The following is a 72,089-nucleotide window of genomic DNA, read 5'->3' on the forward strand; positions in this document are numbered from 1 at the left end:
AATTATCAGAATCTTGGCGAAAAGATTTACCCAAAAGAGAAAAATTAGGAAGGTGGATTGTTTTTCTTCGAGGGCCAGATAAAAGAATTTGGCCTACCTATTATCATAGGAGATCAAAGTTTGAAGTTTTAACAAGTGGATGGGAGAAAGTTCCTGCAGCTTATGGCATGAATGCGGGAGATAAATGTCTCTTTCAACTTTTAGATCAGCAGGGACATCTATTTGATGTATGCAAAATATGAAAGTCCATAAGTAAGATAGCAAACGAACTATTTGGAGTTGATTACCTTAAACAGTTACAAGAGGAGTGAAACATAACAGGAGCTATGCCAGTTTTTCATTTATGGTTTTTTTACCAACATTTAATTATTGTTGTGATAGATTTCTTATGTTTAGTTTGGGTTGTACCCATTTTCGTAGACTTGTTGAACTTTAGATATTTTGATACATTAACTTTCAGGTTCTAGGCATTATTTCCGCAATTGTTTTGTTAGACTTCGGAGTTTATGGTAACTCCCTATTTTTCCTTTAGACATTTAAACCTGCTTTTCTATCTTTAAATGCTTTAGTTTTTGTTAATTTGGTTAGTTGGGTTGTAGTAACGGTTCTCCCACCGGAAGTTTAGTGTGGGTGCCACTCACGATGGTCTGGGTCGTGACAAGAATATTGTATATGATGCTACCTGATAAGAGAGGTTGCTCGGATGGTAAGCACCCTCCACCGTCAACTCTAAGGTCGTGATTCAAATAACAATTTTTTATTAATTCTTATTTGGTCATTATTGAACAAGAAGTTATAAAATTTATGTTCTTAAGGTATCCAGTGAGTTGTTTTTAGTAAATTAGTTTAATTAGTAGCAAGGAAAGTAGGTGTTCCGCTTAAAAATAAAAGAGAAAGGACCCGTAAGTGTTCATCATACTACCAACAACTTCTAAAAAGTCATACTTTCCCTTGCCTCAATCACAGTAATAGCACCGACACGAGCTTATGAAATATTTCAAAAACTAAATATTGTTGTTTATTGCATATCACTATTTTGTACTGAAAATCGAGGAGTACTCTAGAGCAGATATAAATTGCTATATCATCATAACTCTTTCTGAAATGCATCACAATTTGATTCATAGGACTTGATTTGATTTTCTCTCCCATAGATCAAGGCCGGCATTCCAAGTCTATGGGCCTATTCCATTTTTTCTAAACTCCACTCTAATATATAAATAAACACTTAACTTATCCAGAAAAACTATATTTGAAAGATACTTGTTTCATTATACATATTTTTTCACAGATACCACTCTTTAATATCTTCTAATTTCTAGAATTATCATCATATAACTTAAATTCTTATTAGAAAACATTATGAATTCCCCTAGCACCTCATTATTAATCTAGTCTTTCTTGTTATTCTACTTACATATATCTGTGTGAATCAATGGAGAATAAAGCTTCACTAAGAGACATAATACCGTATATCTCTAAATCCTTGATTCACTCTTAAGAACACTATATAAGACATACTATATTTAGCCTTCTTCATACCTAGATACTCAAACATGCATACTATCTTTGGATTTTACTTCTACACACAAAATTTCACTCTTCTATGTCTCAAGTAAATTGATTTTGAGAGCATTCCACTAGTTTTTGGTGGCTTTCACAATCAACCCACGTGTTCTAATCGGAAGAATAAAGAAAGAGAATGATGACTCGTTTTATATGATCAAGTGAGAAATACTTTAGTATCAATTTGATGCAATACAATAAAAAAGAGTTGAGTCATTTTAATTTTTTTTTTGAGATCTCATGCTTCTCCGAGTTAGTTTTGTTTTGTTGTTGCATAAAGCTATAGAAAGTTTGATGGAGATTTGTGGAACCACGGAGGCAGTGAAGCCCCGTAGCTTGAGTGACGGACTGTCGTTGGGAACCATCGTTTGATTCAGAAAGATGAGTTTCAGTACTTGAACCACAGATATGTAGGACAGAGAGTGGTTAGACCTACGGACTGTAGGTGGCAACCGTCGATGATAAGGCCAAGAATTTCTGCCAACTGCTGAACCACAGAGGTGACCCACAGACCGTTGGCTGATCCACGATCCGTCGTTGGCCACTATCGGTCGAAACCGCGTCTAAACTGAATTTTCTTATTTGCTTTTCCTACTTTTTTTATGAATTTATTACTATAAATATGGGTTGTAATTGACGTTTTTGGGGGTTAAACCTTTTTGGAGACTATTGTTCTAAGCTTTTGGGATTATTTTGCAAACACTTTAGCAATTTAATCCATGAAGCTCGTTTATGAAATTTGCTTTTGATTTTCAATTCAAGATTTCGGTATTCATCTATACTACTTGCTAGTTCATAATTTCTCTTCTTAAACATAATATGAATTGTGAATCTTCAAGCATGATTAGCTAAATCCACAACTAGGATTGTGGGAGCCATGAACAATTCACAATGTATGAATAATTCTAGAATAGTGCATGTATGTATTGTTAACCCATTCGTTTAGAATGCTTTCTAGCGGTGCGCAACATTAGAACTCGCCTCATTCCTACTTGCCGGACCAAGGAGGTAATGAATGAAAAGGGTTGAACATTAGAGATTTAGTTAAGTTAGCTGCAATCTAATAGCTTGACCTTAATCACTTGTGACGCGATGACTAATCTGAGGTAAAAGTGAGAGTTAGTAAAGCACACACTCATAGACAGACCAAGTTGCGTGGTGAAATTCCTTTCTTGGAGGACCAATCACTTAGGGATACCTAACTTATCAGTCTTTCATGCTAGCACTAGGATAGAGTTACTATTATTAGGAATACTGCATTAAAATCTTGTAGGGAACACATATGCCCTAGTTTTTATCTCATATTGATATTTCAAACTGCAAATCCTGGTTACTTGTTACTAAGTGATACAAATCAACAAACTATTAATTTACTTAACAACCTTCCTTTTTTACTTTTCACAAAAATAATTTGACTAAAAGAATATAATCGTAAGTTGGCCAAAGTCTGAACCATATTCCTTGTGGGATCGACCCTAACCTCAAAGTTAGGTTCTTTATTTAGCAACGACCGCTTATACTTCCTTTTGGAGGTGTAATTTGGGCGTATCAATAATCACATGATATTCATATTTATGATAAATAAAATAGATTGATTCATATTTTACCTACAGTCTTAAAATGATTGGATAATAATTAATTTAAAATGAATTGAATCGAATGAATAGCCATGAAATTTATCCATTTTGTCATTCCTAGATTCACATAATCTATTAAGATAGCCATCAACGGCTAAAATTAATTTAGTAATGTATCATCTCATCTCGTCCTTTAAATCCCATCCAATACTTAGGTTATATAAATGAACTTATAAATCACCCTCACCATTAGAATAAGCAATAAAGGAGCAGCACAAATATACTTGGTATCTCTTTTTTCTTCTGTTACTTCCTATGAATATTCATGAAATGATATATTTAATACTTATATAAGTTTTGATTTATTAATTAGCTTCGTCCTCTACTATTATTAGTTATAGCTTGCGTCTTTTTTTAAGCGGTCACAAATTTTACCATTCATGTCTTAAATTTGATGTGGTTGATAAGAACAATAAATAAATTAAAAAGAGCACAAAAATGTATAAGTGCAATACACGTTAATGATATGATTCTAGATGCAACAACAACAAATAGGTTTACAATTAAATAAGCAAGATAAGATAACAAGGATATATATAATTAAGAAATAAAAAGGAATGGAATAATATTTAGAAGAAGAAACGAGAATCTAGCAATTAAAAGATATTTAATTACTAGAATTATAAATTCAAGGAAGAAAGATAATTGAACTCGTATGAGAAGAATATTTACCCAAGTAATCAAGATAGTTCAATTGGAGCGATACTAAGGTTTTCATACAACTCACTGTTGAAATGTGTGACCATCTCATGTAAAAGCTTAAGCTTTTAAATGAGAGTTTTCTTACTAATCTGGGGTTAGGTGAAGAAAAATATATGGCATCCAAACTAAATGAAGGTGTTGATTCTTCAGTTGTTCTTACTCCATTTTTTGATAGAACTGATTTCGAATACTGGAGATAAGAATGAGAACACATTTGAAAGCTAAAGGTTTGTGGACTATTGATGCAAATGGCTTTGAAGAGACAAAAAACGATGGTGAACTTACAGCAGCAGTGATGAAAAATCTTGAGGCTAAGTATCTTCAAGATGCAAAAGCCTTGAGAAAAATCCAAATGGGAGTCTCAAGAGCATATTTTGCAAAAAATGATACTACTGAGACTGCAAAACAAGCTTGGGAGTCTCTGGAAACTGAGGTGTATGGTGATGAAAAGGTACGCAGTATAAATCTTCAAACTCTTAGAAGAGAGTTTTAAAATTTGAAGATGATAGAATCTGAAAAAATAGATAAACATTGCACAAGAGTCATCAATATTGTCAATGAAATGAGAAATCAGGGTGATACAATTTCTGACCAACAAGTTGTGGAAAAGATTCTAATTAGCATCACAACAAAGTATGAGTACATTGTTGCTATCACTGAAGAGACGAAAGATCATTCGAAGTTTTCCATCAAAGAGCTAGTTGGATCATTTCATGCACATGAGAAGCGAAGATTTTTCATGAAGATCAAACCAAAGAGACAACTTTCCAGTCCAGAACAAATGAGAATTCTCAAAATTTTCTCAAAAAATCAACAAAAGAAGAATTAAAATAAAAAATAAGACACATGATCATGATGGTTCTTCTGAGAAGGTTGAAGAAGATGGTGAGAAAGTTCTAGTCGTTTTTGTAAAGTTTGCAAAAAGACTAATCACAATGTAGAAAAATGTTGGCACAAAGAAAAGCCCCAATGAAACTTTTGTAAAAAGTTTGGCCATATTGAGAAGGATTACTGGAACAAGAAATGGGAGCAAGCAATCTTTTGTGAAAAGAAGGAGGAAGAAAGGGAAGAAAACATTTTCTTTGCCTAATACTTCAGCAAAAAGCAATGAACGGTATGCTGATATTGGTTGTAGCAATCACATGACTGGAGATTTGAAAAGGCTTTCCTCAATTAATAATAGCATCACTACTAAAGTGAGAATGGGGAATGGAGCCTTAATTGATGCAAAAGGTAAAGGTCAATTTCAATCAACATAAAAGGGAGCGGTAAGCAAATTCATGATGTTTTTTATTTTCTTGACATGGAAGAAAATTTTCTTAGTGTTGGTCAACTCATGGAAAATGGTAATTCTCTTGTGTTTAGAGATAATTATTGCAGGATTTATGATACAATTGAGCCAAATCAAGTCATCGTTGAAGTAAAGATGATAAAAAGAAAGTTTCCTTTACATTTTCATTACAATACATTAATAAATGAAGTAGTAGATGATTCATGGCTTTGGCACGAAAGATTTTGTTACTTGAATTTTCATGGTTTGAAGCTTCTCAAGCAAAAGACATGGTGTAAGGCCTTCATGAGATACATACTGAGGTCGATCCATGTGAAAGTTGTATAATTGGAAAGCAACATAGAAAGTTTTTTCCAAAAGGGATGTCTTGGAGAGCAAGTGTACTTTTGGATCTAATCCATACCGACATTTGCGGACGAATGAAGACTTCATCTGTTGAAAGTCAAAGGTACTTTCTAATCTTAATTGATGATTTTTCAAGAATTACTTGGGTTTATTTCTTCAAAGAAAAGTCAGAAGCATTTGCTACGTTCAAGAAATTTAAAGCCTTTGTTGAGAAGCAAAAAGGTTGCAACATCAAAACCATTTGCAGTGATAGAGGAGGTGAATACACAAGTGGAGAATTTGAAGAATACTCCAAAAATGAAGGCATTCATAAGCAACTTACAACAGGGTACACTTCTCAACAGAATGATGTATCTGAAAGAAGAAATAGAACAATTGTTGAAAGGGCCAGGACTATGATGAATGAGAAAGGGCTGCCAAAATAATATTGGGAAGAAGTAGTACATACAGTGGTGTACATCCTCAACAGGAGCCCAGCAAAGGAATTGAAGGACAAGACACCAGTTTAAGCTTGGAGTGGAATGAACCTTCTATAAATAACTTTAAAACTTTTGGGTCTATTTGTTATTCTCATATACCTACGGAGAAAAGAACAAAATTGGATGACAAAATTCAAAAATGTATACTTGGTTATAGTGATGTGAAAAAAGGCTATTGGCTTCTCGATGTCAAAACTAACAAATTTGTTGTTAGTAGAGATGTCATTTTTGATGAAAAATAGCATGGAATTGGAAGGATAAAAAGATAGAGAATACTTCTATCATATCTTTAGATGAGTCAATTCAAGAAGAGGATGAGGTAGAGGAAGATGTCCCTGAAGGGGGAGAAATCCTAGATTCAGATGATGAAGAACCGCCTCCAAGAGGAACAAAAATGTTGAGTGACATTTATCAGAGATGTAACTTTGCCAGTGTTAAGCCAGAAAATTATGAGTAGACAATAAAGCATGATGTTTGGAAAAAAGTCATGGTAGAAGAAATTCAGATGATTGAAAAAAATAATACTTGGGAGCTTGTGGTTGTACCCAAAGAAAGAGAAGTTGTAAGTCTAAAATGGATTAACAAAATAAATCTCAATCAGGAAGGAAATATTCAAAAGCACAAAGCAAGGTTGGTTGCTAGAGGCTTCACGCAAATACCAAGTATTGATTTTTATGGAACTTTCTCTCTAGTTGCTCGTCTTGAGACAATTAGAACCGTAATTGTTGTTGCTGCACAAAAGAAATGGAAGATATTTCAACTTGATGTTAAATCTTCATTTCTTAATGGAAAACTTGATGAAGAGATTTATGTTGAGCAACCTCAAGGATTTTTTGTTCAAGGGGGGAGAAGAGAAGGTGTACAGGCTAAAAAAAACTATTTATGGGCTGAAGCAAGCTCCAAGAGCCTGGTACAGTGAAATTGATACATACTTTCTGAAATATATTTTTCAGAGAAGTAAAAGTGAAACCACTTTGTATGTGAAGAAAGAACATGGAAGCATTATCATTGTTTGTCTCTATATGGATGATTTGTTCTTTATAGGAAATGATGTGAAGATGATGCAAAAAACCAAGCAAGATATGATGCAAGCCAATGAAATGAGTGATCTTGGGTTGCTAAATTATTTCTTGGGAATCGAAGTTTCTCAAGTGAAAGAAGGAGTTTTTATTTCTCAAAAGAAGTATACTTAAAGTATTTATCAAAAATTCAAAATGATTGCAGGTCTGTGGCCATACCATTAGCAACAAATGAGAAGTTTAGAAAAGATGATGGAGAAAAGAAAGCTAATAGCTCACTTTATTGGAGCTTGATTGGAAGCCTGCTATATCTTACTTCAACAAGACCTGACATTATGTTTGCTGCTAGTTTATTACCCAGATTCATACAAGAACCAAGCCAAGTGCATTTTGGAGCTGCAAAGCGTGTTCTACGCTAATTGAAAGGAACAATGGGTTATGGGATAATGTACAAATTTGGTGAAGATTTGAACTTAAATGGTAATTCTGATAGTGATAGGGCTGGAAGTATAGATGATGTCACTCCCCGAGCCTACACCCCGAACGTGACTGGCACTCGAGAACCATTGCTGGCTCCAAGCGAACCCTTGGCTTGACTTACTTACTCAGCGGAAGACTCTATGCATATTTATAATGATCAAAAGCACTAAACTCACTTGAATAATAAAAATACTGAGAATGCTTAAAAGTCAAACATTCAACTTGGCAAAAATGGCAACTCAAGTCTTAACATATGGAATGATAATGTAAAGACAGCTGAACTACTAACTTTCTATGAAGCCTCTAAACCAAAGAGGGATGTCGGGACAGGACACCCGATCATCCTAACAACTGAAAACTAGAAAGCAAATGATAAAAGAGTCCCCCAGAATGCATGGAGGCTCATCAACTAACTCTGAGTGCTCAACCTGATCAACGAGGCGCTGTATGCTGATCCTGATCCTGATTACCTGCGTCTGCATCATAAGATGATGCAGGCCAACTGGCATCAGCACATTGAATGTACGAGTATGCTTGTTGGAATGCTAAACACAACTTAAGCTTGAAAAGGATCTGAAAGGAACAGTTACCTTGACTTTACTCAACTCCTGAATAACTTAACTCAATATAAAGCAATAAAAATATGCAATATATAGAAAGCTTGTAAAACAGTGGAAAACAACTTAGTTCGTTAAAGAAAAATGCAATGACAAACTCAACTTTACTCATATAATAAAGTAACATAGTTTCTGTGGGAGATTCTCTAACCGACAACCACCACTATGAGCCTAAGTGGTGATACATCATCTTTCCCACGCTTCCAGAACTGTCCTATACTTTGCCGTCATATAGAACGCCTTAACTAAGTGGAACCCCTAGTCTATGCAAAACGCATCTTAAGGAGTCATCAAAAAATATGATCCTTTACTACCCATAATGGCTACATGGTTTATGGAGGCTTGAGTTAATATGAACTCACATCCCCATATCGGTGCTCAATTCTACTCCCAATATATACTTAGCTCATATGTTTTTAAAACAAACTTCTTTCTTTGGTTTGAGATAATTACTCAAAACTTAGCTTAAAAGCTCTCTTGGAATCGATGTTCCATTTTTTGTTCAAATGTGAAAACATTTTAAACTCTTGGGAATATTTAGTTCCCTTATAGATTTTGGAGAAATGAACTCAACTCTTTACTCTTTGGTTAACTTAAAACTTAAGTCTTAGAACAAAGTTAAAACGTTTGTGAAAGACTTTTGAAAAACTTTAATGAACTTCTCTTGACTTGCTTCTTAACATCTAAACTTGACTCTTAACATTCCTTGAATTGAATTATGGATTCAAGGATTGTGATTTGTGATAGGAATGATCTCATGATGTTTAGGAGTGTTTTTAGATAGCTAAACATGAGAAAAGATAAAAAATTCACTGTCTGAAGGTGGGTCCGCGACGTGGAGAGGTATTCAAATTTTAGTCAGAAAAATTCTTTTTGAGGCAGAACGGTCTGTGAACCGCTCCGCGACGCGAAGTGACATTTCCCAAATCTGGGGAGCAGGTCCGCGACGCGGAGCCAGTGCCCGGCCAGAATTTGCCCGACTAAATTTCTTCTTCATTTTCCAGCCCAATTCGCCCAAACTCGGTTCTTTTTCCCAAATTCTTTTTTGATACAGATACCCAACAAATGTACCTAAGAACCTAACTCCAACCAACTCAATAATTTGACGTAACGATCTTAGAAACGTTTCAATTTCAGCTCAACTCAAGAACAATATCAAATTCAAGAATACATATCAAGAACATCAACTTTCCAACTCTTTTAGGATGAATTTACGCTGAAATAAACATGTTTGGCGCATGGGTGAACGAACCAACGTTATGAAAGTCTCACATACCTTGTAGGATTGATTCCTTAGAGAAATCCACAACCAAATCGCACGATCTTGGCGAATCTTAAGCTTTTCTTCTCCTTTCTCTCTTTTCTCTTTTCTCCAAGCCCTAGCATGAATTTTCAATGCTGTAAACTTACCAAATTATGATGTGACCCTTAATTAATTCACTAAAATGAATTAAATTAATTGGGTAAGGAAAAGACCAAACTACCCTTCCAAAATCCGGACTGGACATTTCCTTATCCGAACAGCCCAACTTCAAATGGGCATATCTCGCTCATACAAGCTCTGAATCACACAAACTCGGCGGAGTTGCAAAGATTATTCCAAGACATTTCCTACGATTTATGGTCGTTTGAAGTTGAACAAAAACTCAATTTAACATACTTAACAAATTTCCAGACTTTTATATTCTTTCCAAAAAATGGTTATTTCCAATTCCTAACTTCTTCCTAGTTATTTGAAATTGGTAAGATGTTACAGATGATAGGAAGAGTACTTCTGGTTATGCTTTCTTATTTGGATCAAGTATTTATTCTTGGTTATCAAAAAAGCAAAGTGTTGTTACTCAATCAACTGCCGAAGCAGAATATGTCTCAACAGCTCAGCCTACTTCTCAAGCTACTTGGCTTGGAGAATATTTGAAGACATTGGTGAAAAACAAAACAGAGGGATTGTTATGTATTGTGATAACAAAACAACAATTGCAATTACCAAGAATCCAGACAACTATGAAAGATCAAAGCATATTTCCATCAAGTATCATTTTATCCGAGAACCACAAGAGAAAGGCGAAATTCGATTGCATTATTTCCATACAGGAGCACAACTTGCTGACATCTTCAACAAATCACTTCCTAGAGAAAAATTTTGCTATCTTCGAGAATGCATTAGAGTTGTCAAGCAAATGCATTAAGGGGGAGTGTTGGAATTAATGCATCCACATTAATGTTTAGTCTTCCAAAATTGTCTCTTAGTTTTTCAAGAAGTCCTTTAGGAGTTTGTAATGCATATATATATTTAATTGTGATACATGTATTTATTTATTTGTGCAAGACCTTTGGTTTTACATTTACTAGTATAAATAGAGATGTAATTGATGTTTCTGATCATCTCAAGTGGCCTTAAGTAGCCTATATAAAACTTGAGCATTATCTAAAGATGTCACACACTTTTAACATGGTATCAGAGTAGACAGAGGTCCTGAGGTCGAATCTCACCGCCACCCAAAATTAAAAAGAATTTCACGTGCTTGGCCAATGAAAAAGAATCAGGCCCGCATGTGAGGGGGTGTGTTGAGAATATCATCAAATAATAAAAGTGTGCTCTCCTTAACAACTTAAGCTTTTAGATGAGATGGTCACTCACTTCAACACTCACAAAGGGGCCCCAACATCAAATGTTCAACAAAAACTAACTATTGAGATAAACCTTAGTTTCTACTACTTATTTAGAATAGTAGATAACCAAACCTAAGATGGTTACTACAATACTCTCAAGAAAAAGAAAGAAAATTATTTTGTCTTGGCAATTATCTATATAAAAATGTAATCTCTCTTTTCTATGTTATAGACTTTTCATGTTTCTTTTATTGATCTTTTAAGGTCTTTAAAGTACTTCAGATCTAGCTGATGGTCTTCATATCAACGATGATAAATTTGTACCCCATCGTTCTTCCCTTGTTGAAAAGAATCCATCCTCGAATTATTCATGCCTTGTAGAATAAAGAAGTATAACAACACATGTAGTCAAAGAATCTGTTAAGAGCCTTCAAATTCATTACAGGTGTGATCATTAGTTGCAAACACATTAAACTAAACGAAGATCACCACTTGCACAAGCAGCTTCAACTAGTGAGTGACTACAAGATTCAACATGACTTTCATCCCAAAGAAAAGATTGATTTTGCTCAAAAGAAGATTTTCTTGAGCTTACTGAAGCAGTGAAGACATGACCTTACAATAGAAGAGTCTAGAGGTTGTGGATTAGGGTAGAAGATACGTTATTATGCGCGCAGGAAAGACTTAGTGGTCGAGTTGAATTTTTGAGATATAAATGATTCAAAAAATATATTTTTTTCTTCTTTAATAGCATGAATGAATAAGAATTTTCAACAAAACATTGTCTTCTTTTTTTTGAATTGCATAAAAATAAAATAGCATTTAGTTTACAATTTCAATATATATTCAATAATTATATGTTAATAATTATGGATGAGAGTGTGAGTATAAGATTTTCATAGTATAGGAAACATACATGTATATTTTTAAAATACAAGAGGTAATATTCAAATTATATATACAATTAACTGAAAAAGAACAAAAGATGAAAGACCAAAGGTTTACAGTTCCCCTTATAACTTTGAACCTTTCACTTGCTCTAATCTGTATTTGCAACCCAAATATATTCTCTCCTTATGTTCACTTTTACTTGTTCATTCTACTAAAAATAGATGTCCATTTTTACTTGTTTATTTAAGAAAATCAAGTGATTAAATTATCATTCTATTCATTGCTTCTTAAAAGGTGTGTTACGTCAATACTGAATATATAGTTTCAACTTTCTATATGTTGGAGTCTCCATGTTGTATTTGTATATATACATATGTCTTCTTATTAACTGACATTCTTGGAAATGGACTGAAGAAATTCCTTTTGGTTATTAGGAATTGTGAAACACGTTAAGGAGCAAGTCATGGAAACTACAAATTTTGGTTTGAAGTTGTTGGTTGATAGCAAAGCTCATAAAGTTGTGTTTGGTGAATGTGGCAAAGACTTCATTGACTTTTTATTTACTATACTCAAATTACCAATTGCATGTTTCATTGGGCAGCCTAGTTGTATGTCTGTGTTTGCTTGTCTAGCCAACATGATCCTAATTACGAAAAAATTTAATGATGATTTCATGCAGGTTAATGAAGTTGATGAACTCATGACATGGATCATCACAGATAATTTGTTCATTGCACCATTATCTACAACTACTGTGATCAATGTGCTAAGAACATCTAAGACACAAGTCAATCAACTTCAATACAAGACCATTGATTTTCATATAAGTGATTTGGTAAGAAAATCTTCATGTATCACTTGAGTTACTTTTATGTCCCTTGATTTTAAATATTTTAGGCATAATAATATAAACAGACATTTAAATTTGGATTCATCCGATCTGGTAAAGTAAATACTCTTAACTTTGAGTATGCACCTAGACACCTGAACTTGTCTCCACACTGTCAGTTGAACACTCCAACTTACATAATATTCATCTAGGACGTTCAAAATTTATATGTCACGTCATCATTGGATGTCCATGAGACACAATAAAACGAGTTGGAGTGTTTGGTTGTCAGTTGTGATCATGTTGAGGTTTATTACTTGACACTTAGCAACTAAAGGTCAATTTAAGAGTTTGTTTATATATTATGCAAAGCATTTAATAGCATTGGAAATTCAATTAATGACCATGAGTGATTAATGTTTAATATTTTTGGTTTGTTCAACCAAATCCAGAAACAAGAGTTTTTGTAGGTTTCTTTGAGGTCCAAAATAGTTCTAACTAACCTTTTTCTCAGACAGACAGGATGGAGAAAAACAAACAATGGTTAGTCATCTTTTACTTGTATAAAAAAGATTACATAAATATTTTTTTCATTCTACAATGGAGTTCTGCCATTTAATCCTCTATTATTCTAATTTATGTGACACTTTTCAGATTTAGAAAATGAGTTTTTTCTTGATCATGAATTTTTATTTGCCTTACAAATATCTTAAATTATCCATTATTGTTACTTATACTGTCGTTTATATTATCAAAATATTTAAAAATTAATGCCTAAGTGTACGATCAAATTTGAAATGCTTACTTTTGAACTGTTGTCACACATAAATGAGTATTTAAAAGTTGTACTAAAATCAGAAATTTGGTCTTAGTAAAATGTTTTTGTTCTCAGGAGAAAAATGCAGTTTGAAGCTTACCAATAGAGTTGTCTTTGCTGAAGGTGGAAAGGACTTGTTTTGTTTTCTTATGATCTTACGTGAACTTCCAATTGCAATTTTTATGAACCACATTCAAACCAATAGAGTTGGCTCTATCCCAAATATATACCAAAGTGTTCAAAATCTAAAGGATGCCTGTATGAAATCCAATCAAACAAAGGATCAACTCCTCAGGTCAAGTGAATCAAAATCTTGGTCTCAAGCATTGGAGTTATTTCAAGGTAATTTCTTAGTACTCTTCAATTTGTTTGTCTGTAACCTGTTTAAATTTGTTTGTCTGTAATCTATTTCATTTTGTTTGCCTGATTTTGATTTGATGTGAAATTTAAAAAAATAAAGAAGATTTTTGAATCTTGTGGTCTAGAACTAAAGATATGTATATAGATTGTTTGGCCAAACTTTTAAATTCCTCTTATAAGTATTTTTGGTGAGAAATTGATTAATATATTTTTTTTTAAAAATACTTTTGAGGAACAATTATTGTTTGACAAAGCTTTAAAAAAGTACTTCTAAATGTATTTTTCTCAAAAGTGCTTTTTTAAAATAAATACTTTTGGGGAAAAACTAGTTTTTAAAGTTTTTGAAAAACATGTTTTGCTACTTCCAGAAACACTTATTTTCTCCCAAAATTTAATCAAACACCTCACCTTTTCAAAATATCATTCCTGTCCTTTCAAAACTTGGCCAATCAGTCTCGTAGAATGTACCAAAATGTTTTTTAATATTGTGGTCTTAAGCATGTTATGTGGAAAGTTAAAATTGAGGAGTCGCTAAAAAAGGAAAAACCTTCTTTTCTTATAACAAACTAAAGAAAAACAGTTAGACAAATAAGTTGAAACAGAGGAAGTATAATTTTTCTTGCTTTATCTGAATTCTATAGGATTGACAATTATAGTTTGTCTGTTTTTTTGTATATATATCACAAATATATCATTGATGAAGGTTGTTTGCTTGTCCTAAATTATCTATGCAGCTACTCCAAATAGGTTTTTGGATAATGATAGTTGTTATGTCAAAGGACAAATAGTGTACATGGTTACTGATAATTTGTCAGTAACCCCTTTGTCAATGATATCATGCTGTCAAAGCTCACTAATATAGAATCAACTACTGAGTTTGAAGTCAAGAGAGTTGAGTTTGGCGTTAATGAGGTGGGCCTTTACCTTATGTACTTTTCTCAAAAAGGATTTAACTTATATAAGAATAATTTATATTATTTGTGTCTTTTGAACTTATTATAGGAGGTCGTTACTTTATATTGTTAATTTATGGAAGATAAGTTCTCTCTTTCAATAATGACATTGGATTTGTGATCATTTTCTTAACTTATTCGCATGCTCTACAATTTTTAGAAGCATCCGCTCAATCGAAGACAGTGCTAAGCGAGGCATTTCTTAAGGGGCGTGAGTTTGATGATCTCTCATTTATTTGAAAGAAAAATTATGGAAATAATCTCGTTTAGTTTGGACAATGCTAGCAAATGATTTGGTTTCAAACTTCTATTTATTATGTACTTTATATTCTTTGTTTTTAGACTAAACAATTATCAGTTATGGATTGAACTTCAATATTTATTCTTTAGAAACAATCTTGTTTAAAAAAGATGTATGTGCAATGTTGAGGTCAAACACACATGTAAGTGTACGTTGTTACATGAGTGACAGAGTGATAAGAATTAATGTGTCGTAGCCACAAAGACTTATGATTAGTCACTAACTATTTCAAAATTGAATGAAATAATTGTTCAAGATTGAGAATATCTTATCTAGCTAATTACAACGACTTATAGATTCCATGGAAACAAAATAACCAGAGAGAAAGCAGATATACCAAAGTATTGGAAATAGTAAATGCTGGCCAAAGAGGATCACATTTACATACCTTAGTTAAAAATTCATCAAGCTCCTGCAGTTCCGCTAATAACGGCTATAAAGTGTGATGATCTCTTCTTATTGTTGTTTGGTGATGAATTAATCGGAATGAGCAATTCAGAATTCGGCAAGAAGAGGTTTCCATATGAGTGGTTCAACTTGAAAATTGCTAAGCCATTTAAGATTGCATTTTGATACCTAGAATTCATTTCTGGGTTAGGACATAAATCAAGCGTCATGTTTGCTTGTTTTGTCCACCATCTTCGTTGATAAACATTAACCACGTAGTCTTTGTACACTGGGACTCTCCAGTCTTCACTCCATTGTATTGCATTAGTCGTTCCTCAATTCTCTGTTTCTTAATTGGGTTTTAGAAGATGGGTGGGTTTTTTTATTCTTTGGTTTATCCGAGTTTGGGTTGGATAAATTAAGTTTTAGCTAATAATTTTTTCAACGAATCAGATAGTGACATGTAATAAATGAAATTTCTAATTAAATGAACTAATTAGTTTGTTTGTCAAAAGGGATCACTTTTGAGTTTGTATTATCAAATTCTAATGGTTAAATTAATCGAAATTGATGTGGCCGACACTCGAGAACCATTGCTGGTCCCTAAGAGAACCCTCATCATGGTTGACTACAAGTGGAAGACTAAATCAAGCATACAAAGCTTAAAATGGAATAACTTTCACTGAAGCTCAAATACAAAAGCTTTAACTCTGAATAAAATAGTATATTCAACTCGCAGAAATAGGTAACTCAAGTATTTAAAACATTTATATCCTGGTTGACTACAAGTGGAAGACTAACTCAAGCATACAAAGCCTAAAATGGAATAAAATTCACTGAAACTCAAATAAAAAAGCTTTAACTCAAATGGTTAACTCTTAATAAAATAGTATATTCAATTCGCCAGAAATATGCAACTCAAGTATTTAAAACACTTAACAAGATAAATGAAATAGACTTCTCATCTCTATTGTCTATTTATGAAGCCTCTAAATGACAAAGATGAAAGTCGGGATAAGACCCACGACAATCCTGACAAAACTGAAAAGTAAATGAAATCCTCCAGAAGCAAGGAGGCTCACCATAGCTAACTCGAACTCTATGTGGTATCAACGAAGCTCATGTTGATGACCCTGAATATCTGTATCTGCATCATGAAACGATGCAGGCCAAATTGCTCATTACGTGGAATGTACAAGCATGTAAGGGGAATTCTAAAGCATAAACATAAACTTGAACTTGATAAAAAGGAAACATACTTACCTCTTCTCAACTCATTCAACGAAAATCAACTCAAGAATAAGATACTCAACTCAAAGATACATAGTTCAACTCAACTCAGAGAAAATAGGGTCAACTCAATGACAAGATATTCAACTCAGTTAAATAAGGCTCAACTCAACAATAGGATAGACTCAACTCAACAATAGGATAGACTCAACTCAACAATAAGATAGACTCAACTCAACAATACGATAGACTCAACTCAATAATAAGATATTCAACTCAATGAAATAAGGCTCAACTAAACAATGAGACACTCGACTCTGGGTACTCAAACTCTAGATAACTCTGGATACTCAACTTAATATAAAGCAACAATAAAAGATGCAATATATGTAAAGCTTTTAAAACAGTAGATAACAACTCAATGTATTGAAGAATACAATAGTAACTCAGTTTGTATGCAAGGATACAATATAAACTTTGTTTGCATATGAAAATACAAATAAACTCTGTGTATATAAAAATATAAAATATCTTCGTGGGAGTTTCTCTAACCGACAACCATCTCTATGAGTTTAAGTGATGATACAACGTTTTGCCTCACGATGCCAGGGCTATCTGATACCTTGCCGGGGTATAGAACCTAACTCACTAAGTGGATCCACTAGTCTATGTTAAAAGCATTAAGAAATCATCTAAAAAGTATGACCCTTTTGTACCCATGCTGGCTACATGGTTTATGGGAGTTGTGAGTTGTCTGAAATCTCCCTATATCGGTGCTCAATACTACTCCCAAAATATACTAGCTCATATGTTTAAAAACATAACTCTTTCTGTGGTTTGAGATTGTTACTCAAAAACTAGCTTAAAAGGTTTCTTGGAAATTGGTGTTTTCTCTCTTCGAAATCGGTGTTTCCTCTCTTGTTTAAACGTGAAAACATTTCAACTCTTGGGAATACTTAGTTCCCATATAATTTTTTGAAGAAATGATCTTCACTCTTACTATTACTCAATTCAATGCTCAAGTCTGTAAAACAAGTTTAGAAAAAAATGTAAAAGACTTCTCAAAATAAAGTTCATGCCGAATTATGGACGTGAATGACTCAATCCAAGGTTTTCAATAACCATACATAGAACTCAATACTTGGAACTCAAGAACTTCAATGATAAAACTCATTTCAAGAATGCTTGAATCAGAGGGTTCATGCAGAATTATGGGCATGAACTACTCAACTCAAGGACTCAAAGATACTTCTCATCTCAAGACTGCTCGACTTATAGGGTTCATGCAGAATTATGGGCATGAACTACTCAACTCAAAGACTTTATGGGTAACGTGAAATAGTCCCATGATTAGGAATATAATCTCAAAAAGGGGTTAAGAACTCAATACTCAAGACTTAGAACTTGGAGATACTATTCCTCCCAAAGATACTCAACTTATGAAGTTCATGCGGAATTTATGGGCATGAACGACTTGACTCAAGGGTCTTCCTAATGATATGAAACTCGTATATACGACTCTTCTCATTCTTATACTTACTTCCTCAAAACTTAGCTCAAATCAATAGTTGATCTCAAAGGGTCCACAATTGAACTCAAAAACTTACTTGAACTCTACTCCTAACTCTCTCTTGAATGTGAATTATGAATTCAAGAGTTATGGTTCATGATATGAAGGATATCGATAACAATATAGCAATTCGATAATTAGGAATAGAACTTTTAAAAGAAACACGAACTCAACAACTCAAAATCAACTTATCTCAAGAATACTCAAATCTAGGGAAAGTATCCTAAATTACTCTTTTATTGATCTGAAAGTAGATGTAGTGTGTGAGGATGAACTAGTCCAATACTATGATAGCCTTACATACCTGGAAGAACAAAGTTCTTGAAGAATCTTGAAGAAGAACTTGATTAGAAGCCTTGCAACCCTCGCTTGAAGGTAAACAATCAAGAAAACCTTTCTTGAGATTCTTGAATTAGTTTCTTGAAATCTCTAAGGCCAAGAAATATGATTTTCATTATTCATAATTGTATGGAGGAATTTGAGTTGAAAAGAATGAAATTCTTGGAGAAAGACTTACCTTGAAGAAGAATCTTGAAAAAGATTGAAAGAATCTTGAATGGAGTCTTCTACTGGGTTTGCGAGAGAAGAAAATGATGGATTAAAAGATGAAAATCTTATTGTTTTGATCCTTTTATTAGTCAATAAATTCTTTTGGAATTTTCTTGGATGTAAAAAAACAAAAACAACACTTTTTAATGTTTTCCAGTCGGCTAATTCGTAACAGCACTGTATATGTTTCCTAAAATAGTCAGAACTTTTTACTCCGAAATTGGATTGATGCAAAATTGGTGGCGTTGGAAAGTAGATTCAAATACCTTTAATTGGATAGGTTATGACTCACGTAACTCTTTATATTTTAAGATATATGGTCGTTTGAAGTTGACCCAAGTAGAATCTTACATCAAAACTTAATCGATAAGGAAACTTCAAGAACACTTATCAAGAACTCATCAAGAACTTAAATCCTTAAAATTTCAAGAACGAAATTACGCTGAATAAATCATGATTGGAGTGTGGGTGAATGAAACCAACACTATGGAAGCTTAGATACCTCTTAGGGATTAAACCCATGGCGAAAATCCGCAACAAAACTCAAGAACCTCGACGAACGCTTTGATCTTCTCCTATTTTCTCCTCTTTTCTCTTCTTTTCTCTTCTTCAACTCTCAATTAAAACCTTAGGTGTATATTAGGATTATAAAACTGAACCTAATAGGATTAGACCCTTAAAACCTTACTAAAAACGAATTAAATCTGATTTGGTAAGGAAAAGACCAAAATACCCCTCACTATTCTCGGGTAACTTTCCTTAACTACACAGCCTGACTTCAAAGGACATATCTCACTCATCCGACCTCGAAACTTAACAAACTCGGTGTCGTTGGAATGATAATTCAAAGACCTTTCATTAGCTATCTTGTAGCCCACCTAACTTATCATGTACCGAGAGTTATGGTCGTTTGAAGTTGACCCAAAACTCATAACTTAAGCATAACTGATTTTTCTATTTTCAATTTAGTTGTTTTTGGAACTCAAGGTGCTAAATCTAGTGACCTTAACACTTAAAGAAATTTTAAAATCCTCGGAAAAACTTACTCACTACGAAGGATGGTTCAAGTCATAGCTCAAAGGTTTTTTTCTGGGGTGTCACATAAAATAATTAGGAAGTATAGATTTTATAGTTTATATTATTTTTTTGATCTATTTAACGAGTCTAGTGTAACCTTTTTGAGGCACAATTACTGTTAATATTTATCTATTTTTTTGTGTATGATGTAGTCTTTTATGTTGAGATGTTTGGAATTTTAACGGCAGTTTCTGACGTTTACCAGTTCCAATTAAATTTAAGTAGCAGACCTTGCTAAATATATGACAGAAATTATCACTTTTGACAAAATTATCAGAACTGTTCAGTTAATACTTAATGGTTCACCTGATAAAGTTTTAATCTACTTTTAATACATCAAATCTTGAGAATTTGAATGGAGGTGAAGAAGGAAAGGTTACTTTCATGGAAAGAGGACAAGAAAATGACGGAGAAAGAGAGAAAGGGAAAGCGAACAACTCAATGGTATGCCATGCAATAATTATATTAAACAAATTATATTGACTTTGATGATTATCTAATTGGAATCTTCAAAATACAATATTGTTTTGTAAATTTCAAGGTGGGGAATCGAACCCTCACCAACAAGGTGAAAGTTCAGATAGCCAACCAACTGAGCTACTAAAATTTCTCCAAACACAAAGAACTCATACATAGAGAATTAACAATCTTTCTTCAAAATTTTAACTTTGTGATATAATAAGTTATGACTGCAAACCGGACATTTAACTCATATCCAGTAGGCTATTCAGCAGAAAGCCCTCTATGGCTATCTTTTACATCTATGTCAGTTGCATGTATACAATAAATATTACATGGTAGATATGTGGCTATGAAAATTTGATAGACCATTTGGTGATTTGGCAGGTTTCATCTTCTGCTTTCCGCAAGGACGTTGTAAATGTTCTGGATTTCATAGAGAGGTTAAAGAATAAACAAAATCAAATAGGTCTTGATCTGAATCTAATTGAAGCGCTGAAATATGGGCTGGCATTTATTTGTACATCTGTCCAGCTTTCTTATTTTGATTTAGACAAGTTTGAAGATGAAATGGCTCGCAAAGGACAAGAGGTTGAGAAGATGGTTCGATCAATTTTGTATATGACATCAATGTGGATGTTAAATGTGGACTACAATGTGGAGGACAAATACGACATGCATCATGTACTTCCTAGACTAATGGATAATATAGATGATTGCATCACTCATGTCATCATTCTACATCAAGTGCCACCATTACTGAGGAGCAGTTGAACTTCCTCCTCTTGAACCTCCATCATCTATCCAAGTATTGTGCTGAATAGTTTTTTCCATCAGTAACTCAATATGAGATTCTTCAGAATGTATGTGGCAACATAAGAGATTTTCATGGGTTGATGGTGAATAGTTGTGTTGAGTACGAGACTGTTGAATATTTCTTACCTCAGCTTCAGCCTATGGCTGACAATGTAGGATTCTTCTTTGTGAATGATCAAATGGATGGAGACTCTCCACTCGTCAACCTAGCTCATCTACTCATGCAGATTTCTCCAATTCATCTAGAGGTCATGCACATATGTTATACAAATTTGAAAGCTTCAACGTCAGCAGAAGTTGAACGTTTCATTAAAAAGCTCGGGGAAACATCCCCAGATATTCGTAGGAAATATCTTATTCACCTACAAAAGCACATGGTAATTGTAATCACCCCTAGCACTTCAGGAGCTCAAAACATTCATGTCATGATAGAGTTTCTTTTGATTATTCTTACTAATGTGCCCAAGGACTTTATTCATCATGAAAAATCATTTGACCTTTTGGCATGTGTTAGAGCACTTACTAGGGAGGTATCTAATCTTGTTCGCCACTTAGTAGAGAAATCAAGGAATAAAGAGAGTACCGATGAAACAAACTGTGCAATTCTAGAATTACTGGGAAATATTTAACTTTTTAAGGAAGATCTCAAACATGTTGATTTGAAATCCCCGGACTCATCTCAATGTTGCTTCCCCATGAGTGATGTGTTTCATTTGTTTTGATGATCCTCACAAATGGAGGGACCCTGTCCCCTGCAGAGTATTCTCGTCCAGGTACAATATGGTGTACAACTAGAAACCTGTCATGTCAGTTTGTTGGTGATGCAGTCAGTGCACTTTACCAATAGAAATGGACGAGGTTGTTTGTCTAATGGTCAACAATAATTGAGATGAACTCTTGATGATTAGAATAGAAAAAGAAGAAGAAAAAGAAGAAGAAGAAGAAGAAGATCTTGAGAATTAGAGAATTCTATATTCATTAGAATTGAATCAGTTGTTACAATGAGCTGATCATTACAACTTATATAGGTGTTTTGCCCTCCATAATCCTAACTAACTATTAACTAATTTAACAAACTTCTAACCAATTAGTTAATCCTACAGTTATATCTAATTACACATAGACCCTTTAGGACTTTCAGTAACTCTTTCTTCAACATTCCCTCTCAAGTTAGGTACTGTAAATATGTTTTGTATACCTAACTTGGAACTCAAAAACTCATGTTGCACTCTGGATAATACTTTTGTTAATATATCAGCAGGCTGCTCACTTGTAGGAATGTAGTTAGTTGAAATCTCCTTGAATAACCTTTTCCCTAATGAAATGACAATCAATTTCAATGTGTCTAGTCCTTTCATGGTACACTGGATTTGCAAATATTTGTATTGCAGCCTTGCTATCACTACACCTTGACAGAAGAGTAACATCAATACCAAGTTCCTTTATTAGCCCAACTATCTAAACTATCTCTGCCACAGTGGAAGCTAAGCTTATGTATTCTGCTTCAGCTGAGCTTTTAGAGACAGTTGTTGTTTCTTAGACTTCCAAATGATGAGAGAATCTCCCATTTTATTGCATAACCTACTGACTTTCTAGAGTTAGGACATGCAACCCAGTCTACATCACAGTAGGCTTCTATCACATTGTTCTTATTACTGGATAGTAAGACCCCTTGGCCTAGTTATTTTTTCAGATACTTAGACTATTCTGAGTGCTGCTTCCATATGAGACAGCTTGGGAGCTTGTAAATATTGACTTAGATTATGAACGGAAAATGAGATATCAGGTCTAGTCATGGTAATATATAGAAGTTTAGCTATGAGTCTTTGATAAGATCCTTGATCAGCCATAGGTTTTGCTTGATTAGTCCCTTTGAAAACATGATCATCATACTCCTTAGTTGGTAACTTCACATTAATATCCATAGGAGTCATAGCAGGCTTTGCAGCTCCAAGGCCAGTTTCAGAAATCAATTCTAATGCATACTTCCTTTGATGCATTAGAATTCCTTCCTTGGACCTAGCAAATTCAATAGCAAGAAAATACCTTAACTCTCCCAAGTCCTTTGTTTTAAATGCTTTCTGTAATGCATCTTTGGTTTTTTCAATTAGCTTGAGATTGTCACCTGTAATAAGCATGTCATCCACATAGACTAAGACAATGGTTATACCTTTTGTGCTCCTTTTAGTAAACAGAGAATGATCATATTGACTTTGTTGAAACTTGAACTTCAACAGTGCTTCAGTTAACTTAGTATTCCACTGCCTAGGTGCTTGTTTTAATCCTTACAAAGATTTCTTGAGCCTGCATACTGCCTTATTCTCCCCCTGATTCTGAAATTCTTGAGGTAGATCCATATAAATCTCATCAAACAAATTGATAACGTTCAAATATACTTCTTGAAAAGAAATATAAACGATCGTATGCAATATATTTACCCAACTATGAGTCGGGGTCGATCCCACAGAGAATATGGAAGAATATTGTCAATAGTAAATATTTAACTCGATAGTCGTTATAAAAATGGGGGATTTAAATTGAAATAAAATAAAATAAAAACAATAAAAAGATAGCTTTGAACTAAGTATTTATTTATATTCAGATTATTAAAAGTAACTAGGAATGTGTTCCCCATAAGCTCATAACGCAGTAATCCTAATAATAGTAATCCTTTTCTACTGTATTATATGCAAAGTGATAAGTTAGGTATCTCTAAATCCTTGGTCCGGCATCTAGAGAATTTCACCCTGCACCTTGGTCCGGCTACGTGTGTATAATTTACTAACCCTTACCTTTACCTCATATTAGACATCATAATCGATGTTTGGCTTAGTTATTACTTCGCACCAATCGACACTAGCCTATTAGATAGTATCACACTAAATCTATGTTGATAATTCTTTTCTTGTTAATTACCTCCTTGGTCCGGCAAGTAGTAACAAGGCGAGTTCTAACGTTGGCCACCGTTAAAAAGACTTCTAAACGAAAGAATTATCAATGCATGCAAAATACTAGTCAAGAATTGCTTATTTACTATTCATACTTTGTTAATCGCTCATGGTTCCCACAACCCTAGTTATGAAAGTTAGCTACTCATTATCTCAAAAACGCAATCAACATTTATTAAAATAAATATGTTTGTGTTAATCATAAAAATTTAAGAACAATAGCTAACCTATCTTTTATTAATCACGAATACAAATAAATAATAAAGGAGAAGAAAGAATAAACCACAATTCTCCGGCCTTCACGGCGGCTCTTCCAAAGTTCCTAAGCTAGAAGAAAATTTATATTGTGTCTTGTATCTTGGTTCTTGGCCTCCTTCTAACAATTATTTCTATGCACTATTTATAGATGTAGAAAACCCTAAATAAAATAATTGAATCCAAACAAATTAGGAATCCAAAACCAAAAGGAATTGGATTCCCCTTTTTTTTGTAAAGCTGTCCGCTTGAATTGTGCCGCCTCAATATTTGAGGGGCCTTCATTGGCTGCCACGTGGCAGTAAATTGATTTGAGACTGTTCAGCCGCCATTTGCCATATATATGAATATATTATTTTATTCAATTTAATTCATTAAGCTGTCTGCTTGATTTCCTTCTTCAACCTTCCATCGTTAATTCGTTTTAGCTCCAAACTTCTTTATTTTTCCACCAATTTAATCCTACAAATAAAATATACCATTTAGCACAATTCATAAAATTCATGCTCATAAAGAATATATATAAATAATAAATGTGAGGAAATAATGATTAAAAATATGTATTTTTAGTCTCACATCACAAATCACCTTGTAGAAAGACATTAAAGACATCCATTTGATGAAAGAAGACACCTATTACATAGGGTATGAACACATTGGATTGGAGTTTTATTTTTACATGTGGTGCCATTGTCTATGTGACATTATTTTCTATAAGTTGGTGTACTTGCATGATATATAGAATTGTTATGTTGTATTTTTTATTAAATATATATATATATATATATATATATAATTTTATTGTTAATAGTCAATTTAAGTAATTCTAGACAAGTGTTCCTTAATTGATTATGTTTTAGATTCTTTTTCATATTTGGATTTAGATCATGATTAAAAACACAATGAACATTTGATTACAGATCTAATGTTAAACAAACTTTAATATAGTTGGTTATTTTAAGGATTAATATGTGTATGAATTTTTTACTCCAAAAAATGCACATAAATATCTCAAAATAGTTAGTATATTTTCATCAATATGTCAACTGCTATGAGAATATTGATCTCCAAACTTAAGTGAAAAGCTAAACGGTGACATAATATCAATATGATCTAGAAGAACAAAAGGCTCTTAAGGCTTTAGATGTGTCTATGATACCTCATAATATATCTTGTGGGTATTTTGACACATATGAGATACAATATTATGAGATACCTCATAATATATCTTACGATGATTTTAATATATTAGAATATTATTTATAATTTCAATAATAATATTTATTTGTGATTTTTTTTGTGCCAAGCGTTAGTGCAAATATACGGCATCCTATATTTGGCCTTAGTGATTAACAACAAAAGAGACGTTTATCCAAACAAGGTTAACTTGGTGCTATAGATGATTAATATCTCCTTTATTAATATTTTCTAGCAAAAATTAAATACAAAACCATTTGAAAAACTTAACTTGTTGATGCTCCATTGCAATTCATTCCATCTAAAATCAATGATACAAATTAATGCAGTTTTTTTTAAAGTAATATAATGTTATTCCATTAGTTGTGGAAAAACAAACTTTTATTTGAGTATTTTTCCTAACTCTTCGGTTTGTGCCATTTTTGTTCATAATCTTTTTCTCCACATGAAAAATTGGATCTAAGGGGAAGGACATGTATCTTTCTATGATGTTTAGAATAGTTCAGGGGGTTATTAGGGTCGTCTCGATCATAAGGCCACTAAAGCAATCATTTGGGGCCCCAATTTTTTTGGGTCCCCCATTTTCTCTCAATGATGTGTGTGTGTATATATATATATATGTATATATATTGTTAAAAAAAATCATGTATTGATAAATTTGAAAATATTTTTTTGTATAGAAAATATAATTGAGAAATTGAATATTGTTTAGTTGATTGTAGTGTCTTTTCTAGATTCTTATGTGGCTAGTTAATTGTAGTATCCTTTCTAGTTTCGCATGTGGCTATCTATTTTGTTGTCTAGCTCATTTATATTTTGACGATTATCATGAACCAACAGTATTGTGTTCTTATACTTACTTTTCTTTATTCTCCTTTCACTATTTTTTATTCTTTCAATATTGAATATTCTTTAAGCCTCTCAAACGTTCAAATATTCTACATTATGTGATATCTATTGTTGCATGTTTATAAAAAGATAAATTTGTTTTTGGTGTCTTATTAAAATTTCAAGCACTAAAACTAATCAACACTATTTTAATATTATTTATTAACTTATCAAATTCATCGCTACACTATTTTAATATCATCATATTTTTAAAATTTTGAGTCATGTTTTATTATTCAAACTTTATATTATATAATTTTCATTGAAAATTTACATTATTTGCATTCTTACTTCATAATGTCTACATATATCCTGCCTCTCCAGACCTCATTTGTAGGATTACACTAGTATATTATAATTATTCAATTTATATTTATATCAACTAAAAAACTAGGGCTTCTTTATAATAATTGGATTTAGGTCCCCAAACTTGTTGAGACGGCCCTGGGGGTTATGTTCTCATAGCTAGGTACAATTTTAGACTATGCATTTATAATGTAATTTGTGTTTGATAGCATGTGATTATGTTGTCGACTAGTAAAACAAATAGAATGGATCTTGGAAGAATGGTGTGTGCATGATTAATTTTCTTTTTCAACTTCTTATTTTACTTTTATTTTTATGAGCTTATTATAGCTTTATACTACATATCAAGATTCAATCTATTATCTGCGTGGACTTTTGATTTCCCCCCCCCCCCGCGCTCCCCCCTTGTTAGTTGCTTTTGCATTTAAAGTTATATTTTTTTTAATATATTGTGTGTACAATATCACGTTGGATATTCAACTACGACACTAAACTATATGGGTATATTCTTGAAATACAAATGTAGTTGAAAGATCGAAAAAAGGGAGTTGGACAATCAAACTGAATCTTAAAAAAATTCTTAGTGTTACATCGTTTATTTTTGACATTTTAATATGCCTTGGTCCACAATTTCATCCATTATTTTTATTAGTATTATTTTTTTAAACTTAAACTTCTAGTTGATAATTTCTAATACTTTGTAGGATTTAGAAGTTGTTGTGGAAATATATTTTGCATAAGGAGAAGATGGAAGCATGTTTTGATGAGCACGAGAAGGACTGCCTAATGATTAATGGAAAGAGGGTTCTTTCTTTCTTTACAGTAATGATTGAAGAAGGTTTCTTAGAAGTTTTGGTAAAGTGTGGTTCTTTGTGTATGCTTGTTTCCTCAACTTAGTTTAAACTAGCATTCTACTTGTTGATGTGAACTTTTGAGAGTTATTGAAGTCACTGTCACTTTTAAATGACAAAGTGTACACGAATATATTGCTTAATAGAGGGTGGGGGGTACGTTGGAAAAATTCATAATTACAATAAGGTTTTTCTCTTTCATGATTTTGTTTGGCATCATGATCACTATCCTGTTTTAAAAGGCCACTTTTCAGTTTTCAAAGATGAAATGTTTCATGTTTGTAAAATTAAGAAAGAAAAAATTGTTTAGAAACAATTGTACAACCCAAAACCCAAAAGACTTCCAAGGATATGGTCGTAAACTTGTTGTTTTACCTTAGCATTTGAGTTATGTATTAATATGTGGTATTTTTTAGTTTTAATTTTAGCAAAAGAATTGTAGTTCTTTCCTCCAAAGTTTGCTAAATCAGTTTCACATCTGATTGATCGAGAAATCAATCTGGAGGACTCATGTAGACTATTATGGAGGGTAACAGTGTCTAATCATAACGGTTCACTTGCTATTAAACAAGGATGGCCGGAGTTTTCATCAAAACATGATGTGAAAGAGGGCGAATTCATAGTGTTTCACTTTGTTCCGAGTGATGAACACTTCATTGCTCAAATATTTGGAACAAGTGGTTGTGAAAAGAGGACTTATCCAAAAGCAATTAGTCTGGTCGTTGAGTTGCATCAAATAAAATATAATCATGGTAAACCAACAGAGGACAATCATGGTATGTTTTCTGTTCACAACAAATTAATTGGTAGGATTTTTTTTGTTTATGTTGTGTTGTCTTAAACTTCTGTGCTTTGGCTGCCTTTCAACATTTTCTTATTGTCATTTCTTTGTTGTTGTTATGTAATGAAAAAGTCACCGAAAGTGAGCCTGCTGATTTAAGAGACACACCATCCCTTAACGCAATCAACTATTCATGTTTGGTAGATGTTGATGGTCGGAATTTTCTGGTAACAACTTATTCTTGATGTTTGATGGATTTTCTATGAATATTTATCAATCTACATTGCTTGAGTTTCAATATGTTTCAAGCTTAGGGCCTTTGAAGAAGGCGATGTCAACGATGACAATGTTTCTTTAAAACTAAAGCGAATGACTATGTTCTCGGATTGAGGATGTCCTTGTTTGATTTTCTAGAAATAGATGAATCAGTTCGTTAATTAGACCTCTCTTTATCATACTTGTTTTTTTTTATCAAACCAATTAACTGGTTTCCATTAACTCTTAATTAAGTGTGCAGACATTTTGTTGCCAATAAGAAATATTGCTTCTTCGATTTATAATCTAAAGAGGAAAATTTTATTTAGAAGCATTAATTTTCTTATGAAGCAAAATCTACGTTTACATTGTTTTTATAAGAGTTCTTTCATCACTTAAATGTACATTACATTGATATTATTGAGTTTCAATTTTTTCTCGTTGAATCTAAACCGCCTTTATGTCTGTGCAGAAATTATCAGAATCCTGGCGAAAATATTTACCCATAAGAGAAAAATTTGGATGCGGGATTGTTTTTCTTCAAGGGACAGATAAAAGAATTTGGCATACCTATTATCATAGTATATCAAAGTTTGAAGTTTTAACAAGTGGATGGGATAAAGTTACTGCAGCTTATAGCATGAATGCGGGAGATAAGTGTCTTTTTCAACTTGTAGATCAACAGGGACATCTATTTGATGTACACAAAATATGAAAGTCCATAAGTGAGATAGCAAAAGAACTATTTTGAGTTGATTACCTTAACCAGTTACAAGAGGAATGAAACATAACAAGAGCTATGCCAGTTTTTCATTTATGGTATTTTTACCAACATTTAATTATTGTCGCGATAGGTCATGTATTTTATACTATCATTCAAAAATTGCAACTGTGACGCTAATACTCTTCAGAAATTATCATTTCATCATACACAAACTTGAAACTTGTCGTCCCTGTTAAGACATGATCATGGTAACCTGTTCAGAAATTTTTGCAGCTCAGATGTCTGCAATATTGTATTTTGAGGTTCAATTTCAAGTAAACATGAATTGCTTGTCAGAATTTATGTTTTTTCTCTTCTTAAGCTCACATATGCACGGTAATCCTATCCTATAAAGTGAAACAACATAAACATAGTATTTAGAGGTATGTGAGACTTTCATAATGTTGGGTTCGTTCACCCATGTGCCAAACATGTTTATTTCAGTGTGAAGTCGTCCTAAAATGATTAGAAGTTTGAATGTTCTTGAATTGCTTTCATTCTTGAATTTAGGTTGAGATTGAGGAGTTTCTTGAGGTTATAGTGTTGTTTCCTATAGTTGTTTGAGTTAAATTCTTATGTACATTTACTGGGTATTTGAATCTAAAGAGGAATTGAGAAACAAATTTGAATTTAGGTGAATTATGGTTGAAAAACAAAGAAGGAACAAGTCGGGCAAATCTAGGTACCAAGTCCACGACGCGGACCTGTTCCTCAGGATAGGAAATTTTTCTATGCGTCACGGATCATTCAGCTTCAAAAGAAATTTCGCAACTAAATATTTAAATGCATCTCTGCGTCGCAGACTTGCTTCCAGATAGTGATTTCTTGGTCGTTTCTCATGTTTAACTATCAAAAGACACTCCAAAACATCATGAGATCTTTCCTATCACAAATTACAATCCATGAATCCATAAATTCAAATTAAAATAAAGTTAAGAGTCAAGTCAAGAGAAGTTCATAGAGTTTTCCAAAAGTCTTTTACAAATATTTTAACTTTGTTTTAAGACCTAAGTGTTGAGTTGAGTAAAGAATAAAGATTGAAGTTCATTTCTTCAAAGGAGTATATCAGGACTATGTATTTCCAAAGAGTAAAATATTTTCACATTTTAACAAGAAAGGAAACAGAGATTTCCAAAAGAGACTTTGAGCTAGTTTTCAGTAAAGACTAAATGCTTTCACAATTAAGCATGAGAGGAAACATTTATTTCCAAGAGAGCCTTCGGGCTAGTTTTTGAGTAATTATCTCAAAACACAGAGTTATGTTTTTAAACAAAAGAGCTAGCATCATATTTTGAGAGTAGTATTGAGCACTAATATGGGGGAGAGTTCAGACAGCTCTCAGCCCCCATAAACCATGTAGCCACCATGGGTAGAAAAATGGTCATACTTTTTAGATGATTCCTTAGTGCTATTTAGCATAGACTAGTGGATCCACTTAGTAGTCAGATTTTATACCCTCGGCAAGGTATAGGATGACCCTGGCATCGTGAGACAAAACATTGTATCATCACAATAGATCTTAAGTGATGGTTCTCGGTCAGAGAAACTCCCACATAAGTATTTTGTATTACTATATACACATAGTTACTTATATTTTTATATACATCCAGAGTTTATATTATATCTTTGCATACACTTAGAGTTACTATTGTATTTCTAAATATACAAAGTTGTTATCCATGTTTTAAAGCTTTTCTTTAAATTGCACATATTTATACTGCTTAGTTGAGTTTAGACCATGTTTGTTCTTTCAATTCTCTTTTCAAGCTTATGTCTTGTTTTAGAATTCCCCTTGCATGCTCGTACATTCAATGTACTGATTCTAGTTGGCCTGCATCATTTTATGATGAAGATTTAGGTAACCAAGATCAGCATCCAGCGCATCATTGATCCAGTTGAGCTTCAGAGTTATTAGTGAGCCTCCTTGCTTTCCGGAGGACCCCCTTTTCATTACTTTATCATTTTAGTTCATTAGGATGTCGTGGGTCTTGTCCTGACATCCATCTAAGTTATTAGAGGCTTCATAGACAGTTAGTTGATGTTTGTTCTTGAGTCCTTCCATTCATATTTTGATGTTTCTTTATCTATTGAGATTTCAGTTTACTTTTTTTTTTAAGTATTTTTTATCATGAGTAAATCTTCCGCTAAGAGTTAAGCTAGGCCAAGGGTTCACTTGGGGCCAGCAATGGTTCTCGAGTGCCGGTCCCGCCCAGGGTGTAAGCTCGGGGCATGACAAACTTGGTATTAAAACACAGAGTTCAAGAGTCCTAGGGAGTCTATGAAGCCATGTCTGTAGAGTCCTAGTTATCAGTGTGAAGAGCGCCACATCTATAATTAGGAGGCTGCAACATTTTAGGAACTATCTCACTTCTTTCATACTTATTGCATGCGATAGCATTCATTTCTTTACTATTTCTTTCTAACTCGTGCTTGCCATAACCGATTGTGAGTTGGGCTATGGTCAAGAGTGCCTTCATGGGGCATTTCTTTCCCCGTGAGCTGAGAGAGGCAAAAGTACGAGAGTTCCTCACACTTAAGTAGGATTCTTTGAGCATTCTTGAGTATAGTCTAAAGTTCACCAAACCTTCACACTATGATCTGGAGATGGTTGCTGACATGAGAAGCATGATGAGTTTGTTTATTGCTGGGTTGTCTCATTTTTTTAGTAGGGAAGGTAGGGTAGCTATGTTGATAGGAGATATGGACATAGCAAGGCTAATGATCCATGTACAAAAGGTTGAGGAAGAGAAGCTGAAAGATAGAGAGGAGTTTCAAAATAAGAGAGCTAACACAGGGAATGAGTCTGGGCAGCAGAAGAGTAATGCCAACCGGTCATCTTTCCAACAAAAATAGAAGGGACCTACTCCATCATATGCTAGTGCACCTGCACGAAGGAACAAAGGTGAGTATAATAGTCAGGGTTTCAGAGCTAGACCTGCCCATTCTCAAGGTAGTATGGCATAAGGGGGTAGTAAGCCTCCTGCATGTGCTAAGTGTGGTAGGAGCTACTCAGGGATGTGTCATGATAGCTCCACTGGTTGCTTTAAGTGTGGCCAGAACGGTCATTATATGCGATAGTGTCCTAAGAACAAGCAGGGTAATGGTAATGGGGACAAGAGAGCCTAGTCTTCTTCAGTTTCTCCACCAGATAGAGGAGCTACTTCAGGGGTAGGCGTAGGAGGAAACCGTCTTTATGCTATCACTAGTCGCCAAGAGCAAGAGGATTCTCCAGATGTTGTCACTAGTATGATCCAAGTCTTTAACTTTGATGTTTATGCATTGCTAGATCCAGGAGCGATTTTATCCTTTATAACTCCTTATATTGCGATGAATTTTGATGTTCTTCTTGAAAAACTTAGTGAGCCCTTCGGTGTTTCTACGCCTATTGGTGAGTCTATTCTAGTAGAGAGAGTCTATCGTGATTGTACCATTTCCGTCAATCACAAGAGCACCATGGTTGATTTAGTTGAGTTAGACATGGTAGATTTTGATTTCATTCTTGGTAGGGACTGGCTTCATGCCTGTTATGCCTCAGTTGATTGTAAAACTCGAGTTGTCAAGTTCCAGTTTCCTAATGAGGAAGTTATAGAGTGGAAAAGTAGTTCAGCAGTGCCTAAGGGGCGTTTTATTTTGTACCTTAAGGCAAGAAAATTAGTTTCCAAGGGGGATGTCTATCACTTGGTCTAAGTTAATGACTCTAGTGTTGAGATACCTCTTATTCAGTCATTTTCAGTGGTAAGTCATTCCAGATGATCTTCCCGGAGTCCCTCCTGAGAGAGAAATAGACTTCAGCATAGATATTCTTCCTGATACTCATCCTATCTCTATTCCGCCATATAGAATGGCACCATTAAAGTTGAAAGAGTTAAAAGAGAAGTTGAAAGATCTCCTAGAGAAAGGTTTTATTTGACCATGTGTCTCACCTTAGGGTGCTCTAGTCTTATTTGTGAGAAAGAAAGATGGTTCCCTTAGAATGTGTACAGATTACCATCAGTTGAACAAGGTTACCATCAAGAATAAGTATCCTCTTCTGAGAATTGATGACCTTTTCGATCGGCTTCAGGGTGCCACTTGTTTCTCTAAGATTGACATCAGATCTAGCTACAATCATTTAAGAGTAAGGGAATGTGATATTCCAAAGACAACTTTCAGGATCCGTTATGGTCATTATGAGTTTCTGATCATGTCGTTCGGTTTAACTAATGCACATGCAGCGTTCATGGACCTTATGAATAGAGTATTCAAGCCTTATTTAGATATGTTTGTTATTGTATTCGTTTATGACATACTAATCTATTCGAGGAATGAGGAAGATCATGCTAGCCATCTCAGGATAGTTCTCCAAACTCTAAAGGATAGTAGTTGTATGCTAAATTCTCTAAGTGTGAGTTTTGGCTTGAGTCTGTGGCATTCTTAGGCCACATTGTTTCCGGTGATGGAATTAGAGTTAATACTCATAAAATAAAGGCAGTGCAGAATTGGCCTAGACCCACACCTCCTACTGATATTAGGAGTTTCCTGGGATTGGTTGGATATTATAGAAGGTTCATAGAGGGGTTCTCATCTATTTCATCCCCTTTGACCAAGTTGATTCAGCAGACAGTTAAGTTTCAATGGTCTAAAGCTTGTGAGAAAAGCTTTTAGGAATTAAAAAAATGGTTGACTATTGCCCTAGTATTGACCTTACAAAAAGGGACGTAAGACTTTGTTGTATATTGTGATGCGTCTAGAGTTGGTTTGGGTTGTGCTTTAATGCAGAATGACAAAGTTATAGATTATGCCTCCAGACCGTTGAAAGTTCACGAGAATAATTATCCAACCCATGACTTAAGGTTGGTTGCCGTAGTATTTGCTTTGAAAATATGGTATCACTATCTTTATGGTGTTCATGTGGATGTGTTCACCGATCACAAGAGCCTTCAATATGTGTTTAGTCAGAAAGAGCTTAACCTCAGACAATGACGGTGGTTAGAGTTACTCAAGGAATATGATATGAGTATCCTCTATCACCCAGATAAGGCTAATGTTGTTGTTGATGCCTTGAGCAGGTTATCTATGGGTAATACCACCCATGTTGAGGAAGAAAAGAGAGAGTTAGTGAAAGATGTGTACAGACTTGCACAATTAGGAATTCAATTAATGGATTCCACGTAAGGAGGAGAAGTTGATGAATGAGGCTAAATCATCTTTAGTTTCAGAAGTGAAAGAGAATCAAGACCAAGATCCTATTTTGCTTAAATGGAAGGCAAATGTTCATAAGCAAAAAGTAATGGCTTTTGAACAAGGGGGAGATGGTGTATTGAGGTATTAAGGGAGATTGTGTGTACCAAGGGTGGATGAACTCCAAGAGAGGATCATGGAAGAAGCTCATAGCTCCAAATATTTTATTCATCCGGGTTCCACAAAATGTATAGTGATCTGAGAGAGGTTTATTGGTGGAGTAGTATGAAGAAGGGCATTGCAGAGTTTGTTGCTAAGTGTCTGAATTTCTAACAAGTTAAAGTAGAGCACCAGAGGCCCGGTGGTATGGCTCAGAATATAGAACTACCAGAATGGAAGTGGGAGATGGTTAATATTGATTGCATTTCTGGGTTGCCACAGTCTCACATGCAACATGATTCTATTTGGGTGATTGTTGATAGAATGACAAAATCAGCCCACTTTTTGCCAGTAAAGACTACCCATTCAGAAGAGGACTATGCCAAGTTGTATCTTCAAGAGGTAGTTAGACTTCATGGGGTGCCAGTTTTGATTATTACATACAGAGGTGCGCAATTTACTACACAATTTTGGAAGTCATTCCAGAAGGGCCTGGATTCAAAGGTGAACTTAAGTACTGCTTTACATCCTCAGACATATGGTCAAGCAGAGCGCACTATTCAGAATCTAGAAGATATGTTGAGGTCCTGTGTGATTGATTTCAAGGGTAATTGGGATGATCACCTACCTCTCATTGAGTTTGCTTACAACAATATTTACCATTCTAGCACCCAAATGGCTTTTTATGAAGCTCTCTATAGGAGAATATGCAGATCTCCTATTGGATGGTTTGAAGTTGGTGAAGCTGGGTTGATAGTACCATACCTAGTTCATCAAGCTATGGAGAATGTGAAAGTTATTCAAGAGAGGTTGAAAACAGTGCAGAGTCATCAAAAATCCTATATAGATGTTAGGAGAAGGGACATAGAGTTCGAAGTACATGATTGGGTTTACTTGAAAGTTTCACCCATGAAAGGTGTTATGAGATTTGGCAAGAAGGGGAAACTTAGTCCCTGATATATTGGCTCTTACATAATATCTAAGAGGATTGACAATGTAGCTTATGAGTTGGAGCTACCACAAGAGTTAGCAGCGGTTCATCTGGTATTTCACATCTCCATGTTGAAAAAGTTCATGGGTGATCCTTCACTTATCATACCTACTGAAGATACTGGTATCAAGGATAGCTTATCATATGAGGAGATTCCTATTCAGATTCTAGATCGCCCAGTTTGCAAGTTGAGGACGAAAGAAGTAACATCAGTCAAAGTTCTGTAGAGAAATCAGTTTGTTAAGTAAGCTACTTGGGAAGCTGAGGAGGATATGAACAAGAGATACGCACATCTCTTCGAATTCGGAGAAGTTCCAAATTAAGGTACTAATCCTTTTCTTGGCTTTTATTTTAAGTTGGCATGTTGTATTAACATTTTGCTTGCTGGGTGTTTGAGCTAGATGTTAGATGTTACGCCCTTAGCCTGCTAATATTGATCTCATTCAAGGATGAATGTTCCCAAGGGGGAGATATTGTAACACCCCACTACTAGAATGACTTGGAATTAGAAAGAAACCATTTTTGGAAATAATCAAATTTGGAAAGTTTGACAAAGCTAAGTTATATTTGAGTCTTGGATCAACTTCAAACGACCATAACTCCTAGATCAAGATGAGTTAGGTGTGCTACAAGATATTGTAGGAAATATCTTTGAATTATATTTCCAACGCTGTCGGGTTTTCTTAGTTTCGAGTTCGTATGAGGGAGATATGCCCATTTGAAGTTGGGTAGTATAGATAAGGAAACTCAAAACCGGATTTTAAAGGGGTGTATTTTGGTCTTTTCATTACCCAATTAATTAAATCCATTTTTAGTAAATTATTTGGGGTCTAAACTTAGTATGCTCAGTTTACGCACTCAAATATTTCACACTAGGGTTTTTAGAGGAAGAACTCAAGAGGAGAAAAGGCAAGTGTTCTTGGACATTTCTTGCGAAATCGAAATTGTTTCGCCAAGGGTTGATCCCTAAAGAGGTATGTGAGACTTTCATAACTTTGGGTCCGTTCACCCACGTGCAAAACATGTTTATTTTAGTGTGAAGTCGTCCTAAAAAGATTGGAAGTTTGAATGTTCTTGATGAGTGTTCTTGAATTGCTTTCGTTCTTGAATATTGGGTTGAGATTGAGGAGTTTCTTGAGGTTATATTATTGTTTCCTTTAGTTGTTTGAGTTAGATTCTTGTGTACATTTACTGGGTATCTTAATCTAAAGAGGAATTGAGAAAACGAATAGAATTTAGGCAAATTGGGGTTGGAAAATGAAGAAGGAACAAGTCGGGCAAATCTCGATACCAGGTCGCGGACCTGTTCCTCAGGATAGGAAATTTTTCTCAGTGTCATGGAGCGATCACGGACCCTTCTGCCTCAAAATTTATTTCGCGATCAAATATTTTAATGCATCTCCACGTTGCAGACTTTCTTCCAAACAGTGATTTCTTGGTTGTTTCTCATGTTTAACTACCTAAAAACACTCCTAAACATCATGAGATATTTCCTACCACAAATCACAAGCCTTGAATACATAAGTTTGAATTCAAGGAAATTTAAGAGCCAAGTCAAGAGAATTTCATAGAGTCTTCCAAAAGACTTTTACAAATGTTTTAAATTTGTTTTAAGACCTGAGTTTTGAGTTGAGTAAAGATCAAAGATTGAAGTTCATTTCTTCAAAAGAGTATATCGGGACTATGGATTCGCAAAGAGTAAAATGTTTTCACATTTAAACAAGAAAGGAAACTGAGATTTCCAAAAGAGCCTTTGAGCTAGTTTTCAGTAAACGGTAAATGCTTTCACAATTAAGCAAGAGAGGAAACACTGATTTCCAAGAGAGCCTTCAAACTGGTTTTTGAATAATTATCTCAGACCACAAAGTTATGTTTTTAAACATAAGAGCTAGTAGCATATTTTGGAAGTAGTATTGAGCACCGATATGAGGGAGAGTTCAGACAACTCCCAGCCCCCACAAACCTTGTAGCCACCATGCATAGAAAATGGGTCATACTTTTAGATGATTCCTTAGCCTTTGTATCATAGACTAGTGGATCCACTTAGTAGTCAGGTTTTATACCCTCGGCAAGGTATAGGACGGCTCTGGCAACGTGAGGCAAAACGTTGAATCATCACAATAGCTCTTAAGTGATGGTTGTCGGTTAGAGAAACTGCCACATAAGTATTTTGTATTATTATATACACAAAGTTGCTTATATTTTTATCTACATCCAGAGTTATATTGTATCTTTACATACACTCAAAGTTACTATTGTATTTCTAAATACACAGAGTTGTTATCCATGTTTTAAAGTTTTTCTTTATATTGCACTTATTTATACTTCTTTATATTGAAATGAATTCAGTTGAGTTGAGTTGAGACCAGGTTTGTTCTTTCAGTTCCCTTTCCAAGTTTATGTCTTGTTTTAGAATTCCCCTGGAATGCTCGTACATTCAATGTACTGATGCCAGTTGGCCTGCATATTTTTATGGTGCAGATTCAGGTAACCAGGATTAGCATCTAGTGCATCGTTGATCTATTTGAGCTTCAGAGTTGTTAATGAGCCTCCTTGCTCTCTGGAAGACCCCCTTTTCATTTCTTTATCATTTTTGTTCATTAGGATGTCGTGGGTCTTGTCCTGACATCCATCTCAGTTGTTAGAGGCTTCATAGGCAGTTAGTTGATGTTAGTTCTTGAGTCTTTCCATTCCTATTTTGATGTTTGAGACTTGAGTTCCATTTTGGCTAGTGAATGTTTCTTTACACATTCTAAGTTATCTATTGAGATTTTAGTTTACTTTTTTTGAATTATTTTTTATCATGTGTAAGTTTCCGCTAAGAGTTAAGCCAAGCCAAAGGTTCGCTTGGGGCCAACAATGGTTCTCGAGTGCCAGTCCCGGCCATGGTGTAGGCTCGGAGCGTGACAATTTCCAACTCTTTTTATTTATTTTTTAAAAGGTATTTTTGTCCTAAAACCTAGGGAGTCATATAAATCACCCTAAACATGTAGAAAATCAATTATTATAATCAAACCCTCTCATTCACTCCTAAATTCCTACGCTCAAGAACTTCAAGAAATTCTAAGGCTAGGGTTTATATTCCAAGATTTTCCTTCAAGTTTTTTTCAAGAACATTGTTCTTTCATGTATGTAAAGCTATCGTAGTGATGGACTGAGTTCGTATTTACTCCCTACATCTACTTTTTATCAGTAAAGAATAATCTAGGGTTATATCCTTAGTTTTGGTAATTCTTGTGATGAGTTTCATTGATGAGTTTTTATTTCTATTTCCTGATTATTGAGTTGCGATATCTTGTATTAATATTATTGAGTTGATTGTTCATGCCTATTTTTCAACATGAACCCTATTGTTGTGTTATAATTGAGTATTTATTGAGTTATTATTAAGAATCCTTTTTCACCAAACTATGCTCTTAAACAAAATTTTTGAGAAAACAAAGATGAGTTTTGAGAAGAGTTTTATACATGATTGAGAAAGAGTATAAGGGAACTACGTATTTCCAAATGTATCAGTTTTACATTGAGAAACTTTGATTTCTAAAAAGAGTTAATGAGTTCAGAGATATTTCTGAGCAGTTACCTCTTTTAAGAGGTTATTTTGAGTAATACCATAAAACAGAGAAAGAGTATGTTTTAGAAATTTGAGCATGAGTATATTATTGGGAGTAGTATTGAGCACCGATATGTGGATAAGTTCAAACAACTCAAAATCCTCATAAACCATGTCTGCCAACATGGGTAAATGATCATACTTTTTAGATGAATCCATATGGTTTAGTGGATCCACTTAGTTAAGAGTATCTATACCTCGACACGGTATAGGGTAGTTATGGCAGCGTAGGCGAGACATTATCATCACGCAGCTCATAATGATGGTGGTTAGTTAGAAAATCTTTCAAATAGAGTTTAAAATATATTTTTATCATATCACTTAATATGTTGAGTTTAGAGATGAATACGCATGTGTAAAGTTTTAATGATTTTACTCCTTTATTTTCTTTACATTCAGTTGAGTATCTTACTTCAGCTTCTTCAGTTCTGTTATTTATTTTCCTCAGCTATATTACATACTTGTATATTCAATGTTGTCACGCCCCGAGCCTACAACCTGGACGTGGCCGGTACACGAGAACCATTGATGGTCCCCAAGCCAACCCTTGGCATGGCTCATACTCAGTGGAAGACTTACTCAACAATATGTGAACTCAAAAGTAAAGGTTTCTGAAAAGTCTCAAAATAATTAGCTCAAAATATATTGAAAACATTCAACTGGACAAAAGAGGCAACTTAAGTCTTGAACATTTACAATTGAAAATGAAACAGACTTCTCAAAACACTACTATCCGTGAAGCCTCTAACAACTATTATGGAAGTCGGAACAAGACCCACGACATCCTAATACGACTGAAAGTAAATACGAAACCCTCCGAAGCAAGGAGGCTCACCAAAGCAACTCTGGAACTGCAAGTGGTATCAACGGAGCGCCTGTTGATGGCCCTGATTACCTCTATCTACATAATGAAAGATGTAGGCCAAACAGCGTCAGTACATGGAAGGTACAAGCATGTAAGGGGGACTCTAAAGCACAGACATAAGCTTGAACTGATAAAAAGGAAGAACATGCTCACCTCATCTCAACTCAACTCAATTCAAGGATACTAAAGGATACTTAAAGATACTCAAACTCAAAAATACTCAAATCAGTTCAATATAATAGCAACAATAAAAATGCAGTATAAAGAAAGCTTTTAAAACATTTGATAATAACTTAATGTATTTAAAATAAAATAATAACTCATTTACTCTTTTTTGGGAGATTCTGTAATCGATAACTATTACTATGAGCTATGTGACGATACACCGTATCGCCCACACTGCCAGAACTGTCCCATACATTGCCAGAGTATAAGACATCCTCAACTAAGTGGATCCACTAAGCTCTGCTCGAAGGCACTTATGATTCATCTAAAAAGTATGATCTTATACCCATGTTGGCATACATGGTTTACGAAGAATGTGAGTTGTCTTAACTCATCCCCATATCGGTGCACAATATTTCTCCCAATAATATATATTAATGCTCAATGTTTAAAAACATACTCTTCCTCTGGTTTGAGGTAATTTCTCAAACTATCCTCTTAAAAGAGGTAACTGCTCTTGAAATATCTTTGAACTCATAACTAATTTAGAAATCAAAGTTTTTTTTTTATCGATAAAAAAATTTGAAACTTTTGGGAATACTTAGTTCCCTTATACTCCTACTCAATTCATACATGAAAACTCTTTCTAAAAAATATCAAAATCATATTGTGAAATTATTATTGATGACTCGAAAATTCATATTGCATACACATCGATGACAAATCTAGATACATGTAACACCTCAGAACTTATCACACCAGAATAAAAGAAAAATGGGTGAAGCACGACAGGGTTAACGGATCGTGAATGGAACCACAGTCCGTCGACCTGTCTGTGGTTCACACCTAAACAGAAGTGGTGGACCACGGGACCCTTCCTGGGACGTGGACCACCACACAAGCCATAGAGAGGCTCGAGAAAGTCAGGCATAACTCACCAGGCTCAGACATCAGACCACGGAGCCCTTTACGGGCCATGGTCTTGATGACGGGCCGTGGTGGCTGCCGTGAGGCAAAGCAAGTAGGCCTCTTACCCAAGTGAAGGACCACGGTGACCTTCATGGTCTGTGATCCTTCACACTGTCCGTGAAATGGACCGTAGAGGGAAGGGCCAAGAACCAGTAGCTACTGGCCAACATACTACGACCCATACAACAGATCGTGGTCCTTCTGACGGGCCGTCGTTGCGTCCGAGGTCAGTCCCCGACAGATTTTAAATGGGGCCATTTCGTTCTTTTCCCTATTCGTTGGACACTTAAACTACATCATTTAACCCCTAAACTACGTAGTTTTAGTCAGTTTGAGCCTAGTAACTTAGTCAGAACTTACCCTAAGCAAATCATTCACCAAAATCATTCAAACTTAGAGCAAAGGAAGAAGAAAGAGGCGCCAGTTTTCCCAAGAACAACCAACAGGTTTCTTTCAAGTTTTAGCTTGAGATCGAAGGATTTCTCCGTATATTTCATGACAAGGTATGTGGAATTTTACTAGTGGGTTCCTTTCACCCATTAGGTCCCTAGAATTCAATCAGATTCTTGATTCCCTTTATATTGTTAGACCTAGGGTTTCTTGAACTTTAGAGAATTGTTGTGATTTAGCTATTAGAACATTCCTAATTAGATCTTTCATATTGTTGCAACATTGTTGCTTAGTTCCTTGCATGAAATCCAAAACCCTAGTTGTGTAGATTTGTTTAGTTTATGAATTACACTTGCTAGGTCAGTTTATATAGATATACATGCTCTAGTATGAATGTTTCATTATCATTACCTTAATGTTGCATTTTCAGTTAGCATGTCAGAATGTTGAGCTATCCAGTATATTTCAGTTATGTTGTATTGTACAAATTTCCAGTTGGGAGTAGACTTCATACCGAGTAGGACTAAGGTCAGTCACCCTCATGGTCCCAGAACTACATACCCCCGTAGGCTTATAAGTCCCCTCTGTGTGAATCAGATTAGTGATCACGCTAGTCATGCCTTTATACCCTGGCAAGGTATATTAGGTCCTCTCGATGGGGCATATACATCTGACTCCACATTTTGCTCACGTTGTGTTATGTCAGTTATTAGTAGCTCCCACAGTCAGACTCTAGTGCATTGAACAGGTTACCAGTTATATTTCAGTATTTAGTTTCAGCATGTTATGTACTTGGTTATTGCACTCGATTTAGTTCATAATCAATATATTTTAGTATTTTTATCATGTTCAGATTATTTCATTGATCAATATCCTTTATTCAGTTATATATATATATATATATTTGTTCAACTTTATCCTATCATGCATATGGCCAGTACCTTTCAAGTACTGACGCATACTCTGCGCTACATCTTTTCGTGATGTAGGTTCAGGTCCTCAGTATTCAGATCACGTGTAGATCGGTTCCCGATCCGTATTCAGCATTATCAGTGGTGAGTCCTCCTACTTCTAGGACAATAGACATGTTTCCTATTTCAATCTTCCATTTTAGTTTCAGTTTTTACTAGAGTTAGCTAGGGGCATGTCCCAGCATCTCTAGTCATTTAGAGGCTATTCCATACATAGTTAGATTCAGTTTTCTAGTTTCCCACTCTCCTAATTTGAGGATTCTTCATGCTTAACCTTGCCATGACTCTTGATAAACATCTTGACATTCTTTGTCACACTTCTAGTTGGTTGAATTTGGTACTGGAGCCTACTTTGTTGATCTTATTGAAGTTGATGTAAAGGTGAGTAATGCTTTTTTAGACTGCTACTAGCTCGAAGGCATTAGCAGGTTTTGGGAGGCCGAAAGGACGTGTCAGCCTATTTTCAACTTATATATCTGGTCCATCTACAAGTCTCATGCCTCTGAATTAAAGGCATGCTACCATTCGAATCTTTGATCTTGGAAAGATGATCGGGCACTCTTGCAAATTGTGACAAATATGGGTAAGTTCTAGGTTGAGTTTTACTTTGTATAGCTAGAATTGCGTGTTAATAGTTTCGAGACTTGATACATTAACTGCATTTGTAATAAAATATAAAAACTTATCATGGTTATTGATCATTTATATACCTTCATGAGCATGTCGTCTAGTTGCAAAAGCAAGAATTTCACAAGAGAGAGAATTGTTTTTGAATCTTGTGGTCTTAAACCTTACATGTCATTCGCAAAGGAGTCATGAGATCACTCAGTGTAAAATGGAAATATTGGAATTAAAAACATACCTAAATATAAAAAGATATATCGTTCTTTTTCAAACAGGCTAAAATGAAAGATAACTCACTTAGACAGAAAAGGAGAGATTATATTTTTCTTTTTAGATTACCCTTTCCTAAGTACTTTGTAGAGACCAGAAAGTTACCCCGTCAAGAAACTTTACATATACAGACAGTGGCAGGATGGAGATAACTTCCACATGCCTGATTCCGTTTGGACCATTGATGGAGATGCAGTAGCATCAATGCCATATAGAATTGGGAAGCTCAAATGGATGTTATGGTCCTCAAACATTCCTTTTGGACTTTATGAGAGGGTTTTTGGTCTTTTTTATAAGCATTAAACCTTTGGTGTCATTATTTCTCTGTTTAATTTCAGAATATTTTCATAAGTTGTTGAATGAATAAGAAAACAAACAGAGGATACTTTGTACTTAATCCATTTTTATTACTTTTTATACTTCTTTCTTCAGTTTCTTTGTGACAAAACTAGTCCTTAAGTATCACTTGAATACTTTTGATCCTTTGAGTTTGTCAAAAGGTATCACTTTTGAGTTTGTATTTATCAAATTTTGATGGTTAAATTTACTCAGAACTGTGAAAATAACTTGAAGTATAGATTTTGTAGTTTATATATATATATATATTATATCTATTTCACGAGTCTAGTGTAACCTTTTTGAGGAACAATTACTGTTAATTTTTATCTATTTATTTTTGTGTATGATGTAGTTTTTTATGTTGCGATGTCTGGAATTTTAATGGAAATTTCTAACATTTTCTAGGTCATTTAAATTTAAGAAGAAGATTTTGCTAAATATTTGACGTAAATTCTCTCTTTTGACAAAATTATCAAAATTGTTCAGTTAATACTTCTCGGTTCACCTGATAAAGTGTTTATCTACTTTTTATACATCAGATCCTGAATTTGAAAGGAGATGAAGAAGGAAAGGTTACTTTCATGAAAAGAGGACAAGAAAATGAAGGAGAAAGAGACAAAGGGAAAGCAAACAACTTAGCAATATGCCATACAATACTTATATAGTTATATTAATTTAAATATACTGACTTAGAAGATTATCTTATTGCAATCCTCAAAATACAATATTGTTAAGAGTGAATTGGTTAAAAAATCCCTAAATTATAGAGTAATTGTTTTGCAAATTTCAAGGTGGGGATCAAACCCTCAACACAAGATTAAAGTTCTGGTAGCCAACTAACTGAGCTACTAATATTCCTCCAAATGCTAAGAACTCATACATAGAGAATTAACATTTTTGCTTTGTGATATATATAGTTATGACTGCAGGTCGAACATTTAGCTCATATCCAGTAAACTATTTAGAAGAAAGCCCTCTATGACTATCTTTTACAGCTATGTTAATTGATTGTATTGTGTAAATATTGCATGGTAGATATATTTCTATGAAATTTTAATATAACTTTTGGTCATTTGGCAGGTTTCATTTTCTGCTTTCCGCAAGGACTTTGGCAATCTTCTGGATTTCATGAAGAGGTTAAAGAATGAACAAAATCAAATAGCTCTTGATGTGAATCTAATTGAAGCGCTGAAATATGGGCTGACATTTATTTGTACATCTGTCCAGCTTTCTTATTTTGATTTAGACGAGTTTGAAGATGAAATGGCTCGCAAAAGGCAAAAGGTTGAAAATATAGTTCGACCAGTTTTGCAAAAAGGACATCATTGTGGATGTCAAATGTGGAGGATAAATGTGGCATGCATCATGCCCTTCGTAACCTCATGGATAATATCGATGATTGTGTCTGCTCATGTCATAATACTATATCAAATGCTACCATGACTGAGGAGCAGTTGGACTTCCTCTTCCTAAACCTCTATCATCTATCCAAGTATTGTGCTGAACAGTACTTTTTTCCATTGGTAACTCAATATGAGATTCTTCAGAATGTATGTGGCAACTTAAGAGATTTTCATGGGTTGATAGTGAATGTGTTGCGTTGAGCACGAGAATGTTGAATATGTCTTACCTCAGCTACAACCTGTGGCTGAGAAAGTAGGATTCTTCCTTATGAATGACCAAATGGATGGAGACTATCGAATCTTCAAACTTACTCATCTAGTCACGAAGATTACTCCAATTGATCTAGAGGTTATGAACATATGTTATACAAATTTGAAAGCTTCAACGTCAGCAGAAGTCGAAGGCTTCCTTAAGAAGCTCTGAGAAACTTCTCCACATACTCTTAGGAAATATCTCATTTGTCTACAAGAGCACACGGTAACTGTAATTACCCCTAGCACTTCAGGGGCTCAAAACACTCATGTCATGATAGAGTTCCTTTTGATTATTCTTATTGATGTGCCCAAGGACTTTATTCATCATGAAAAATCATTTGACCTTTTGGCACGTGTTGGAGCAATTACTAGGGAGGTATCCACTCTTGTTCGCAACTTAGTAGAGAAATCAAAGAATAAAGAGAGTACTGATGAAACAAAACATGCAAGTATAAACTTTCTGGAAAATATTGAACTTCTCAAGGAAGATCTCAAACATGTTTATTTGAAAGCCCTGGACTCATCTCAATGTTGCTTCCCCATGAGTGATGGAATGCTCTTTATGCATATGCTACACAGGCACCTAAATGATTTGCTAGATTCCAATGGTTATCAATTTCTTTGATAAAGGAAGAAATAGAGCACGTGAAAGAAGATGTAGAATTCATAAGATCTTTTTTTGTGAATAATGAGCAAGAATTGTACATAGATCTCTGGGAACATGTTCAAGATGTGGCATATGAGGCAAAAGATGTTATTGATTCAATAATTGTTAGAGATAATGGTCTCTTACATCTTATTTTCTTACTTCTAATAAGTTATGATTCTCCCATATGTTTTGATGATCTCCTCACAAGTGCAGGGACCCGATCCTCTGTAGAGTATGCTCGTCCAGGGTCATATGCTATACAACTATAAAGTTCTTTGCGTCAGAAGGTTGGTGAGACGCCATTGTCCTAAACCAATCACAACGAATGAGGTTGTTTGTACGCTGGATAATAGCTCTTCATGGTTGATATATTCAACTGACAAACAACAAAATTACTCATTCATTCAAAGAGAGAATTTCAAGATTCAAAATAGCAGGGACATAATAGAGTGTCTTATTCTTTTTCGTACCAGCTGATACTTTGAGTGCTTGTAATCGTGCTTATATTGTAGGAATCGTTTTATTTGTGATAGAAACGTTTCAAGCTTGTGTGAATCACTGTAAGAACTTAGTTGTGAGTAACTTAGTGTCTTACATCAAGTCTATATTAATCAATCAGGATTAGTATAGTGAGTAGTGGTGTAGATGCCTAGGCTCAGATAAGTAATAGGTGATATTACTTAGTGTGGAGATTAGCAGGTTAATCTCAAGTTGTAAACTGTGTTTTACTTTTGCTTGTGAAAATTAGTGAAAGGAGTTTGAAAATCCCTGTGAGACAGGTCGTGGTTTTACTCCTTTGAGCAAGAAGGTTTTCACGTAAAGTTGTGTGTACAGTCTTTACTTTCAACATTTATTTACATTCTGTATTAATCTGCTTTTGTCATTACAAATCATGCTGAGGACCTAGTCCTATCATAGCTAAGTGGATGCATACATTTCAACAAGTGGTATCAGAGCTTGACTTTTTAGGTTGGGTAACACCAAGAAAAGAAATGATCTTGAAGGCATGGCTGCCCCACCCATTATGGAGGAAGGCCAATCTTCTACCAAACCACCCCGTTTCAATGGACACTACTATGGGTGGTGGAAGAATCGTATGCATGATTATATCAATGCTGAAAACACTGAGTTGTGGGATGTGATTCTCGATGGACCATACATTCCCACTAAGGAAGTGAAAGACGGAGAGCTCACTACAACAGTTGTTAAAACTAGAAATTAGTACAATGAGATGGACAGGAAGAAGATAGAGAAAAACTATAAAGGAAAGTAGTTTCTAGTGTGTGGAATCGGATCAGATGAGTACAATCGAATCTCTGCTTGTGAGACAGCCAAAGAGATATGGGATTGTCTTTAAATAGTCCATGAGGGAATAACACAAGTAAAGGAGTCTAAGGTCGATATGCGTACGACTCAGTATGAGAACTTCTGTATGAAGAAAGGTGAAACCATCTTTGAGATGAACTCAAGATTCACCTCTATAACCAACAAACTGAGATGCCTTGGTGAACCTATTCCCTTGAGCATACAAGTTTAGAATATTCTAAAAGTGCTTCCCAAATCATGGGAAAGCAAAGTGAATGCTATAACTTAAGCAAATGATCTGAAGACGTTTGCCATGGATGAACTGATTGGAAATCTCCAAACTTATGAGTTGAACAAGCAACAGGGGACAAACATGAAGGAGGGAAAGAAGGAGAAATCAGTTTCCTTGAAAACATCCTAAAACGATGTGACTGAGGAGGAGGATGAAATGGCATACGTCACTAGAAGGTTTCAAAAGATTATCAAAAAGCATGGAGGCTTTCAAAAGAAATTTTCGACAAGTAGAGCAGCTAATGCAAATGATCTTTATCATAAATATGGAAAACCTGGTCATTTTATGAGGGACTGCCCCAGTTACTAGTAGGAAACTCAGGACATCAAACCTCGTAGAAGGGACCAGGTCCTAGACCATGCCAAGAGGAAAGCTCATGATGATCAATTGGTGAAGAAAGCTTTGGCTGTATGGGGAAATACTTCCAGCGAGTCCGAGGAAGAAATAGATAGTCTAGAAGATGTCTCGATGATGGCTGTGGAAGATGATGAAACTGTCTACAACTCCATTTTCTCACTAATGGTAAAATCGAACGATGAGGAGGATCTGAATGAGGTAACCCTTTTTTATCTTAAGGATGATCTAGATACTCTTTCCATTAATAGATTGAGAAAACTTGATGCTCTATTAATTGACTCAGTTGATGAACTAACTTCTGAAAACATGACGATGAGTGAAATGTTGAGTTTGTGCGAGGATGAAAACTCAGCTCTCAACACTCAAATATTTGAAATGAGTATTAGAATAGGTATCCTTGGGACCTATAGTCTGGAACCCAATGAGGAACCTGGTACCTCTAAGGGTGGGAAGCGTAAACTAAGTAACTTTGAGGTTGAACTAGAAGAGAAACTTAAGACATCTGAGTCTAAGTTAGTTGCCTCCCTGGAAAGGAACTCTCAACTAGTGAAGGATCTAGGTAAGATCAAGGAATAATTTAACCACTCCCTCAAATGGACTGACTTGTCTAAGATACTCTCTAACTTAGTGAATCATAAATTCAATAGCAGAAAAGGACTAGGTTATAGACAGATAAAGACTCTACAATCCTCATAGTAAGTATGTGTCTGTCTCTGACAATCTTCTATGTACCCACTGTGGAAAAAATGGTCATCTGAAAGAGAAATGTGAAATTTTGAGGGGAGTAAAGGAAAGGCAGGAGAAGTTTCTTAGAAAAAGAAAAGTTTCTGAGAAAAAAAAAGGGTACCTGGTCCCAGTCACTATTTTAGCAAGAACACTTTAACCCCGTGGATAGGAAGGTTTCTTATTAAGCCTTTTTACAGTTTTTGGGAACTCTATTTGAAGTGGGTTCCTAAGTCTAATAAGTGATTCTTGTGAAAAAGAGAAGAAGCAGTCAGTGTTAGTATATGTACAGTGGATTCTTAAGGCACATGACTGGAGACACTTTAAACTTCCTATCTTTGGAAGAATACCAAGGTGGTGGTGTGTCATTTGGTGGTGGAAAGAAGGGCTCTATTCTTGGTATTGGCAGGATAGGAAGATCAGATGATCATTCTATTGACAATGTACACTATGTGGATTGTTTGAGATACAATCTCTTGAGTTTATCTCAAATTTGTGACAAGGGAAATGAAGTCAAGTTCATGTCCGATAAATGTCTGGTTACAAACTGTACAATTAAAAGGGTTGTTATGTCTACCAAAAGAATAAAAAATATGTATGTTAAGGATCTTAACTCTATTGAAGGGGATAGTCTTTCATGCCTGAGCGCTCAAACTGATGATTCAGATCTACGACATCGGTGATTGGGTCATGTAAGAACTTCTTTGTTGAACAACCTTATTGCAGGGGACCTGGTCCGTGGATTGCCAAAGCTAAAGTTTTCAAATGATAAAATATGTGATGCATGTGCAAAAGGGAAACAAACAAGATCATCCTTCAAAGCCAAGAAAGGCGTAATCACAACCAGACCTCTGGAGCTTCTTCACATGGACCTATGTGGACCACTTAGAATTCAAAGCAAATGAGGTAAGAATTATATTCTTATAGTTATTGATGACTTCTCCAGGTTCACATGGAACATGTTTTTGCGGACTAAGGATGAGACGGTCGGACTTCTGATCACATTTTCCAAAGCTATTCAACTGAAAGTAAACTGCAAGATTGCTAACATCAGATCTGACCATGGCACAGAGTTTGAAAACTCTCAAATTGAAGGCTTTTGTGCTGAAAATGGAATAAATCACAACTTCTTAGCACCAAGAACTCCTCAGCAAAATGGAGTTGTTGAAAGGAAGATCAGAACACTGGTGGATATTGCTAGGACTATGCTGATTGATTCAGGGCTTGCAATGAATTTCTGGGTAGAAGCAGTCAACATAGCATACTATGTCACAAACAGGTGTCTGATCAGGTTTGTGATCAAGAAAACACCTTATGAATTGCTGAATGACAAAAAGCCTTTAATTGCTCATCTTAAGCCTTTTGGTTGTAAATGCTTTGTACTGAACAATGGAAAGGATAACATTGGCAAGTTTGATGCCAGAAGTGATGAAGGGGTGTTTGTTGGGTACTCCTCTACCAGAAAGGCCTACAGGGTTTTTAACCAAAGAACACTATGTGTTGAAGAGAGCATGTATGTGATAATTGATGAATCTGAGAAAAATGATGAGCACAGAGAAGATCATGAGTTGGAGGAGCTGATCAAGAGAAAGTAGGATGATCAGGATGCGAAAGAAAAGTTTGCAGAACACACATGAGAATCTGGTCCCTCTGGTTCAGCTCAGGAAGCATTATCTCAAAATTTAGAAGATGAAGAAGGTGAATCTAATGTTGATGTAGAAGAAGAGATCACCAGAATGTCCGGATGGAAACATCAATCCTCACATCCATTGGACAATCTTATCTCTCCACTTCATTCTGGAATACAATCTAGATCCAGAACAAAAAAATCTAGCTGCATATTCAGCCTTCATATCATCCATTGAGCCTAAGAATATCAAAGAGGCTTTACAGGATACAGATTGGGTAACATCAATGTTGGAAGAGCTTCATCAGTTTGAAAGAAGCAAGGTGTGGTACCTGGTCCCCAGACCACTCAACAGAACCATTATTGGGACAAGATGGGTCTTCAAAAATAAACTTGATGAGCATGGGACCATCACCAGAAACAAGTCAAGACTTATGGTGCAGGGGTACAATCAAGAGGAAGGAAGTGACTATGATGAAACCTTTGCACCTGTAGCCCGAATGGAAGCTATTAGAATCCTGAATGCCTTTGCTGCAAATATGGAATTCAAGCTATTTCAAATGGATGTCAAGAGTACTTTATTGAATGGGAATTTGAAAGAAGTGTATGTCAAACAGCCTCCAGGCTTTGAAGATACAGAACTACCAAATCATATGCTAAAGCTAGACAAAGCCTTGTATGGTTTAAAGCAAGCTCCCAGAGCTTGGTATAAATGTATGTCAAAGTTTTCCCTTACAAATGGGTTCAAAAGAGGTCAAATTGATAACACCTTGTTCCTAAAATCCAGAGGTAAGGAGTTGTTGATTGTGCAGGTATATGTTGATGACATCATCTTTTGAGCCACTTCAGATTCACTGAGTAAGGAATTTTTTGAGTTGATGAGCAATAAATTTGAAATAAGCATGATTGGGGAGCTTACCTTCTTCTTGGGATTGTAAATCAATCAATATTCTCAAGGCACTTCTATATGTCAAGAGAAGTATATAAAGAAATCGCTCAAAAAGTTCAATCTACTAGAGGCAAAAGTTCTGGATAATCCTATGAGCACAAGTGTGAAACATGGTCTGGATGGAGATGGAATTAAGGTCAATCAGACCATGTATAGAGGAATTACTGGATCACTTTTGTATCTCACTGCTAGCAGACCTGGCATACTCTTTAGTGTAGGGATGTGTGCAAGGTTTCAAGCAGCACCAAAGGAATCACACTTGAAGGCTGCTAAGAGAGTTTTGAGATACTTGAAGGGGACACAGGACCTGGTCCTCTTTTGTCCCACTGGTGACTCATTTGACCTTATTGGTTATGCTAATGTTGATTATGCAAGTTTTCTTGTTGATCAAAAGAGCACATCAGGCATGGCACATTTCCTAGGATCATCACTGATTTTCATTGGGGACCAAAAAGCAAAATTATATGGATTTGTCTACAGCAAAAGCAGAATATGTGGTTGTTGCATCTTGTTATGCACAACTTCTGTGGATCATGCAGCAGTTGGAAGACTTTGGTGTTCTCACAGACACTATTCCTCTTATCTGTGATAACACCAGTGCCATGAACATGGCCAAAAATCATGTTCAGAATAAGAGAACAAAGCACATAGATGAGAGACATCACTTTCTAAGAGACAATGTTGAAAAGCAAAATATGGTGATGATATTCTGTATGACAGAAGACCAATTGGCTGATATCTTTACAAAACCCTCGAGTAAAGATTGTTTCATCAAAAACAGGTTAAGGCTGGGGATGCACAAGATAACCTGATTTCATGACAAGTTTGCACAAAACCCTTTAGTCTTAATTATGTTAAGGAAGGTAGGTATCTCTACTTGTTGCTATGCTTATTGTTTGAGAATTCACTAATGTTACCTTAAATGCAGGTATACACTCATGGCATGACGGCTAAAGGTAATATCTAATCATACAGGCAGAGTTGCATACTAAAATGGGACCTGGTCCTCACCAGGTAAGTATCACTTATGCTACACTGTTCGTCTGTCAACTGTCGCTGCCATGTGTCTCTCGCCCATTCATCGCATCAGTTTTAGATGTCTTTTTATTTTAAAACCAAGGGTCGCTACTGTTCAGGGACCCGATACCCTTTTGGCTTTATATATTACTTCCCTTTGTTAATCAAAATTACCCAAATCTCTTTAATCTTCCTTTTTTCTTTCAATCCATTTTCAAGCACTTTCTTTCTTAAAAAAATGACTAACTCTGCTTCTTCTTCAAAGACTCCTATCTCCCAAGAAGTTAAAACCCTAGTTCATTCAACTTCTCAATTCCCCATCCAGATAAAACTCCTTCGACTCCAATTTGTGGAGTTGGTGAAACGGATGAATCCACTACTTCTCTTGTTGAAGTTATGGCTTCTCCTGTACTCCCATCTGAGAAGATTTTTCCCTGTTCCCCTACCTTGGTTCTATCCTGTGACAAATCCCAAAACTCAGAGGCACAATCTATTGCAAAGCCTGTTGACAGACCTAGTACTGAAGAAGTAGACGTGGCTTCTAGGGGTGTATCTTCCACAATATCTTAACGGTGTTTTGAAGGAGACTTTCCTGAGGGAAGGGGTCCTGAGTCAAGCATTCTGGCAGCAAGGGAAAAACTGATGGTTGCACAAAGTTTGACCTCGCTTCGAGGAGTTGTTCAACCAACCTTTTCAGAATTAGACGATAGATCATAGGAATAGGTCTCTCTCAGTCTTGAACCTATATTTGATCAGACTCCAAGTCTTTTGATGTTGGAACTGAAGAGAAGGAGGAAGAACCTCCCTTTAGATAGAACATAATAGGGGTACGAGAAGCCAACACCCTAACAGTTGGTGTCCCTGATCTAGAAACGGCTAACAATACTCCTGAGGTTGACCACATTGTTGAATCCTATAAGTCTGAGAAGGAGCGACAAACAAAAGGAAAAGGAAAGATGGTTTTATCCCGCTATAAAGGGGACAAAAGGAGGTATGGAACAATGAGTGAAACACAAAAGGTTTTGGGGAGTGCCATAGCAGCTAGTAGAGTTCAAACAGAAAGGGCCAGGAAAAGGAGGAGGGAAGGTCATGAACCTGAAAAACCTACCTCTACCCCCTTGTCCATTAAGTCCAGCGATACTGAGTTTGATGATGTTGCTGCTTATGTAGCGAAAAGAAGAAAAGAAGGAGAGGAAGAAAGGGTAAAATCAAAGGAAGTGCAGAAGGGTGCAAAGAAATTGCATGTTAGGAAAGGGAAAGTAAAAAAGAAAACTACTGTCAAATCAAGTCGAACAAAGGGACTAGGTTCGTCTGTTCAAAGCTCTATTGCAGATAAGGAGATGACAAGGGAAGAGCGGATCGCTGAAATGGAGAAACAGAAAGTGTTGAACGGCAGAATTTTCGTTCCTTATATTATAACAGAATTTGGTATGTCAAATCTCTTTGATGTTGTTTCTCTACAAGGATGGGGTCATCTGTTCGAACCCCCAACACCTTACCTTCATGAGCCTGAGGTACAAGAATTCTACTATAAAATGGACCTTTTAGAGGATGGGGGGGGTTAAGACTACTGTTAAAGAGTTTGAAATCCTTTTAGATGAGGCAACCTTAGGGATTATTCTAGGTGTTCCGGTGGAGGGAATACGATCAATTGATGGCTGTCAACCATCTAATGTGTTTTCAATAAGGGCCCCCAAGCATGGGGATGTCAAGCGTGTAGGGCAGCCAAAAAAGTTTCTTAAGGGAGAGTATCATATGCTCTTTGAATTCATCAACAAAGTGTTGGTACCACGCACAGAGAAAAGAACAGTAGCATCTACTGCTGATCTGTTTCTCATGGAGAAGTTGGATGAACTTGAGGAAATCAATCTCCCTGCTATAATGCTTGAACACATGCACATGGTAATGACTTGGAAAAAGGCTAAACATGGGATTTCTTATGGTTATCTACTAAATTATGTGTTTAACCATTTCGAAGTGGATATGGGACGAGGGGTACCTGGTACCACCAAACAGATGTTTACTGCAGCCACCCTACTGGAATGTGAATGTGCTAAAGGGAAAGCCAAAGGTAGGTCACAGGTGGCAGATGTTCTAGAGTAGAAAGCCTCTCTTAAACGTGAGGTGACTGATCTCACTGGAATCTTAAATGATAAGGAGGTTGAGATTGTGCAACTGAAGTCTAAGTGACAGAAGGCTGTCTCAGAAGGAAATAGTACCACTGAGGAGCATGAGCAAGTGGTGCAAAAGTTGAGGGATGAGAATGCAATGTTGCTGAAGAAAAATGCCTCACTTAGTGAGGAAGTCAAGGCTCTTAACAAGTAACTTATCTAGGCTCATGAGGATGCAAATGAGAGGATGTTTTTGCTAATGCGCACCCTTAATCCCTTTCCCCCTCCGTCCTAAAAGAGTGGTGTCTCTCCTGTTTCTTCATCTCTATGTTCTTTAAAAATCTTGTATGGCTTTGTGTACTGTTTGGCTGACTTCTGTGGTCAGTATTTGTGAACTAATGCTAATTATTATTATTGTGCCCTGTGTCTGTATGGTTTACTATTCCCTGTTGCCTACATGTTCATGTTTTGTGTGGCCCATGGCCCTAGATTCTTAAAGGATTTGCATATAACTGGTCTATGTTTACTGTCACTATTTCTCAATGATGTCGAAAGGGGGAATGTTTGGGCTTATCTGTTATGCAATCAGGAGGGAAACGTTGATAGGGCGAAGAACAGTGATAGGGGGAACATTGACAGGGGAAATTAATATATTTTTTTAATGAATGTTTAACACTCTTGTAAGGCTGCTTGTAGGTTGTTTATCATCATCAAAAAGGGGAGAAATGATAAGTTATGATGCTCCCAGATGTTTTGATGATCTCCTCACAAGTGCAGGGACCTAGTCCTCTGTAGAGTATGCTCGTCAAGGGTCATATGTTATACAACTGTAAAGTTGTCTGCATCAAAAAGTTGGTGAGATGCCAATTTCCTAAACCAATCACAACGGACGAGGTTGTTTATGCTGGACAATAGCTCTTCATGGTTGATATATTCAACTCACAAACAACAAAATTACTCATTCATTCAAAGAGAGAATTTCAAGATTCAAAACAGCAGGGACCTGATAGAGTGTCTTATTCCTTTTCGTACAAGTTGTTACTTTGAGTGCTTGTAATCGTGCTTATACTGTAGGAATCGTTTCATTTGTGATAGAAACGTTTCAAGCTTGTGTGAATCACTGTAAGAACTTAGTTGTGAGTAACCTAGTGTCTTACATCAAGTCTATTTTAATCAGTCAGGATTAGTATAGTGGGTAGTGTTGTATCTGCCTAGGCTCGGATAAGTAATAAGTGATATTACTTAGTGTGGAGATTAGCAGGTTAATCTCAAGTTGTAAACTGTGTTTTACTTTTGCTTGTGAAGATTAGTGAAAGGAGTTTGAAAATCCCTGTGCGGCAGGTCGTGGTTTTACTCCCTTGAGCAAGGAGGTTTCCACGTAAAGTTGTGTACAATCTTTACTTTCACATATATTTACATTCTGTATTTATCTGCTTTTGTCATTACAAATCGTGCTAAGGACCTGGTCCTATCAGAGCTAAGTGGACGCATACATTCCAACAACTTCCCATTGCCATAAAAAAGATCAAGCTTATCAAAGAAGACGTCTCCCATTTACTTGAAAAGACTCCCAAAAATAGGAGTCTCATTGTTGTAAACTCACACGAGAAACGAGTTGAGAACAAATCATTGACATATGATAAAATGATTGTTGGTTTTAAGGAGGAGATGAATTGGATAATTAGGAAGCTCACCAGTGGACCGACATATCTAGATGTCATTTCAATCACTGGTATGCCAAGTACGGGTAAAACTATTTTGGAGTACAAAGTGTACAATGATAAATCAGTTTCTAGTCATTTTGACATTCGTTCATGGTGCACAGTTGGCCAAGAATATGATGAAAAGAAGTTGGTGGATAAATTTCTTAATCAAGTTATCGGCTCGGATTCGAAATTGAGTGAGAATGTTGATGTTGCTGATAAGATACGGAAACAACTGTATGGAAAAAGGTAACTTATTGTCTTAGATGACTTGTGGGATACTACAACATGGAATGAGTTAACAAGACCATTTCCAGAAGTTGAGAAAGGTAGTAGAATTATTTTTACTACTCGAGAAAAGAAAGTGGCTTGTATGGAAAATGCCATAGTGATCTTCTTAACATTCGATTGCTAAGATCAGAAGAAAGCTGGGGATTATTTGAGGAAAGGGTACTTGGAAACAAGAGTTGCCCGAATGAACTATTGGATGTTGGAAAAGAAATAGCCCAAAATTGTGAAGGGCTCCCTTTGATGGTTGATCTGATTGCTGGAGTCATAGAAAGAAAAGAAAAGAAAAAAAACTGTGTGGATTGATGTTTGAAATAATTTGAGTTATTTTATTTTCAACAATGAAGTGGAAGTGATGAAGGTTATAGAATTAAGTTATGACTATTTATCAAATCAACTGAAACCATGCTTGCTTTACCTTGCAAGTTTTCGGAGGGATAGGGCAATAACAATCAATGATTTAAAATCTTTATGGATGTTTATTTGGATAATTTAATTTCCAGTAGCTTGGTAATTCTTTTCATTGAGATAGGTTATTACTCAACTTGCCGACTTCATGATTTGTGCATGACTTTCGTTTGATTAAAGCAAGAGAGGAAAACCTACAATCATTCTATTAGCTGACTTCAAGTGCTCCATCATCTTCTTCAAATATATTTCCACATCAAATGATCATCAATTATGATAAGGAGAACTTCGGGCTTAATTTTGTCCTGATTGATTCAAAAAAGTAAGGGCATTATGGTAAACACCTCTATTCTTTGACGATATCTGGAGCTAAACTGGATGACAATACTTCTGATAGATGTCACCTAAGACACTTGAGGCTACTTAGAGTGTTGATCCTGGAAAGCTCTTTTATCATGGTGAAAGATTATTTGCTAAATGAAATATACATGTTGGTTCATTTGAGGTACTTAAACTTTGTGACAGAAGTTAAAGCTTTGCCTTCGTCCTTTTTCTAACCTCTTGAATCTATAAACTCTTATTGTGGTAAATAAAGGACCACCTTGGGTACTACTACCAAGAATTTAAAATCTTTTAAAGTTGCGAGTTTTAAGCATAACAGTTGGTTCTTTCTTTGATATGGATGCAAATGAACCAATACTAAAAGCAGAGGACACAAGATTAGAGAACTTGATATGTTTAGAGAAAGTCATGCTCACCTACTCAAAAGACATCGGGGATATTTTCTAAAGGTTTCCCAATCTTCAACATCTTTCATTTAGTCTCAAGAAATCATGGGATTGTTCAACAGAGGAATATTGGTTCCCAAAATTGGATTTCCTAATTGAACTAGAAACCCTCGGAGTGTGTTTTGAAAGCCCAAACTCTAATGATAGTGGGCCCTCTGTAGGGAAAAAATCGGCTATGGGATTTTCACTTCCCTTCCAATTTGAAAAAAAAATTGTTGTTTACCTTTCCTCTGACATCCGATTTATTATCAACGGTAGCGAGATTGCCAAACATTGAAGAGTTGTACCTTATTAGTACAATCATCCAGGGGGAGGAGTGGAACATGGGGAACGAAGACACCTTTGATAATCTCAATTTTTTGAAGTTGAGCGAAGTGACTCTTTCTAAGTTGGAGGTTGGAGAGGAATCCTTTCCCATGCTTCAGAGATTAGAACTGTGAAAATGTCGTAAGCTGGAGGAGATTCTGCCTAGTTTCGGTGATACTGGTTCATTAAAAATTATCAATATCTGGCAAAGCCCTCAACTTGAAGATTCCGCTCTGAAGATTAAGCAATATACTGAAGATATGAGGGGAGGGGACGTGCTTCACATCCGTGGACCTGTCACCTGAATGGGTCTTGAGCTCTCTTACGCAGGGAAGATATGTGAGTATAGACAAATTCATTACCTCCTCCATTTAATTTTATGTGGTGGACTATGAGAAAGTAAATAATACTTTTGGAACTTCTAGTCTTAAATAGTAAAGTTTAACATTCTTTACGATTTTCCCTTTGCAATTTTCTTTTTTTGACCAGTTTAATTTTCTTTGTAGAGGGCATGTTAAGAAGATGATTTCAATTGTCTTTGTGGATATATCAGCTTTAGAGGCTAAAGATAAATCCTCAGACATCTTTCGCTCCTCTTTCTTTTATTCTGTTGTGGTGAATAAGTGATGGAGTTCCATATTTTGCACCCCTTTTTCTTCATTTTGTGAATAATGAAACCTTTTGAAATGTAAGTAGTCGATAGTGTCTTTCTTCATTGGCATGACTTGAATTGTACATGTAGGATCCATTGTGCCTAGTGAATAGTGAAACAATTGATCATCTGTTCGTTAAGTGCTTGCTCCTTCTCAGAGTGAAATCTTCTGGTGCAACTATAGAATGACTGAAAGTTAGCCTTGGCATGCAGACAACTAGCCTTGATTTCTATCTGCTTGTTTGTATTGTCCTTAAGCTAACATAAGTGTTTGTTTATCAAATTTGTTCATTATTTCAACTTCAAACTTGAAATGTAGGATTTGACATGTACTCAAATGATGACTTGGTTCACATTAATCTTCAAAGAGAATTACAACTAAAGTTCAACCATACATGACCAGAAGTACATGACAGCACCATTTCACCAAAAAAAAAACCAGGAGTGTCGAACCTCCTTCCTGACACTGTCATGCTATTATGTGAAATCTTCTATGATTAGATGAATCATGAATGTATCTGTAATTAAAATTATTCATATGCCTAATCATCACTCTGAATATCTTATCTACTCTTTGATAATTGAGTTGTCTAGATTCATTTCTTACAGTTTGTTTATGCCTTATGTGTGCATATGAAATTCATATTTTTATCTGAATATCAATGTTTACATTTTAGTTAATGGGTGGAGTGATAGTATGAATTTTAGTTATCAACAATATATGTTTGATTTTTGTTGGCTATAATAAAATCTTCTATTGATTTGAAATACGTATGATTAATGTATGAAAAATGTAACACTTAAGTCATCAACGACCAGTTAAAGTTGTCTACAAAATTCACTTAGACACTTCAATCCAACCTTATACTTATTGAACACCTCTACCATTTTGGATTTGAACCTCTTAAACACATTTTACTTACATGGCTAAATGACTGTAGTACACCTGAAATTGGCACTTTTTTTTGCCATATTTCCTTCTCTCTTTTTTGTTTTTTTGAATTTCTTCTTCATTATACTCTTTTCCAGATGCATCAACTAAATTTCATGTTTTCTCTCTCTATCACTCTCCTTCTTCCACCCCCTCTTCTCCCCCCCCCCCCACCCTCCACGCCCTCTTTCTATAACTTTTTATGTTAAAAGATTGATACTTTTTTAGATTTGTTCAATGGATTTAGCATTGGTTTTTGTATTGGAATTTTATGTCATTGATATTGATTAGGTAAGGAAAAAGAAATATTTTAATGATATCGAAAAAGAGAAAAAAAAAACTAATATATGCATGTATAGGGCACGTGCAATTCACCATCAACTACTCATCAGCATTTAAGGTGTTATTTGTTTCATTTTTAAAAAGTTCAAAAGGTAATAGAATCTCCCACTAAAGAAAGGTTTATTCCTGGAATTTCATTCATAGTTTAAGGGATACTTAATAAATTTTTTTAAAAAATTGTTATAACAAAGGAAATATTCGCTATAGCGAAGGCCGAGAAATTAAACTTCAACTCATATTTTAAGTCAGTTTTTCGCCCAGTCTTGATCATAATTTAAACATTGGACCAGAGAACTCAAGAGGCGATTTTTCCAAGATATAGGGTTTTTCTCTCTTGAGGTAACTACTTCCCTTTCATCCCTTCCTTCTGCAATTTGATTTCCTCCCAGAATCAAAGAGTACGTTCTTAATAGGACTTTACAGGTTGAAATCTAGGGTTATTATTTGGTGGGATAGCATGTGGTGTAGGTTAATTGTTCATGATTTTTTATTCTAGTCTGTTAAATTATGTCTTCTTATAGCTTAGAATTATGAATCTGGCCTTTATTTATAATATCAGGAAGCATACAAACCCTATAAAAATGAGTTCTTTGAGCATATGAAGCGCTCGAGAGAGGTAAATGGAGTTGAAACTCTTTGAATGGAATTGATATGATCATGGAAACCTCCAATTTGATGAATTAGACTTAAAATAATTAGTTTAGCCTTCTCAAAAGGTAGAATTAGGTTGATTTAAATACACAAGTCCCTCGTTTGGGGAAGTAGATAATTAAAGTACTGATATATTTTGTTTTCTTAGACTTTGAATGTTCTAAGGCATTGAGAAAAGAAAAGGCTCCGGCAATTTAGCATGTTCATTTTCGGTTTGTTGGTTGAGGTAGGATACAATTTACTTCGATTTATACTTCGCTAAGTTTATGATATGTAATGTAAGTTGTATTGCATGTTAATTGATTTTAAGACATAGTCTATGTTTGTTTATAATTGATATATTGATTGTTTGTAGGAATAAGCATGCAAACTAGTGAACAATATATTTCACTAGTGATATGAACTATGAACTATGAACTTGTGATTATTTTATACTGAACATGTTATCCTGAGAGGTAACTGGAGAGGCTAGTATATTGACATATGTAGATACCATTAGAATACATTTACTATTTTAATGATGAGCGTCCTAAGTTTAATATGAGCTTACGGATGAGCAGTAATATGTGTGGTTGGATCGAGTATCACATCGGTATGGTACATGGAGACCTAGAATTTGCTACAGGTCATGACTAGATGTGCAAAATTAAGACCCTTTAGTATATATGTACATATGAGAGGGAGACTTATGAATTTCGGACAGTGTGTTAGAGATCCTGGTCAGATGTAAAGACTATACAACTGAAAGGCAAGGATGAGTATGATTTTCATAACTTATTGACTTGTTTGTATTCTAACAAGTGTGTTGATGATTTCTATTGATTGGTGATTGTTTGCTCAGTACTTGATGATTGATATGCTAGTTAAGGGATAGTATGGGTACAAAATATATGTTATAGATGGTTACACACTTTTACTCATATAAATGGTTACACTTATATTTATGGAGTGATGATGTGGTTATTGCATACTTGTTTATTCAGTGGGTGATGACTTTTGACTTATATTGTTAACATTGTGGAATGAATTTGTCTACTTGCTTTGTGACTATGATTATATATTGTTACTAATCTTAATTGGCCTGTGATGCCTGTCACTACATTGTGTTTGTACTGATGCTACATTTGCACTTTATTTTAAGTGCAGATTTTGATCCTAAGGCGTTTATGAGATCCCGCATTTAGCTGAATAGTTACACATCTAAGGGTAAGCTTCTTCCATCTGAATTGCCACAAATCTTCCTTATTATGTTGTCTTTTGTTTTAGACATTGAAACTACTTATCATTTATTCATTGCAACTCTTAGACAATTTTAGTTAGATGTTTTAGTACTGTGACTTTTGAATTCTGGAGATGTAATTGGTTGGACTTTCGTTATTTTATTGTCTTATTGTGAGACTTAGAATTATTTTGTTATGCTTTCTATTTCTATCTAGATTTCTTAAATATTGTATGGGTTGGAGTGTTCAGTTTTTTATTTACCCACAAAGGGATTGGTGTGGGTGTAAGTCATGACAATTTGTATCGTGACATATTTGTGACGATCCGATTTCTCGAGTTGTGATGGCATCCACTATAACCCACCAATAGATAAGTCAATCCTTAACACAGAACGATAAGTAATGAGTAAAAGTGTAGAAAGAAGTGGAAGAAAGAATTTAAACAACAAAACAAAATAAGATCGGAACAAGTCAAACCTATATACATATATAAAAGATCCTTTCCAGAACCTGGAAGTCACAAGTACAGAGTTGTTTTAACAAAAGAGAAGTCCCAAAAATGGACCAAAAATAAACTTGTCTCAACATACAAAAGACTAGTTATACAGTATACTGAAGGAGACATGCAAGTCTAGGACGTCAAGTGCTCACCTTCGCCTCCGATCTAAAAGGTGATGTTGCACGAACGATCACCACTGGTAGGTGGTACTATACCTGTATCACAAAACAAATGCAGAGTGTAGCATGAGTACCAAAGCAAAGGTATCCGGTAGGCATCACAGGTCGACTAAGCAATGACGGTAAAGACAATATGAAAAGATAGAATCTAGACACAAACAAAGGTCAAATCAGAATTTTAAAGAAAGCAGACGAGCGTAACAGAAACAAAGACTAAGTATAGCTAAACTATACCTAACAAGACCCCCATAAACCCAGAAGGTACACTCATGCGCAAGTTTAAGTATAACCCGAACAAAACCCCATAAACCTGACTGGTACACATAAGCGTGAAGTAAAATGAATCCAGATCCAATAATGGTAAGTCGGGCCTCGAGCCCCAAGTAACCACCTCAAACCATAAGCACCCAATAATTGGGCCATCCAGCCAGACAATAGCCTCCCAGGGGCACTAGCCTAGCTAGCAAGAGTAAACTCGGGGAGCCGCCCTGCCAGACAGTAAACTCCCAGGGGTACCAACCTAGCTAGCAAGAGTAACCAAGGGGCACTAATAAGACCATCGCCCAACCAAATAGTAAACTCCGAAGCGCACTAGCCCAGGTAGCAAGAGTAAACCCGGGGACACCAATAAGACCATCGCCTAGCCAGACAATAAACTCCCAAGGACATCAGCCAAGCTAGCAAGACTAAACCCGGGGGCACCAATAAGAACATCGAAGTACCACATATCATCTATCATCCAAACGTAAGTGAAATGAAGTCCAACACAAGAAATCGACAAAAGGCTCCCAGACTGTGCCACTCCAATCCCGAGTCGCCCAATGAAGCATGAAAACCTTTAGTATTACAACAGGCTCGTAGAAATAGGGATAGTGAATAGAAGCTCGACAAAACTGAATCAACGCCTACACTAAGGCTCATTATATCAGACTCAAGTCTGCTACTCCAGTTTACAAAGAGCTAAACCATTTGAAACGACGTCAGAGAAAAAATAAGGCCTAAAGGTTACAAGTATCGCAGGTCTAAGGTAAAAACTAGTCTAATCCTAGACTAAGGTCAAGCATGCTCAATTATACCATAACAACAACATACAAGTCAACTCACTAAATAGAATTAAACACATAAATCTCGACTAGCGTGGCAATAAACCTGAAATATAGCAATTCAAGTCCAAAAACATGGTATCTAGGAAAGGAAATAAGAACAACTAGGTACCCACCCAAATTCAATCTAATCAACATGTAATTACACATTCAAGCTCAATCTAAGAGAATGGAAGATGTAGCCTACCTTTAGGTCGACTGTGTGCGCTCCAAATCACAATGTTGGAGCATTTCCCTTTCGAACGGCCTTAGAACGCTACTATGCTATCAAAAATAGGATCATAATGTCAATATAGTCGTTTCAACACCAAAAACACATAAAACATAAACGAGCTAATTTTGGAGTCAAATGGGAATCGTGGGACCCGCACTAGAATTTCTAGAATTGACTCCGTCAAAAGGTATAAAACATTACCTTAAACTTGTGCTCCAAAATGGAACACCATTCGGGGCTCAGAGTAGTCAAGAAAACCAACATGCAACAATTCAAAATTTAGAGATAAAAAATAAGCCATGGAAGCCTAAACAACTCAAATGTACCTCAAACAAATAGTCTATAACTGTTTCCAACTAGCCACACACCTAGCCTCAACAACTCCGGATGCATAGGACTTCAAATTACCAAACATGGAGTTAAATTGAGAGAAGAATCACTGATGGAAGTTGGGAAGGGCCCACGAACATGGAGAACAAGAAGTTTACCCTTCGCGAATGCGACAAGGATCATGTGAATGTAAAGGCAAGAAGAAGGTCATGAGACCTAACCCTTCGCGAACTCGGCCTAGACCCCGCAAATACGGTGACCAACTCTCCTAGTCTCTGTGAATGCGGCCCAAGGCACGCATATGCGTAGACCAAATTTGTCTTGCACTGGGTGTTCTGAATTCGTTCAAAACCACATGTACGCAAACGAGATATTCTACCCTACCAAATTTGATATTTCAGACTCAACGGAATAGTCACAATTTTCATACAATTAGGTCATCTCGATAAAAAGTGGGTCCCACATAAAAACTCCATTTTAAGCCAATATCCACATGAGGGCTCAGAATTAGCCCGAGAGCCTCGAGTTTCACATGAAGGGTCATTGTAGACCAATCACGACATTCCAAAGCTTACCACGTAGAAGGAATTCTCATCCGGGCATATTTACCAAGAATATTGACCAAGGTTTAAAAGCCACTTAATCATACAATATTTTACAGCTAACCACACTGATGGAATTCTCATTCGGACACGTTTATGAAGAATGTTGACCATTGTCAAACTTTAGAAAGTTAAAATGCCTAATCGTACAAACTCGCACTGAAAGCCTTGTTAGCCTTGTTAGCCGTGCCAACCATGCTGCTAGCCTAAAATGCCCTTTGTGGAGCTGATGAAATTGTCAGAATTGGATTCTGAGGTCATCTTTCTGAACTTTTGATCGAAAATGACTGTTTAAGGTTTAAAAGCTCCTGAACATAGAAATTCATATAAAAACCAAACAAATGACTAGGTGACCGAACTGGTAGTCTCAACAAGTCATAAATGATTTGAGGTCACTATAAGAATGTTAAAAATGATGAATAGATGATAAGCACAAAAATGACCTAGAGGATCATTACAATACTAATATTGATTCATTATAAAAGAAATAAAAAGGTAATTATTTTCCTGGACAATGCACCGGAAAGTTGTGCTACTTGAAGGGGTGGAAAAGGTAGTCTCAATTCTGACCCGATGAAATATTTTGCTTGTTGTTTTTAGACAATATTAATTTTTCCTTCTATTTTGTTTTCTACTTGAATATTTCTTTTATTTTTAGTTGCCTCAACCCTTAATAGCCAAGATTTGTAAAAATGTGATAGTGTAGAAAAATTAGTGATGATAGTTGTTCTGAGTGATGAAAAATGGAAGGATCATAATTTCATTAACAAATTGATTCGATTGGAAATATTTAATTATTTTTTCTTTCATTGATTAATGTAGTTTGTGTTTGATAGCATGTCATTACATTGTCAACTAGTAAAACAAATAAAATAAATCATAGGAGAATCGTGTGTTCTCAATTGATTAGTTTCTTTCATTGATATCAGAGCCTATGGTTTATTATTTCCTAGTCACAATCTTCTTCCTCAAAAATCAATATTGCAGGAGACGTATTTATTACTTGTTGATTTATACGAAACAACACAATAAATTAAGTTGTTGTTGAAGCATGACTTTTTTGGCTTTGATTGTTATCTAACATGTGTAGTTTACTGAATTAAGAGAAAATTAGTTTTAATTATTTAGTTTAGTGATTCAAATTATTCCTGGATCTATTAAAAAATAAGAAACAAATGAGACCATTGAAAGAAGGCACTGATTATTTTTACATAGTCTATGTGACATTATTTTCTATAAGTTGGTGTATTTGCATGATATATAGAAGAACAAAAGGCTCTTAAGGCTTTAGATGTGTCTATGATACCTCAGAAAACATCTTCTGTGTTTTTTGACATATATGAGATAAAATGCTGATTATTCTTACGATGATTTTAATATATTAGAATATTATTTACAATTTTAATAATAATATTTATTTGTGATTTTTTTTGTGTGAAGCGTTAGTGCAAATATACGGCATGCAATATTTGTCCTTAGTGATTAACAACAAAAGAGTCGTTTATCCAAACAAGGTTAACTTGGTGAAATAGATGATTAATATCTCCTTTATTAATATTTTCTAGCTAAAAATAAATAGAAAACCATTTGAAAAACTTAACTTGTTGATGCTCCATTGCAATTTATTTCATCTAAAATCAATGTTCAAAGCATGACGGACCGGGTCAAATTGAGATACAAATTAATGCATTTTTTTAAAGTAATCTAATGTTATTCCATGAGTTGTGGAAAAAACAAAATTTAATTTGAGTATTTTTTCTAACTCTTCGGTTTGTGCCACTTTTGTTCATGACCTTTTTCTCCACATGCAAAATTGGATCCAAGGGGAAGGACATGTATCTTTCTATGATGTTTCGAAAAGTTCAGGGGGTTATGCTCTCATAGGTACAATTTTAGACTATGCATTTATAATGTAATTTGTGTTTGATAGCATCTAATTGCTTTGTCGATTAGTAAAACAAATAGAATGGATCTTGGGAGAATGGTGTGTGCATGATTAATTTTCTTTTTCAACTTCTTATTTTACTTTTATTTTTATTAGCTTATTATAGCTTTATACTACATATCAAAATTCAATCTATTTTCTGCATGGACTTTTGATTTTTTCCCCTTTGTTAGTTGCTTTACATTTAAAGTTATATTTTTTTAAATATATTGTGTGTACAATATCACGTTGGATATTCACCTACGACACTAAACTACATGGGTCTATTCTTGAAATACAAATGTAGTCGAAAGATCGAAAAACGGAGTTGGACAATCAAACTGAATCTTAAAAAATTTCTTAGTGTTACATCGTTTATTTTTGACATTTTAATATGCCTTCCACCATTTCATCCATTATTTTTATTAGTATTATTTTATAAAACTTAAACTTCTAGTTGATATTTTCTAATACTTTGTAGGATTTAGAAGTTGTTGTGGAAATATATTTTGCATAAGGAAAAGATGGAAGCATGTTTTGATGAGCGCGAAAAGGACTGCCCATTGATTAATGGAAAGAGGGTTCTTTCATTCTTTACAGTAATGATTGAAGAAGGTTTCTTAGAAGTTCTGGTAAAGTGTGGTTCTTAGAAGGTTTCCTCAACTTAGTTTAAACTAACTATCTACTTGTTGATGTGAAATTTTGAGCATACCCAATATTTTTTTTTCTCCCCTAGAAAACCTTTCAAACACCTTATTTAAAGCAACCCTATACACACAATAACATTGTGATATTAAAACCCATCCTTACTTGCCTTTTAAGCTCTGTAAAAGCAGATTCATGTGAACTCAGAAAGCCACAGGTTTCTTCTCAGCTATGATAACCAACTCTTAAGAAATTGAGTCAGTGGCGTACCCACGTGTAGGGAAGGGTGTCCAATCGAATATTCCTTGATGATAAATTATACTATATAAATAGAAAATTATATGAATTATATAGGTCAAAAATTATTTTTCATACGTATAGACTAAATCTTAAATACTCTTAACGGATTTTTTTTATTTCACTTATAGGACTATATTATATTTTAAAGAAGAAGAATTTTCTACAAGTTAACGATATGAGAGTTGTTGACAAGAATTTTCTACAAGTTAACGATATGAGAGTTGTTGACAAGAATTTTCTACAAGTTAAATGACAAAGTGTGCACGAATATATTGCTTAATAGAGGGTGGGGGTTGGAAAAATTCCTAATTACAATAAGGTTTGTTTCTTTCATGATTTTGTTTGGCCTCATGATCACTATCCTGTTTTAAAAGGCCACTTTTTTTCAATTTTCAAAGAGCTTAAAACAAGATGAAATGTTTCATGTTTGTAAAATTAAGAAAGAAAAAAATGTTTATAAAATTTGTATTATAAACAATTGTACCACCCAAAATCCAAAAGACTTCCAAGGATATAGTCGTAAACTTGTTGTTTTATATATCAATATGTGGTATTTCTTAGTTTTAATTTAAGCAAAAAAAATTCAGTTTTTTCCTCCGAAGTTTGCTGAATTAGTTTCACATCTGATTGATCGAGAAATCAATCTGGAGGACTCATGTGGACTATTATGGAGGGTAACAGTGTCTAATCATAATGGTACACTTGCTCTTAAACAAGGATGGCCGGAGTTTTCATCAAAACATGATGTGAAAGTGGGCGAATTCATAGTGTTTCACTATGTTCCGAGTGATGAACACTTCATTGTTCAAATATTTGGAACAAGCGATTGTGAAAAGAGGACTTATCCAAAAGCAATTAGCATGGTGGTTGAGTTGCATCAAATAAAATATAATCATGGGAAACCAACAGAGGACAATCATGGTAAATCACAGCTTGGTATGTTTTCTGTTCACAACAAATTAATTGGTAGGATTTTTTTTATTTATGTTGTGTTGTCTTAAACATTCTGTGATTTGGCTGCCTTTCAGCATTTTCTTACTGTTATTTTGTGTTGTTGTTATGTAATGAAAAAGTCGTCGAAAGTGAGCCTGCTGATTCAAGAGACACATCATCCCTTAACGCAGTCAACTATTCATGTTTGGTAGATGTTGATGATCGGAATTTTCTGGTAACAACTTATTTAAATATCATTCCTTCTGTCATTTTGGTGGATTGTAATATTCTTGATGTTTGATGGATTCTCTATGAATATTTATCAATCTACATTGCTTGAGTTTCAATATGTTTCAAGCTTAACGCCTTTGAAGCAGGATATGCCAACGATGACAATGTTTCTTTAAATCTAAAGAGAATGACTATGTTTTCTAATTGAGGATGTCCTTGAATAATTGTGAGGTTTGATTTTCTCGAAATAGATGAATCAATTCGTTAGTTAGACCTCTCTTTATCATACTTATTTTTAATCAAAGCAATTAACTGGTTTCCATTAGCTCTTAATTAAGTGTGCAGACATTTTGTTGCCAATAAGAAATATTGCTTCTTCGATTTATAATCTAAAGAGGAAAATTTCATTTAGAAGCATTAATTTTCTTGTAAGCTAAATCAACGTTTTCATTGTTTTTTTAAGAGTTCTTTTATCACTTAAACTTACATTACATTGATATTATTGAGTTTCAGTTTATTCTCTTCTTGTGTGATTTTAGGCAAGCATGTTGCTTAAAAAATCAACTCAGCTCTACTTGGCTAAAATTTTCTTTATTTCCTAGTTTGTGTATTTCTCGTTGAATCTAAACCGCCTTTATGTCTGTGCAGAAATTATCAGAATCCTGGCAAAAATATTTACCCAAAAGAGAAAAAATTGGAAGGTGGATTGTTTTTCTTCGAGGGCCAGATAAAAAAATTTGGCCTACCTATTATCATAGCAGATCAAAGTTTGAAGTTTTGACAAGTGGATGGGAGAAAGTTACTAGAGCTTATGGCATGAATGCGGGAGATAAATGTCTTTTTCAACTTGTAGATCAGCAGAGACATCTATTTGATGTACGCAAAATATGAAAGTCCATAAGTAAGATAGCAAATGAACTATTTGGAGTTGATTACCTTAAGCAGTTACAAGAGGAATGAAACATAACAGGAGCTATGCCAGTTTTTCATTTATGATTTTTTTACCAACATTTAATTATTGTCGGATACATTTCTTATGTTTAGTTTGGGTTGTACCCATTTTCGTAGACTTGTTGAACTTTAGATGTTTTGGTACATTGACTTTCAGGTTCTAGGCATTATTTCCGCAATTGTTTTGTTAGACTTCGGAGTTTGTGGAAACTCCCTATTTTTCCTTTAGACATTTAAATATGCTTTCGTATCTTTAAATGGTTTAGTTTTTGTTAATTTGGTTAGTTGGGTTGTAGTAACGGTTCTCCCACCGGAGGGTTAGTGTGGGTTCCACTCACGACGGTCTGGGTCGTGACAAGAATATTGTATATGATGCTACCTGATAAGAGAGATTGCTCGGATGGTAAGCACCCTCCACCGTCAACTCTAAGGTTTGATTTGAATCACAATTTTTTTATTAATTCCTAGATAGTCATTATAGAACAAAAAGTTATAAAATTCATGTTCTTAAGGTATCCGGTGAGTTGTTTTTAGTGAATTAGTACAATTAGTAGCCAGGAAAGTATGTGTTCCGCTTGAAAATAAAAAGAGAAGGGACCTGTAAGTGTTCATCATAATATACCAACAACTTCTAAAAAGTCATACTTTCCTTTGAATCAGTCGCAGTAATAGCACTGACATGAGTTTATGAAATATTTAAAAAATTAAATTATATTGTTGTTTATTTCATATCACTATTTTGTACTGAAATTTGAGGAGTACTCTAGAGCAGAAATAAATTGCTATCTCATCATAACTCCTTCTGAAATGCGTCACAATTTGATTCATAGGACTTGATTTGATTTTCTCCCCTAGATCAAGGCCGACATTCCAAGTCTATGGATCTATTCCATTTTTCTAAACTTCGTGATAATATATACATAAACGCTTAACTTCAGACAAAATATATTTGAAAGATACTTGTTTCATTATAGATACTAGTATACGTGCCCGTGCGTTGCGCGAATATTTTAAATTTTACAATATAATAATTTTTAAATTTATGAATAACTAAATACGAATTATTATTGAGTAACAAAAGTGCATGTATAATCATCTATAATGTGTTAATTTTACATATACAAATAATGCTAACAAATTTTTACCCTAATTTATGTGTAATAAGGGTATGTTCATCAAAGACTCTAGTATGATGAAGATTAATAGCATATGTCGCGTGTTTTGAATTGGTATTTGTGTTAATTAATTAAATTTTAAGTTCATAAATCAATCTAAAACCTAGTATAAAAAATATTAACTCTACTTTTAGCTAAAATGTAAATATAATTTACAAAGCATGTTTCAACCTCTTTAGCACACCTTCTATCGTTTTATCCTGCAAATTAGGATGTACAAAATAATGAATTTAATCTATCAATAAAAAAAAATACTATAATCAAATTAACCACATAAAAATAAATTATCAAATTAATCCTATAAAAATAAATTATTTGCATAGCAAAACAAAAAATTATACCCGCGCATTGCGCGAATATTTTTAAATGTTATTATATATATATATATATATATATATATATATATATATATTAAATGTTTCGCACTCTCACAAATTTTTTTGTTCAATTTCTCTGTTCTTTTTATCACTCTGTTTCATCTTGATTTGTAAAAGCAATAGATGAAACATATATTTCTCAACAACTAAAACTTTGAAAACTCCTACAATTACGACAAAGTGTGATAAAGTGAAGAAGTTGTAACCATCTCCAAAACTGTAAGTGTTAACTTAAATTTTGAATCTTTATCTTGTTAAACTAATCAACCACTCTTAATTCAAAATTTAAATAATTCGATTTATTTTTATTAAGAAAAAGACAATTACTAATTAAACAAATTATTAATAATAAATTCAAGCAATTACTTAAATTTGAAATATTTTAAAAAAAATTTCCAACAATTGAACTTAAATAAAATAAAATAAAATATTTAAGCATTATTTATCTAAACAAAACATGAGCAAAAACAAATAAAAAAATTAAAGAAAGAAGAAAAAAAGTCCTAGAAAGACTATCCCATTTTCCACGAAGAATCCAATTTATTATATTTATTATTTTATTTTTTGATGATCAATTTTTCAACTGATTTTTTTTTTCAAAACAGAAATATTAAAATTAAATCTGTTATATAATTTTAATTATTTATTTTTGTGATTTTAAAAAAAAATTGTTTAAGATAATTACTGATAATAAAAGGTTATCAATACATTCTTTTTATTGATTATAGGACTATGTAGTATTGAATGGATAATGGAGAGTTATGAAACTGCTTTATGTGAACTTGTTTTTTTTTATCAATGTAAGAATTATATAAAAGACTTTTAAAACTAATATTAATCAAAATTAGACTAAAACATATAATTATGCATAAGCTAATCTATCTCAAACTGCTTTTGTTTT

General features: G+C 34.7%; 1 protein-coding gene and 1 pseudogene across 1 annotated transcript; both read left to right on the top strand.

The window, feature by feature from the left end:
* The first annotated feature begins 20,097 nt into the window (after nucleotides 1–20,097).
* On the top strand, nucleotides 20,098–58,234 carry LOC125816693 (putative late blight resistance protein homolog R1A-3; annotated as a pseudogene).
* An 8,866-nt stretch (nucleotides 58,235–67,100) lies between these two features.
* Nucleotides 67,101–69,576, top strand: LOC125816705 (B3 domain-containing protein Os02g0598200-like). The gene is made up of 4 exons (XM_049496331.1): nucleotides 67,101–67,208; nucleotides 68,109–68,457; nucleotides 68,550–68,689; nucleotides 69,334–69,576. The coding sequence occupies exons 1-4, from the start codon at nucleotides 67,101–67,103 to the stop codon at nucleotides 69,574–69,576; spliced, it is 840 nt and encodes a 279-aa protein (XP_049352288.1).
* The last annotated feature ends 2,513 nt before the right edge of the window (nucleotides 69,577–72,089 follow it).

Source organism: Solanum verrucosum, unplaced genomic scaffold, assembly GCF_900185275.1.
Source record: "Solanum verrucosum unplaced genomic scaffold, falcon-dt-bn FXZP01000084.1, whole genome shotgun sequence".
In the NCBI taxonomy this organism is placed as follows: domain Eukaryota; kingdom Viridiplantae; phylum Streptophyta; class Magnoliopsida; order Solanales; family Solanaceae; genus Solanum; species Solanum verrucosum.

What these genes read in the sequence shown, in the direction of transcription:
- LOC125816705 (XM_049496331.1), top strand. Translation starts at nt 67,101, where the DNA reads ATGGAAGCATGTTTTGATGAGCGCGAAAAGGACTGCCCATTGATTAAT. An exon ending in AAGGTTTCTTAGAAGTTCTG is followed by an intron (nt 67,209 to 68,108) that starts GTAAAGTGTGGT and finishes AAAAAAATTCAG; the next exon opens with TTTTTTCCTCCGAAGTTTGC. An exon ending in TCATGGTAAATCACAGCTTG is followed by an intron (nt 68,458 to 68,549) that starts GTATGTTTTCTG and finishes GCTGCCTTTCAG; the next exon opens with CATTTTCTTACTGTTATTTT.